This window comes from Leptidea sinapis, chromosome 10, assembly GCF_905404315.1.
Source record: "Leptidea sinapis chromosome 10, ilLepSina1.1, whole genome shotgun sequence".
NCBI classification, from domain to species: domain Eukaryota; kingdom Metazoa; phylum Arthropoda; class Insecta; order Lepidoptera; family Pieridae; genus Leptidea; species Leptidea sinapis.
Genome location: NC_066274.1, coordinates 5,301,922 through 5,374,010, shown reverse-complemented (window position 1 = coordinate 5,374,010; position 72,089 = coordinate 5,301,922). Strand labels below are relative to the sequence as shown.

The 72,089-nt window shown below is 33.8% G+C and overlaps 1 protein-coding gene across 2 annotated transcripts; it reads left to right on the top strand.

Annotated features, from left to right (window-relative positions):
* Positions 1-11,746: 11,746 nt before the first annotated feature.
* LOC126966415 (pancreatic lipase-related protein 2-like) lies at positions 11,747-55,073 on the top strand. Of its 2 annotated transcripts, none has more exons than XM_050810440.1 (3): positions 11,747-11,893; positions 46,264-46,567; positions 54,150-55,073. In XM_050810440.1, the coding sequence occupies exons 1-3, from the start codon at positions 11,752-11,754 to the stop codon at positions 54,826-54,828; spliced, it is 1,125 nt and encodes a 374-aa protein (XP_050666397.1). In that variant the 5' UTR covers positions 11,747-11,751; the 3' UTR covers positions 54,829-55,073. The 2 variants fall into 2 exon arrangements, with proteins under 2 accessions (XP_050666397.1, XP_050666398.1); XM_050810441.1 differs by lacking the exon at positions 11,747-11,893 and adding an exon at positions 22,164-22,411.
* Positions 55,074-72,089: the final 17,016 nt, after the last annotated feature.

The following is a 72,089-nucleotide window of genomic DNA, read 5'->3' as shown; positions in this document are numbered from 1 at the left end:
GTCAGCGATGTTTCTACGTAATGAGATTGGTAAAGATGTAAATAATATAGAACATAAAGTGTGATCCCCCAACTCATAGATAGGGTTATAGAAATAAGATTTCTTAATTTCTTCTTCTTTAATTCTTCTTTAATTGCTGCATGTTTCATGCACTTGCATGGATTCACTGAGCAACTGAGTGATAAAGTAAACAGTTTTGGTGATCTACGGCAAGCGGCACTTCCTTGAGAGTATCTGTTGGGAAATAGCACAGAAGGTGCTATTGGTGAAATTGTAATGTCACGGCTTTGACAACATACCTGCGATATATATAATATGCAAAAAAATAACAACACACCAGCGGGGATCGATCCCTGAACCATTTGATGATGGGCAGACATGTATTCCACTCGACCAACTAGCTCGTAGATAACTTTGACCCTAATATAGACTTAGTAGACTCTAATATCATCACTCAACAGGCAAATTATTTTAACAAGATAGATTACCTTGCAACGTAATATTTTACTAGTTGAAACATTTTTATTTCTAACTACATATATTCATTGTTGTGGTAGATAACTTTTGTTTTCTATGACATATTTAAATTTAAACTGAAGTTTTTACAATTGAGAAGAGAATAATATATATTAAATAATAAATTTATCAGGTTAGTACCCACGGGAGATATGCCAGCAGAAATATTAACAAAAAGTTTAAAGTCACTGCATCACTTTGTTTATATGTTAAGTAAACACACGGACTAGTAAAAAAAGAAGCACTCCGCGCCGTGATATTAGCAAGTGAAGCACATTTATGCTAGTGTGTGTGCGGACACGGGGTATACCAGTTACACATTTTTTTCCCTTAGATAATCATATATTCACAAATACTTTTATATTATTGTTTTTACAATTTTCACAACGCACAAAATATTTTATTGCGACGCAAACAGATCTGCCACAGACGATGGCGGCGGATCGGCGTGTATTAGTGTAAGTGTATGCGTGGGGCTATGTATTTACACGTTTACCGGCTTGTTTTGGTGCCTCACTGTTATGTAAGGTGACACGGAGTCCTTATTTTTTTACTCGTCCGTGAGTAAACAATGTTTTCTTTTATGAAAATAAGGGATGAGACGAGCAAGAGGTTCGGCTGATGGTAATTGATACGCCTTTCCCATTACAATGCAGTGCCGTTTAGGATTCTTTAAAAACCTAAATATTCTGGGTAGCACTAAAATTGCGCTCGTCACCTTGAGACATAAGATGTTAAGTCTCATTTGTCCAGTAATTTCACTAGCTATGGCGCCCTTCAGACCGAAACACAGTAATATTTACACATTACTGCTTCACGGTAGAAATAGGCGCCGTTGTGATTCTTATAATTTATTAACAATACTAAATATGATGTTATGATATAAAATCTGTTACTAGGAGGAAATGATAGTAAGATTACTGGAAGCGTTTCTGCATAGTTCTCTTTGATCCGGTAGCCAGCGCTAGAGCTTCTAGTAGCCCTATTCAGGACCGTTAGAGTCAATTAATTAAAATAATTAATTCAATAAGTAAAATTATAATGAGTGGTATATGAGAGTGGGAGTGTTGAATTGTTTCTCGTAATAAAGAACACATATAGTTACTAGTAACGCCATCTATTTACGTCAATATAAACTAATATAATGTTGAGTGTGTCTGTGACAAAAAAATAATAATATGCATGGAAAAATAAGATTTCATAAAACCATTTAATTATTATATTATAGCTTGCGAGTCACACCGAGGACTTGGGAACACCGCGGCAGGAAGATCGTTCCAAAGTTTCTTTATATGTTTTTGAAAGTTTCTTGAGATGATTGCCTGCAAACCTGCTCACATGCAAATAGTGAGGATTGTAATTAAGTAGGTATCTGGACAGAGTGTAGTGCAGAGATGGATGGAATAAGGTAATTAGCTGTGGACAAACACAAAGGATGAGTGTTCCATAGATTATTTTTAGGTTAACGTATCTAGAAAAGAAAAATTCTTCTTCCTTTTTCTTCCATTCGTCGATATTATTTGCTGTGTCGGACCATAGCACTCTTTCCTAAGTTACGAGCTCGTCTGTTCAGTTCAAATTGGTATGTCCTCTTTTCTTAAGAATCTAATGGGAACCATTTTGTTGTTATACATGCTCAATCTTTCGTAACTTGCCCTTCATATATAACCTGCCCAATTCGTTTTTCCTATTGTTGCGTAGCAACCCTTCGAAGTATATGACGAGAGTTGTCAAACTTCAACACATTGTTAATTTCAACAGCTCCGTCAGCATTACTCGTAGCTCAGCGGAAAAGTGTTTACTTTAGACGCTGTAGACCCGGGTTCTATATACCTACCAGTGTATGGATTTTTTTGGGTTTTGTGAAGTTAAAGGAAATTTATAGTTAGTTCAGGATCAAATCGAACAGAAAAAAAGGGATGGAAAATGTGTAAGCAGGATAAAAATAGTTAAAAGAATTTTCTAGTACAATTTAAATTTAAAGATGGAATGGGAGAATCATTTTGAAAATAGAACGGATCCGGGGGTATATAAGCCGTACTAAGCGTGGCCTACGGCAGTTCTAGATCTGACTCGAAAGTGTAAAGAAGAAGAAGAAGAAAAGAAGAAGTAGTGAAAAGTGGAAGTGTTCCAAGAGGAAGAAGATAGAAGAGACTTAGTGTTCGGTGCGGTGTGACGCGTTGAAGGTACCGCCGCCCACAAGAGGAACAGCGGCAGACCGGCGAAGTGCAAGTTCAGAAAAAGTGAACGCAAATAAAGACTCGTTCCTATAAGCGGAGTATTATTTCCAATCCCTGTCCCACTCCCGTGTCACTATTTTTGCAAATCTTTCTGTATCTTTAAGTTTACTGTTTTGTTTCTTCAGTATTTTGCCTTTTGCCTTTTATTCTTATTCCCAGTAAGTATTTTTCAACTCTCAGGAAAGAATTCCTTATTTAATTGCGGCACTTTTAGCTTTTTGCTCTAGATTTTGTTGAATGTTTAAGTTTAACAACCATAATTATTTTCGTTAGCACTATATATATAGTTATATACCCACCTACGTCTACCTAATGTGTACCCATTTTAAAAACCATAGATTTCATAAGCGCTTATGACGCAGAAAAACCATTGCTCCAAAATATTTTTTTCCATGATAAATCCAAATATGGAAAGTAAGGACATAGGATATGTTTGTGTAATTAACATGTAAGACGAACAACTAAACAAATATTCATAAAATGTTTGTTTTCGATAAATTTCTCAAACAGATGTTGTTTTTAGGTCACAAGCAAGCAAACAAGAGTGAAGGTCATTTTGAAGATCTTTCTATACTGTGAGATAAGCTATACTATAATGAGATTGCTCGAGCTTCAAGCAAAATGATAAAATGGACGTAATACACGCAAAATTTGATATTTCAAACATGTAATTATCATGAGAAGTGTTCCGAAGAGCTGTTTTACCTGATTCCTGCCGAATACCACCTTCGCTACAAATTAGGATATCATCCCCACCATCTGGATGTGCGGTTTACTAGGATATTTTCCATTGTACGTGGAATGAGCTTCCTTGTGCCGTGTTTCCAGAACGATACGATATGGGTACCTTTATGTTATAGCTATATACTAGCTAAACTCTTGTATCTAATTATAGTAGGCTTTATAAGATACATAATAGCCTTAAGGGTAAATGTATACACTTTTATAATAAAGTCCCAGCCACTTTTCAGGCATTATCTATAAAGAAATTTAAATGTTTTACTAAATAAATGGCACTGTCGTAAGTCCGCAGGCGAATATCTAAGTGATCGAACAGGCTGGGACTAGATTATAATTATTTTATATGAAAACAATAACAGTACAGTATTGTAAATTTTATTAAAAAGAGCGCAAAAAAAGAATGCTGGGAGAGTTTCGTGCGCCGCTTCTTAGAGCACCCTTTGTTTCCGAAGCGGTAGGAGTCTTAAAAATAACATCAAAAAGAATTCTAAAGTAATCAATTTTGAGAAAATAAATGCCTTTGTGCGTTTAGCTGACGGGTCAGCTAGCATGAGGAAAGAATGTTTTTGACTAAAGAATACTTGTTTAATGGAATTTCATAGCAGTAACTAGACGGGATGCATGAGCTTGAGCATAGATAGTATAAAGTATACTCGTATTTTTTACCTAATTGTCGTAAAAATTTAATTGTGTATTCAACTGAAATAAAATCAAAAATATTGTTGGAGATTTTTTTTTTTTTATTTAAGAGGGGCAAAAGGGGCAAGATGCTTATGTGTTGGATGCCGTCCTTTAAGTTGAGCGTATGCTCTGTTCTTGAAGGTCCCACTGTTCTATTGGTTTGGGAAAACTGATGCCAGTAATTCACTCCACGAACTGGCTGTTCGGACACGAAATTATCGCAAAACACGCTGTTGTAGAATGCGAGACGTCAACATTCAAGTAGGGAACATAATAATATAGTTATTATAATGTTGCCCCACTTGCATTACATAAGGGAAAGTTACTTTGTTCTTGTGCCTTTTATAATATCACTATTTTTATATTGTATTACACTAATTCACAAGCACTACACTAACTTAAAACGTTTTGTTCGTTTTAGTCTTCTTCCTATATCAGTGTTGTCATGGAGCTGGATTGCCTCGACATTCACGTGATGGTGAAGTCTATATTGATGAGCTTCAGCATATTTTAGGATAACTTTGTCAACAAATTCAATGTTAAGTTCGCTGTTTCGAATGTACCAAGTTGCGTTCACAATTTCCATTAATACGCTATTCTGGAAGCGTTGTATGATTTGAATATTTGTTTGTTTGGTGCAGCCCCACAGCTGGATCCCAAAGTCCATACAGGCATGAAGAGTTGCTTGTACAATAACACTTTATTTTGTACTGACACATTAGAGTGACTTCCTAGAAGCCAGTACAAACATATTTTTAAAATGAAGTTCTAATTGTTCTCTTTTTTCTTGACGTGAGCCTTCCAGTGGAGCTTTGCATCTACAGTCATTCCCAGATATTTTACTGTATTTTCGTATGGTACTATTTTCTTATTAATTTAAACTGGCTCGTAATCTGGTTTCTTATAACTAAAGTTTACATGAACAGATTTGAGTTGATAACGTTTAATTCTCCATTTTTTAGTCCACTTAACTACTGTGTTTATCGCTCTTTGAACTTTCTCTGCTGCCTCAATAATAATAATAATAACAACAGCAACAGGGTTATTTTCTATTTCAGGAATGTGTATAGTAGGTACAGGACCGGACCTTATACACTTCCTTGAGGCACTCCAGCTTTTATCTCCTTTATTTCAGAACAGACATCCTCTTGTCGAATCCTAAAATATCTATTGATAATACCTATAAAATTCAAGAATATCTGCAAATGATTTTAGTAAAGCCATTCTTAGCTTGTAAATAAGACCTTCATGCCAAACTTTATCGAAGGCCTGTGCCACATCCAAAAATATTGTCAACATGATGCAAACATTTTTATTTTGAAAATTGAATTAATATTTTTTTGGATATAGCCCACATTTCGCTAAGCTTGATGTGGTATTTGAACCTTATATGAATAAGGTTTGTGTACAGAGAGTATATAATAAACATATCCAGAATTCAAACATCCCTTTGGTTCCATCTGACGTAATGTATGATACAGATAAGCCGAATTATTGACCATTGGTAGATAGTAAATATCTAGACTATAGTGTGCGTAGATTTTCAGTTGGAGTATTATGTCTACCTTCAGTATAAAAAGCATAATTTTTTACGTATCTGAAATATATATTATATATTTTTATTACATTTATTATGTTGTACTGAGATCAGATTTTGAATTATGTATCCTAAACCTAATTCTAAGACATAATTAATATTATTTTCAATAAATATAAAACATTATTTAAAAATAGTACTTTTCAATAATAAAGGAATCTGTCTTTTGCAATAAATTTTATTTCATTAACATAAAACGCAATAGATTCGGCATGTTTAATTAAATTTATTATAACGCCTGCATTAATTTCGCAGCAATTTATATCAACAGCAACAATTGTCAATAGGAATTACATAAATGGGTAGATTACATCTTGTAGATACAAATGTTAACTCCAATACATGCAGGAAAGAATTCCAATCCCAATCTTTTTTTTTTATTTTCTGGGACACTATTGCATTATCATCAATACTCAATACTGCATTTCATACTTGTACTATTATACATAGTTACTCAATTTTTATAGTGAACTAAATATTTAATTACTATATTATATTATTATACCTATGGCCTTTATAAGGAACCTCATGGTCTCTCAGAGATTTCTCTGCGAGATTGAATAAGAAATGAGGATATCCGGAGGAGAACTAAGCTCACTGACATAGCCCAGTATATTGCGACTAAAATCGCAGTGGCAGAGCACATGGCTCGAAGAATAGATGGACGTGAAGTCCTTGAATGGCGACCACGTACTGGCAGACGCAGTGTTGGTAGGCCCGCCACAAGAATGACCGATGATCTGGTCAAGATTAGCGGATGGATGAGAGCAGCACTGGACCTTTGAGGGAGGCTTTTATCCAGCTGTTGACGTCTTTCGGCTGTACTGATGAAATAATTACTTATAAGAGTAAAAAAAACGGTCTTTGAGCCACCTTTAAAGTTTAAATTGGAAGGTGTTGAATTCTGATACACTTGTGTCACCATCGGGGAGTTTATTATATGGCCTGTATTGTACGTGAGTTTTTTTCCAGCCTCTGTTCTCGGTTGTGTCTCTTCTGATCTTATGAACAGTTTTAAGTTAGCTCGGACGTATAATGCTTTTGTAGTAGTAGGAGGATTGGTATATAAGTTTCTTCTTCTTAGTCGGACACCCTTTTTAGAGTGGTGATGGTCGCGCTGACGAGGTACACGGTGGGGTATTCGGCGGGTCGATATCCTTTCTGAGGGTAGTTCTCCTGTCGATGTGCTTCCATTTCTGATGGTTAGAGACATTGTGAGTACATTGGACCATGGTGGATTCAGTAGCCTTTGTGATAGCGCTGAATAGCAGCGGGTTGGCGATCGACCGCATGCTCTTTTGCCTTTCATATAAAATATAAGTATAATGATATGAAATAATGCCTTATGCATTGGTTCAACGGTGTACCAGTTAGGAGGCGAATGGCTTGCCTTTGCAGGCGAAAAAATTTGTCGTGGTTTGCGGCGCGTCATAACAATTTGATGCCATATTGCAAGTGCGACTGAAACAATACAAAGAACGTTACGCTTTTTTTTAACAATGTCGAGGATGATCAACGTGAAACAGCTGAAGTATAGTCAGTTAATTAGTATAGCTGGCTGTTTTACTTAGCCTCTTGATTGTGCTATTGTGTGTTTTCGTTTTTCTTCTTACTCCAACCAGCCCAGATCATTCCCGTAATCTAGCAGTCTTTTTAAATATCTGCAGGCATCAGGAAGCGATGCTGGTAATTGGAGTATTTGTGCCCGTTGTTTGGCCGCACTCCTGCGCTCCATAAGCACGTGTTCAGGCGTTTCTTCTGCTTCCATGCATTCTTTGCATAAAGGGCTGTCTGTTACACACAGACTGTCTGTCTGAAACACGTGTCGAATTGTTTTAAAAACAAATATTGGCGGAATTAACACTAAAGAAAACCTAAATCATTTGTATAATTATGGATTTCCGCAAAGTAACGCCTAATTCAATAAATTTTTTTTTACCTACTATTTTACGTATTTTTTCCATGTGTAGTAGATATTAGGTTGCGAGCCAACATCTTTGAGGGCACCGGAACCACATTCTTTGTTTGCCTGCATCCTTTGCTATTTCTCCATTCTGTTTGTTGGGATTATTCCGTTTTTTCTCGCAGCCACTTTTTAATTTGGGCTTGAGGCACGGATCCTCATTTGGCTTATTCATCTGCAGAATTATTGCCCAGTGAGTTGCTGTGTCCTTTGATCCATTGGAGAGTGACTCTGTTCTGGTTTGCGATGGATTGAAGTGCGTTATGGCATCCCAGTATAAGGACAGACTTGAACACCATAGCGTTGTTTTGTAGCGTCTGAAGTACGGATGCACTGTCTGAGATCTTTATGTTAAGGTGTCTGATATCTCTGGCTGTTACCACAGTAGACATCATATGTGACCGTCTGAGCCGCTCTAGTGATTCCAATTCATTCTGTTTGAAATATTTTTATATTTAAGTTATTCGATAAGACTCCGGCTCCAGTAGCATGTATGGATTTGGATCAGAGTTATGATTTGTTTCCGCATTTAGTCGAATATCATATTTTCGATCGAATACATGATAGCACAGTATTCTGTCCATGGCTGCATCAAGAAGTGGTATTTCCTTCAAGATTCCCTTTAGGACTCTGGAGTGAGTTCTGTGTTTCTGTGTTTTGTACATAGACCATTTGCCCTTAAAGCAGTTGCCTTTGCCTCTTCCTGTACGACCAGATCTAAAGGTCTAAGATTGAACAGGTGTTCGAGCTGTATATAATAAACAGCAGCTGTATAATTTACTACATAGATTTTCGATGTAGTGTTCCCAAAACAAAGTTGGACTAGTTTGAAACCAAGAAAAGATGCTGGTTTTATTACCCTTTTAGGTGGTATACCATTCCGACAATTGTTTAGTTACCGAGTTGAGTTTTTCTTCTAGTTAAGGGGTAACAGTGGGCCATTTTCAAATAAAAAATTCAAAATAATTATTTACGTCGCACTAACGCGGACAAGACAATTCATTCCTATAAGGCCAATTTCAGCTCAGACTAATAATCGTGACTAAAAACTATAAAATCAGGAATTCGTCCTCGGCAACATAGATTTTAGATTTGTATTTTTTCCTTCAGGGTGGTTTTTTTCTTCTAGTCAATAGATTATATTACCTTTAAAGGCCTTACTAAGGCCTAAGAATTCACAAACAATATTTTAAATCTCAAACAAGTAGACCACTAGCTTCCTCACTGGGTGTACCCAGAGCGTCGACAACGAGCGTACAGGTCGTTCTTAATGGATATTACTCGAAGGCGAAGCTGGATAGCTGGGGTCGCCTAAGTGCATACTATACACTGAAAAGATCATCCAAGCTCCTCCTGCGATTCCTTTTGTGTAAAATTAACTAATTTCGTATTATTCAGGTAAACCGTATATTTTTGGTGCTAGAATCACCTTAAATAGAATAGCGTTCTAATGACAAGTGCCGACGGTTTCGGTCTGAAGGGCGCCGTAGCTAGTGAATTTGTGGGCGAATGAGACTTAACATCTTATGTCTCAAGGTGACAAGCGCAAGACTACAATTACTGCCGCTCAGAATTTTTGGGCTTTTCAAGAATCCTGAGCGGCACTGCATTGTAATGTGCAGGGCGTATCAATTACCATCAGCTGAATGCCCAGCTCGTCTTGTTCTCGTCCTTATTTTCATAAATAAATTTCGGCATGTACCAGCCCGGCACCCGAAATTCTGTTGAAATTTTTGATCAGTTCAATTAAGGAAAGCAGTGAATACTCCCTCGGTCACTATTTTTACCTGAGTTTTATTTTTTGTGGATTGGCTCTCTTCACTATCTCTGTACTCCACTTCGAACCAATGCACATTTATATACATTTCTGGCGGGAAATATATGTCCAGTAGATTTTTTTTTAATTTGACTTCTAAGAGGGTGAATTAGGTATGGAAAGTTATACCTATATAGGTAATTCGTAAATTTTTGAAGGAATAATATAACTATAATTTCAAAAACAATAAATCAAATTTATAAGTATGTATTTTCAAACATTACAGTAAACTATTAAAAGTTAACTTACTAAGTTAAGTGTTAATAGGTACCAGTATAATTGCTAATCTCTGTGAATATAATTATGTGGCTTCCTGAATGTTTAATGCGTAAAAATGAGTAATTAACGTTCAAACATCACTAAAAGCTACAGATACTTGACTTTAAAAAAAACTTATAAATATAAATCTAGTACAATAATTACCAGAAATAGGTAAAATAATAAGTTGTTTATCATATTCATGCCGCATCTTAAAATCTTTAGCAATAAATTAATTTTTAAGACTTTAGCAAAAAAAAAACAACTTATCAGATAGCCATCTTCAACAATCCATCTCAAGTCCATAAAGCTTAGCTTAGCCTTAAAAAGGTGAGACTAACACACGCCTTCCGTTACAAAGCATAACATGATTTTCAAGATGGCGCGATTTTTATGCCCTTTTCCAGCGAGAAGGACTCTTTCATTTAGGTTTCTGAGACCTCCAGTCCAGCTCAAACAACGCGTTTTCTTTTAAGTCATTTTAGCTGGTTTGGGACATGGAGCTCATGAGCAAGCTTGTTCAGGCGAACTTGGGTGTGGTTGCCGCGATTTCTTGCTTGACCAGAGGAATCTTTGCGTACTGGTGGACCTCATCATTGGTCCTGAACCATGACGCTTTTATAATACTTTTCAGGTTTGCGTTTTGAGCCCGTAAGTATCTTAATATTGGAGTGGAATGCCGTACTCCAAGATCTAGATTGGCTACTTTATATACTAAGAGTTTGTTCTCCAGAGATATTGGGGAGTTCCTACCAATAAGCCAGTACAAGCTTCTGCATTTGAAATTCATTTCGTCTCGCTTAGCTGTAATGTGCTTTCTCCGAGTTCTTCTAGGACCATAGACTGGTCCTAGTGAATTCCCAATAATTTAATGATTTCAATTGTGCAAGAGGTTCACAGGTTAGTGTAACTGAAGGACTTGCTTTATCTGAGGGAGAAGGTTATTTGCGATGATTTGGAGGCCATTTGCCTTGACCCTAAGTCTTCATCCAGACACAAATTTTGTCTTGCTGGGTTTGTAGAGTTTTGGAAGCTATGTCAGGTTAAGTGCTGATTGCCAGGATTGCAATATCATCAGCAAAGGTAGCTTTCATAACACCTTATGAGGTTGGAAGATCAGTTGTATATAAACAATAAAGAGATGGGCCTAAGACTGAACCCTCCAGAACTACTGTCTACTACTGCATTATAGTCATAGAATTCAGAGTGGGCATCCTCTTCTTTAAGTTGGAATATTCTCCCAGAATAATATGACTTTAGAATTTCGAAGTAGGAGTGTGGGAGTTAACTCTATATTTTACAGAGAAGGCTCTTATATCACACCTTATCGAAAGCCTGCTGTATGTCAAGGATCACCGTGGAGCAGTACGAGTTAATGATCTTTTCGAAAACTCTGTGCACCTGTTCGATGATAGAATGGTGTTGGCAGAATCCAATCCAGAATTATATATATAGCTACAGCAGCAAAAATACTATGCTCACATCTAGTACGATAAAACGTAGCCTATAATATGTTATCTTAAACTCTTATTATATCTATTCAGTAGTTTTTGCGTTATGCCCGGACACATACTAAAGATCTTTTTGTATTCGGTATTGTGAGTAAAATATTCAGTAAGTATTGTTTTAAAAAGTCATTATTTTGTAACGATTTTATTATACTTATATTTAGATACATTGGCTTACTTTATGATATTTTTGAATAATTCAGTAAATTTAATCAATGAAGCTTGAATTAAAAAACATTAACCTAAATTGTATTTAAGAGAGAGCATAGATAAGATTTACTTTATTAAAAAATAATAAAAAGTCCTTACAAATCAGTTAAGTTTTAATCTTTGCTTTCACCAACTGAAATCCCGTTAGTATGTCGCCATGAAAAGCTATAAAGCCTTGCCTCATTATATTCTGGTTAAATTAAGACCAGTCGCTTTGAAAAATGCATGTGAATTTAATTTTATTTTTTTATATTATCCTAAAGTTTTCTTCTACCTTTGCGCAAAATGAAGTTGCAAGTTTGAGTACCATATTGAATTGGGCATTGACTTTCGCGAGTTCTTTTAACGAGATTTTGGAAGAATGTAAGTAGAGTATTATGTTAACCTATATCTTAAAAATATATATAAATCCAGTGTCCTGACGATTATTTCTAGTGAACTCCTAAACTAATGAACAGATTTTAATGGGGATTACTTCATGAAGTTCCAACTTGAGAGATTGGATAGTTTATTTTTCGATTTGGGACACATAATAATTCTTATATCCAATATTTGTTTTTGTATGTACATATTTCTATGAGAGAATTTCTTGACGCACGGTTTGACAGTTCTGCTGTGAAACAATCTCTTTATAACAACAGGGAGCATATTTTACGAAATAATTCTTGATGTTATGAAATATTATTGTTTTTTATTATGGACAGAACAACGTCTGTCAGGTCAGCTAGTAGCGTCTAAATCACCTGCCAGTTCGATAATGCGTGACAAAATGTGATGTGTTGGCTAGTTTAATAATCAAAATACCATAGACCATTTATACGTCTAGATAAACTGTGACAGCTGTGAAAACGACCAAAAAAAATTGAGATTGACAGTTAACCTCTATTTTGAGCAATGCACGCACACTAACACAAAATGACATAGAAATCGCGAGTGTGATACGTAGCTTGTCACGCACACTAAAGTATTAAACTTAAACCTGGCCTGTTTTCATCGGTTGTCTAGCAGCAAGAGGCCCTATCTAAACGTATAATACATTATCTAAGCAAAATACTAAGGAACTAATGCCAAGTGTGGCTGACTGTTTACGACTTGTCAATAATAATCGGTTACAGTAATAATAGATTCGCTATCCTTTTCTATCTTGCTTTATGTTCGTTACAGAACTTCTTCTCTCTTTCACGCTTTGATTGTCTGTACGCTAGGATATTGTATTTGTGTGTATAACTATGACCATTAAACCAACTATTAAAACCATTTGGGTTTCAAATTACTAATAACTATGATTACTGCAAATCAGAAATGAGGAGTTACCGACATAGCCCAGATGGTTGCGAAACTGAAGTGGCAGTGGGCAGGACACATAGCTCGTCATGCAGATGGCCGTTAGGGCAGTAAAGTCTTCAAATGGCGACCACGTACCTGAAGATGTAGTGTTGGTAGGCCCCACACAAGATGGACCGATGATCTGGTCAAGATCGCAGGAATAGGTTGGATGAGGGCAGCGCAGGACGAATCGTCATGACGATCTTTGGGGGAGGCCTTTCTCCAGCAGTCTTGTGGTTAAAATTATGATGATTGGTTTCAAATTTACAATTTTCACTTTTTGTTATAGCGCTATCTCTTCTTTCTTTTTATAACGCCCTCTGTTGAGAGCATAAATCTCTAACGGCCTTACAAATAAACTTGGTATAAAGTTATAACTGGTGATAAACAAAGAAAATGCAAAATGTTTACAATACTGTCAATACAATGATAATTCTGAAGTTTTCCTAATGACAAGCTGCCTTGCAAATAAACGCGGAAACGTTATACGTTCGAACAAACCATTCGTAAGCAAAATGTCTATTTGTAAACATTTTACATATTCTCGGTTTATGCTTAATTATAATTTTATGACAATTTTTATTTGTAAGGCCGTAAATCTCGTAATGTCGAACTTCGTTAATAGAATTTTAATACTGATAATATCACTATCGTAATGTCGGTATTTTGCGATTTTCGACTTAAAATAATCTAAATGTGTAATAAAATCGTAACAAAGCAACAACTGCGTATTGATTTTTTACTTGCCTTTTATTAGCTTCAACTGTATGTATGTTTGTTTGTAACAGACTCATTTGGGCCCAATTTGGATCAATTTTAAACGGCCAGTTTTCGTACATACTTCGAAGATTTATCGAAGACCGATGACAATACATTAATTTGATAAAATTATGCCATTTTTTAAATTGCAAAATAAGATAATTGTTAAATAAATATAATAATTAATTATTATTATTATTATTATTAATTAATAATTTTCATTTATTGTCTATAAGGCAAGAATAGATGTCAATAAAAAAAATTCAAAATATATTTTCTATTTTCTAGTTCGGTTTTCTATAAAAAGCGTATATTTTAGTTATTTTATCTACTATTTATTATTAAAGAATACTTGCTTGTGCTTACAAGAAACATCGAATCCAATAAAGTAATTGAAAGAATTTTTCTTAAAAACTACTGAATATATTTAATTCTAATTTTGCATGAATTTTAACACGAGGTCTGGACAACATATGGATAAAGGCCACATAAGGTGCATGCAGCAGGTAGTATACAATAAAAAAATTAGTAAAATGGTTGACCCTAAAGGCCATCCCTGTAACTTCCCCCTAATTCCATACCAGGAAGGCTCCTTTGCACAGGATGTGGGCTAGGTTATGGGTACCACAACGGCGCCTATTTCTGCCGTGAAGCAGTAATGTGTAAGTATCACTGTGTTTCGGTCTGAAGGGCGCCGTAGCTAGTGAAATTACTGGGCAAATGAGTCGTAACATCTTATGTTTCGAGGTGACGCTCAGAATTTTTTAGTTTTTCAATAATTCTGAGCGGCACTGTATTGTAATGGGCAGGGCGTATCAATTACCATCAGCTGGACGTCCTGCTCGCCTCGTTCCTTATTTACATTAAAAAAAACCTAAGCGCCTCAAATTATGCTTATGTCGATAATTAATATAGTTTGTGTTATTTCAAGCTCAAAGACTTAACTATTAACACAGTTTATTAATACTATTTCTTGAACTTTCAAACGGCAATAACTGTTGAATGAATGAACCGATTTGGACACGGTTAGCGGCATTCGACGCAGTATCAGAATCTTTAGGCTATGACTACGAAATTCCGAAGTTGAGTTCGGAATTCCGAAGTAATTCCGAAAAAACAATTTATTCTTTCGTCAATGATAAGTCACGAACGAATCAACCGATTTTGACCGACTTGGCAGGCGATCGACGTGGGATTTTCATGTTAAGAGCTGATTTGTTTTAGGAATCGATCGGTAAAGCCTTTTAAAACTTTAAAGACAACATATGAAAATATATTTTCGTAGTTTTTTAAAATCTACTGGTCCAAATCGGTTCGAATTGTATTTAAAAATCTTTGGTCAAGCCCTTTCGAATGGCGCCAACCGCGATGAAATTGGTCAAGCCGTTCAAAAGTTATAAGAGGTTTACATATATATACACACACATGGACCTTAAAATGTCGAGATCTGATGAAAACTCGACTTTCGAAAAACGGGGCAGTAAAAAATATTAAAATAAAATAAAACAATAAATTCCCGATTTTTGAAAATTTTCAATTATCTTAGCAGGAATTATAATTACATAATTGTATCATTGGTCAACAAAACATTTAAAATTGATACTAACTTTTACAGATATTATATGTAAGGTAGGCTTATTAGCTGTTAAAAAATTAAACCTGGTTTAAGGAAACTCCGCCCATATTGTCCTCAGTTAGCATGGAATATTTGTTTAAGAGCTTGCGTAACTTGATAAAAATATTATTCTTAATTAAATTAAGTGTGGTTTTTTAAATTGCGCGTCATCTACAAAAAACTATTTATATCTATAGTGTAATCTTAATTATAGTTAGCAGTACAATTTTTGTTAAATTCTATGAACAGTTCAACTCATAATGATAAAATCTTAAATTATAAAAACTTGCCATCCCTATTAAAGGTTCCGTAGGGTAAACGGAGAGCTATAGTTTATCCCCCTTATTCATAATAGTCTGCTAACTTAAAGCATTGCTAATTCTCACTCTGTCTTCTTCTATTGACCTACGTTACCTGACGTCAGAATGAGACATAACACTCTGTAGCAGCTGTTTTAAGTTAGCGGAACATTATGAATAAGGGGGTATGTGTCTGTCAGAGGATTATATTATGTTACTTTGTGTCCTTGATATCATTTTAGACTTAAGACTTTGTACCTGACTGCTATAAATCACATACCGTTTCTTATTTTAATAGGCCCGCACGCAATATTTTGAATGATTCAGCGAATTTTCAGTTAATAATTATTATTCAAGATGACGTGCAATAGTTTTCATTTTGTATAATTATTACGATTGATAATTATTAATAATAATGATAAATGATAATAGTAATAGTTATTATTATTAATGTTACAGGAAATACGTAAATTAAAAACATTGTTTACTTGTGACAACCCTCGCCTGCATGTGGTTTTTTCACAGAACTGGTAATAGAAATTTTTAGTATTCGAGATACTAAAGAATGTCAAGAGTGGGTGAATGTTAACGAGTTGTCAAACAAAATCGTTTACAGTAGCAGGAGATTTTTCACCAGTAGGAGGCTCCTTTGCACAGGATGCCGGCTAGATTATGGGTACCACAACGGCGCCTATTTTTGCCGTGAAGCAGTTATGTGTAAGCATTATTGTATTTCAGTCGGAAGGGTGCCATAGCTAGTGAAATTACTAGGCAAATGAGACTTAACATCTTATGTCTTAAGGTGACGAGTAGTGCCACTCATAATTTTTGGGTTTTTCGAGAATCCTGAGCGGCAGTGCATTGTAATGTGCATGGCGTAACAATTACCATCAGCTGTACGTCCTGCTGGTCTCGTCCCTTATTTTCAAAAAAGATTCGCTATCCTTTTCTATCTTTCTGTTTCTCTGTTAGAGATGTTCTTCTCTCTCGCAGTCTATGTCTGTACGCATATAGAGTCCAGACTCTAGACGCTGTCGGCATTTATCAGGAGATCAAAGGCGTCGTCCTAATATAATATGGGTCTTTATACTGTGGCACATATGATACAGAGGTTTGTTTTGAAAATAGTTTTGACTTCTTTTGTTTATGGTTGCTTGAACCAAATAAGATTATACTATAATTCTTCGATCACTTATACGTCAAGATAGACAGTGACAGCTGTGGAAACGTTAACTATAATTGAGGTTGACTGTTAACATTTATTTTGAACAATGAACGCACACTAACACAAAGTGTCATACAAATCGCGAGTGTTAAGACGTAGCTTGTCACGCACACTAAAGAAATGAACTTGACGTATTTTCATCGGTTTTCTAGCAGCTCTAGACGTATTTTCAAAGATTTCAATCATAAAATTTATACTCAAATTGATTTCGTAATACTTTGAATAAAATAAATAAATAAAATATATTTTGTTTATCATAACTACACGAATATAGAACCAAAGTTTTGTTATATTTCATACTGTTTAATAACCTTGTCGTTTGGATGTAATGGAGTTTTCACTACTGTCGTGAGTGCACTGTATTTTTTACACTCATTTGAAAGGGACCTACGGTCCGGTTCTCTGGCGATACATGTTATTGGAAACGGGTTGAGTATAAAATATACTAAAACGCATAATTAAGTAGTCTCATTTGTCTTGTTAAGAAGAAAGAATAAATTGTACGTGCCGTTTATAACATAGCTAGAGTTAAGATTATTGTTTCATAAGATTCATAGTTCTTGATATTCAATTTTACAATAAAATACCATACAGTATACTAGGACGCACAAATTCAAGAAATATATTAAAGTTTCTTTGACAAAAAAGGCTTATAGTAAGCTTAGTTAAGCTTAGTAGATTACCCTTGTCCTTGCATGATGCATGATTCTTAAAAAACCCAAAAATTCTGAGCGGCACTACAATTGCGCTCGTCACCTTGAGACATATGATGTCAAGTCTCATTTGCCCCGTAATTTCACTAGCAACGGCGCCCTTCAGACCGAAACAAAGTAATGTTTACACATTACTGCTTCACGACAAAAAAAGGCGCCGTTGACCCATAATCTAGCCGGCTTCCTGTGCAAAAGGAGCCTCCTACTGTTAAAGCCCTTCAGTGCCGATGTCGTATAGTCCCGGGAACACTTCACAAGGAAGCTCATTCTACAGCTTGGTTGAATGTGGAAGAAATTTCCTGGAAACCGTAGTGTGGAGGAATGCCACACATCCAGATGGTGGGGATGATGATATCGTGATTTGGAGTGTGTTGTGCGAAGATGAAATTCGGCGACAGGAATCAGGCGAAACAGCTCTTCGGAACACTCCCCGTAATAAATGCGGTAGAAGACACACAAGGAAGCGACGTGTCTTCGCAATGTTTTCAACATTTTCAAAATTGCAAAGATTATTAAGGTGTTACGGTCTTGTAGATATGTACTCTACATCTTTTCATCTTATCTCTAAAGTTCCGTTGCGGTCAGAAAACTCGTTATAAAATCAGATAAGTGTTTAAGGTCAACTACGGCGCCCGAAGGGCACATAGATGATGATGATGGAGACTGATTGGCCCTGCCGTTCTTCATTTGTATTTTTTATGACAATAAGGGACGAGATGAAGGTTCAGTTGATGGTAATTGATATGCTCTGCTCATTACAATGCCGTGCCATTCAACATTCTGGAAAAGCCCACAAATTCTGAGCGGCACTACAATTGCGCTCGTCACCTTAACGCATAAGATGTTAAGTCTCATTTGCCCAGTAATTTCTCTAGCTACATCGCCCTTCAGACCGAAACACAGCAATGAAACCATTACTGCTTCATGGCAGAAAAAGGCGCCGTTAACAATAATCTAGCCGGTATCCTGTGCAAAGATGCCTCGCACTGCTAAATTCCTTAAGTCGCCTCTTACTTCCCTTCGTTTGCATAATGACTCATGTGGGAAAAAAGCACAGGGTAATTAGCTGGGTAGACAGATTTTTGGCTCCATTTTTTTAGTAACAAAAGATGGGTGGGTGGGAATGGTGGGAATCATCCCACCACTACAAGTAGCGCCCGTTCAAGAGCTTCCCTTGACCATATAGATGGTAGGACCCGCTCTACGATGCCGCAGGCATTATTTTGTAGTTAGTGAATAAGACAAACCCGTCACACTCGAATTGACTTGATATCGGTGAAGCCGGCTCGAGTCGAATAATAAATCCATACACTACATTACACATTATTAGATGTACAACTTATTAAAGAAGTCACATCATTTTCCTAAAGACTTAAAAGTAAAAAAAAAAATCGCACATTAGAAATTAAAAAAATAATTAATATTAAATTAAGGTAAGCAAAACTATGCATAATTATTACAATATATGGCCATACTATTAAAATGCTAGTAAATTTGGGTAATGAATCATGAAATATGTCAACCTCTTTGCATATACATTCATAACCGACGACCAATATAGCCGAATGGTTAGTGACCCTGACTACTAAGCTAGAGGTCCCGGGTTCGAATCCCGGTAGGTGCAATCATTTATATGATGAATATGGATGTTTGTTTCCGAGTCATGGATGTTTATATGTATTTATGTATGTTTAAGTAAGTATAGTGTATTAAATATATCGTTGTCTTGTACCCATAGTACAGGCTATGCCTAGTTTGGGACAAGATAATTTGTGTAAGAGTGTGTCAATATTATTATTATTATAAATTTTTGTTAGCCTTGATAAAGCGGAAATTTGCTTCAGGTTAGTTCTGGCTAATCAAAAATCAAAATCAATTTATTCATGTAGGTCACGGAAATGACACTTATGAATGTCAAAAAATATATTTTTTCTCATTGAATCTACTGCTACTTCGTAAAGGGTAGAGCTAATGAGAAGAAGTAGCAAAAAACTGATTGCCACTCATGGAAGGTTTACAGTTGTATTTCTTTGTTTGTTTGTTGTTGATCATCTTCGCTTTGATTAAGTTTTCACTTCTGTTTGGTTTAAAGCACACACTGTTTTTATTTAATTGAAAAAAGGCATATTACAATAAATACACAATGTTTACATATTTTTACTTTAAGTATAAAACATGTGTCATTCCTCGAACAAAATCCAAGTAAGGCAATGTCGTAAAGATTTTTGTCAGTAATTTTTCGTCAAATTATGATCATTGTAAATATTTTTTTTTTATAGTCAAATATACATTATATTACTGATTTTTATTTTATTCAAACAAAACAATGCTTATTACTTTATTTACAATTCTATGATTAAATTAAAAAAGAACTATCAGTACGGGGAAGTGTACTAAAAATACTGTACCAAGAATATTGGATAGCTAGGCTGATCTGTTGACCGAAATAGCTGGCATTGCTTGGGTTTTTAGTAGCCAGCAGCCGCCTAGATAGTACTTAGTACATTCACCTCGCCTCTGAGCTCCACGGACAAAGAGTCTCGACACCAAACTAAGACACAATCAGACCGACATATAATTTGCGACTTTTTTGTATGACAGTAAGGGACGAGGCGAGCAGGACGTTCAGCTGATGGTAATTGATACGCCCTGCCCATAACAATACAATGCCGCTGAGCGGCACTACAATAATTGCGCTCGTCACCTCAAGACATAAGATGTTAAGTCTCAGTTTCACAGTAATTCCCTTCAGACCGAAACACAGTAAAGTTTACACATAGTAATGTGTAAACATTAGCATGAAGCAGTAGCTTCACGGCAGAAAAAGGCACCGTTGAGGTACCAATAATCTAGCCGGCATCCTGTGCAAACGAGCCTCCCCCTATTTTTCCCATTTACGACGTTTGCTGTTTTATACTTGTTTTCTTTAATACTTGTATCTAAACTCTAGTAAATTCAACTAAAACTGCGAGTATTTGTTGTTAACAATGGTGTGACGAAAGATTAAGGTTGAACATACAACGTCACAGTGAAGAGACCATTCTAGATTTGGGATGTTTGTATTGGCCTATGTGTACGAAAGATGTTAAAAGATTAGTTTATATAGCTAATGCTGTGGTTATTTACGGAGCGTGTAGTTTTGGATCACTATATTTATATAGACAAATATTAATAATATGATATATAATTACTCCCGTAACAATTGGGAACTTTACTCTCAAAATTGTGGACGAGTACGTCTACCTTGGACATATAATCCAGATAGGCAGGTCCAATTTCGCGAAAGAGGTCAATTGTCGAATCCAACTCATGGATGGATGGGTAGCGTTCGGGAAGCTCCGTAAAATGATCTCGTGCCAAATACCACAGTCACTGAAGACGAAGATTTTCAACCAGTGAGTGTTGCCAGTGATGACTTACGGTACGTAGACGTGGTCACTAACTATGGGCCTTATGAATAAGCTCACTGTCAGAAGGCAATGAAGATTGGAGTTTCCATGCCAGATCGAATAAGAAATCCGCAGGAGAACCAAAGTCACTGACATAACGTGAATGATTGCGAAACTGAAGTGGCAGTGGTCAGGGCACATAATTCGACGGACAGATGGCCGTTGGGGCAGTAAAGTTGAATGGCGACCACGTACCAGAAGACGCAAATTTGGTAGGCACCACGACCCTCATCTAATGTATTCCGATGAACTGGTCAAGATCACAGATCAGGAGATCTTTTTGGACTGTCCACTGCTGAACAAAAGCCTCCCTTTTGTTCAGCAATGGACGTCTTCTGGCTGATATGATGATGATGATATATAGAGGTCCGGATCGATGGTTCTGCCTGGTGGTAGAAGCTCATAATGAACACGGCCCTTCCAACCCTACCATACACACAGCATCACCTTATTGCGATTTTACCCGAGTTTTGCCACAGTCTGTGAAGCCGTTCAGTTTTTCAGACGTTCTTATCGTACGTGATCCACTTTTCATCACCAATTATTATAGATTTCTTTCAGCAAGCTCGTGTGGCACTCAAATATTAAGGTATTTTTTAAATGGGTCAAAACGTTCATACGCTTAAGCCAACTTTTTGTTACTCTTAGTGACACGGCATTAGATCCTTATAAATGTTGAAAATTTTAAAATATATCGAATTTCTTCTTCATTAAGTCCCTTCATGTTGACAGAAAGAAAAACAAAATTAAAATAGCTGGAAACAACATTTTAGCAAATTGTTTCAAAGATGCAAATAGTACAGCCAAAGAAATATTATCCCAACGTTATTGATAGTATTGATATGCAAAATTACTTTTCTCCAACCTACTAGTTAAGTAATGTATATTCTTCAAAATATTTTTGAAACCTTTAGAAAGATCTTCATTTAGTTGAATAATTTGGTAGCAGTTTTCATGACTTCGGCGTACTGACACAACACCAAAGGGGTCATACTTGTCGTTGGTCACTTAAGAATATGCCAATGACCTGTCTTTGTAACGTATACGTTTCTTTGTAAGCTTACAAAACCAAGAGATGAGTGATAAAATTAACAAAAACTAATAAGAAAAGATAAGAATAATTTAAGAACGACTTCCTGTTCAGTCTCGTTGCATTACATTATTTTAAAACATTTAAATAGTTCGCGCACATGCCGAGTTCCAGTTTCCGCACAAAGACATAAACATCGTATCTGTTAAGACGTGCGCGAATCCTGGCCTAAAACATATACTGGCAGTTTATAAAAAATGTTCGATTATCTATGATTCTTTATTGGAATTGCGCGGGAATACAAACATTTGCTCGCATTTATTTCTGTGTTGAAATATTAATAGAATAAAATCGAAGCAATGTTTTTAATTATATTGTTATTATATATAGGGAAAATTTGCAATGTATCAACAATGTATAATGAAAATGAGTGGGTTGGATATTCGGTGGGATTTCTTTCGGATTGTGAGTAAAACAATTTAATTAATTCTTAATAATATTTCATACCTATAAAGTAAAATATATTAGCTATATTCAATTTCAATTTGTTAGTTTAATTAACACTTGTTTGGTGGTCGTGAACGGGCCCTACTTGTGGTGGCTGGATGATCCTGTTACCGGCTGCTTAATGTTTTTTTTAAATTAAAGTTATTATATTTTTTTATGATTTACGGTGTATGTATTGATGCATCTACAGCTGTACTGAATAATTCTTGTGTTATTATTTATTGATTTACATTTACTTTTTTTTTTCTAACTCGTGGAAGGCATTTAGTATTTGACGTTTTGATTATTTTAGTTGCATCACTTTCATTATATTGCAATTGAAATGATTTGTTAAACGATGTAGCTGTAAATGTTGATATAAAAGAGTGGCAATGAGTTTCTTGCCACTTCTTCGCATTAAAGCTCAAAAACCTTTGCCGAAGTGGTTGTAAATGTAAAAAAAAAGAAAACATTGGACATTCATAAGTGTCATTTCTTTGACCCACATGAATAAAGTGATTATGATTTGATTTGATTTAATTAATATATTAAATCCTATTAATAAATCTGGTTCGTTCTGTTATTTTTCACTGTCATAATTCTGGCTCTACTTCATTCGTATTTTGTTCGTATTCGTAAGACTTGTTTTTTTCCAGAATTATTCCAATAAAACAGCTTACAGTCCTTTAAGTGTTCGTTGTTCCTTTTAATCGTATTCCTTCAAGAATAAACTTCATAAAAGGAACCTTTAAATTCGTTTGTGTGTCACGCTCTTAAACTCAGATGTCGCTTTTTATCTATATAAATAGAACTTCATAAGAAGTGATTTGGAAAATATTTTTTAAAATGGCGCCGCCTACGTACAGATCAGTTAAAATTTTGTTGAAGTTAAATTCTAATTATGGTTAAGAGGAAGTCATGTTTGCACAAATAATTTAGTATCTGGATGTAAATAACTTATATTATATATTAATATCCGGACGACCGAGCCTTGCTCGGATTTTTAAGAATGTACAAAACTTGAACAAAAAAAAAAACTAATAGGACATCTGGATTCGAACCGGGGTCTTCTGCTTTCCGGATCACCCAATGTCCCATCTGAGCTATAATAGTCTTGTGTATAGTGGCGAAATTTACCTTTGTATTCTAATGTTATTGTAGCTGTTTCTCATTCAAACATGGATAAAACCATTTTTTTTAAATTGAAACCTAGCTAGATCGATTTATCACCCCCGAAATCCCCTGCATACTTAATTTTATGAAAATCGTTGGAGCCGTTTCCGAGATTCAGATTATATATATATATACAAGAATTGCTCGTTTAAAGATATAAGATATTATAGGAATTATAGAAAATGTCTGTTTTTTACATTCATATCAATACTATAACTCTGTCTTATTAATAAACGCAATGTAAAGTTACTCCAAGTTTAAAATTACTTATTCCTGTCATGTAATTCTGTAGTGACAAAGGTAAGATAAAGACAAAAAGTTTTAAACTTGTAATAACTTTACTTCTCGTCTATTAGTAACACAGAGAAGGTTTCTATGTTTGGATTATATATTACCTGTTTTTATTAATAAGGTTCCTATAGAACGGTATCGTTGATGTTCTCAATGGTCATGGAGCTCTTCGAAACCGGTCTCCTTCAACGAGGGGTTACTTAGGTTTTTTCAGTAAAACCTGCCTATTTGTAACATAGGACCTTATAAACTAGTTGATATTGTGTTTGGAAGGTACTTCTTAATATCAGCCGGAAGACGTCCATTGCTTTATAAATGCCTCCCCCAAAGATCACCATGGGGATCGCTGACCACATCCAACGTATTCTGGCAATCTTGACCAGATCGTCGGTCCATCTAGGCCATTCGAGGAATTATCTGCCCCACCGGCCATCTGTCCGTTGAGCTATGTCCCTGCCCACTGCCACTTCAGTTTCGCAATCTATTGGGCTATGTCGGTGACTTTGGTTCTCCTACGGAGCTCTTCATATACTACATATTTAAACAAATAATATATTCTTTATAAAATATATCAATACTAATTTTAACTTTTTGTGCTCATCGCGTTTCATTTGGCTATTTTGGTATTTCATATAGGGCTTATAAAATGACTTCTAATAAAATTTACTGTCGCTTAAAGAATAAATGAATGGAAATTGAATTTTGACAAAAATTATGTTTTATTATGTCCGTTTCGGAATTTTTATTTTTATTTTTCATATTCTTAGGTGATTTATAACTGTCTGATATTTGATTTGTAATTTTAAAAATCTTAATTAAATTTAAATTGGTTGATACTGTGTTCGGAAATGAAACTTATACGAGAACTTCTAATATTATACTCTCTCGTGGAATGAACTAATTTTAGCATTTTAAGTTTTTGTGCTCAATGGTTTCTCAGTTGATTGAGTATTTTGTAATTACACTTTTGTTCGTCATTACTCCCTTTTTAATTTTGTTTTTAAATCTCCTGTACAAAAATCCACCTATATATATATATATTTTAATCTTTACTCACGATGGATCTGTTTTGATACCGACTAGTTCTATTTTATAAATAAACTAGCTGACCCAGCAAACGCTGTATTGCCGACATTAAAATCGCGATACAGAAGTAACTGTTGATCGTAGATGAAAATTGGAAGTTGTATGTATTTTTTAATGCTGACTCATAATCAAACAAATTAAAAAAAAAATCGTGTGGACCACCCTTAACATTTAGGGGGATGAAAAATAGATGCCGTCCGATTCTCAGACCTACCCAATATGCACTCAAAATTTCATGAGAATCGGTCAAGCCGTTTCGGAGGAGTTCAAAGTTTTAACACCATGACACGAGAATTATATTAAAATATAGTTGATAGTGTGTCACGAAAGTATTTATAATTTTATCCACCTGTAAGAAATGTCACCAATTGGTGTCCAATTAATTGGCTTAATTAACACACTGTTGTTTGGGACTTTGCTTATATACATTGGATAACTAAGAATAATGTCTAAAATCAAAATTTAGATGACAGAAGATAGTTTAACTGGACTTTTTATTCTTATATTATTAAACGATAATAATCATCATAATTTTAAGTATTTATTTTATTTTTGTATTTTTATTAAAGATAAAAAAGATAGTTTGTGTTTTCATGCGATTGCTAAGTATATTTTTTTATTTCCAACATAAAATATTTTTAATATTGAATATAATATGGTCACTATTAGTAGATATAATAAACCAAGGCTATTCTCCAATCATCATTATGAAATATATTCAACATCTACAATTTCAGATGTGATAACTTTTTTTTATGAAAAGAAGGGATGAGTCGAGCAGTACGTTCAGCTGATAGTAATTGATACGCCCTACCCATAACAATGTGCCGCGCAGGATTATCGAAATACCCAAAAATTCTGAGCGGCACTGCGCTCGTCACCTTGAGTTGCCCAGTAATTTCACTAACTACGGCGCCCTTCAGACCGAAGCACAGTAATGTTTACACATTATTGCTTCACGGCAGAAATAGGCGCCGTTGTGGTACCCATAATCTAAACGGCTTCCTGTGCAAATGGGGCATCCAACTGGTTCTTGTTTAAACTTTTCAAAGAGCAATGGAAAACAAGAGGATTTGTTCGAGTGTATTTTTTGTATGTTTGTTACCTGAATTGTTAGTCAGTACCTAATTGACTGAATTGATTTAAATCTGGTGATGGAATCTGTAGTGTTTGTATTTATATAAGAATTACTTAATGATCTGATTTGGAGTAAAATTATGTTCTCTTTGTAATTGATGTGTAGGTAGGTATATTGAAATATCTAGGTATAGTGAAATAAGATTTATTCTAATAACTAGGTAGGTGCCTAGTCTTATTCTAATATTATACTCATATTATAGCTAATACACAAATAAAATTTGAGAAACAACAAAATTTTTATGAACGATTCGGGACTCGAACCCACGACCTGCAGCGTTCCGTACCGGTGCTCTAACCAACTGAGCTAACCGTTAAAGTGTCGTATCGTTATAAAATCTTGTATGCTTTGTTCAACTCTCAGGTTGTGGCTTCATCTACAAGATCTACTTTACAGTTGATAACCTGCTCAACCCATATGATTTGCATATTAGGAAATTGACTTGAGATGTCGCTCTTGTAAATCTTAACAATATGTTATGTTTTTAAAGTGATAACCCTCACTTCTAGGATTAATACACAAATAAAATTTGGAAAACAACAAAAAATTATGCACGATGCTGGACTCGAACCCACGGCCTCCGGCGTTCCGTGCCGGTACAAATTGTTTAGATATTATTCTACCTAATTTTGGTTCAATAGAATATATTGTTGAAAGCTCAATAAACTTTATTTTATTAGGTTTAAACTGAGCGTTTTTGAATCGTCATTTTATATTTATATTCCCCAGACGACCCCTATAGCCCAGTGGCCCTGCCTACTGAGCTAGAGGTCCCGGGTTCGAATCACGGCAGGTGCAAACATTTATACCATGAATGTGTACCCATGCCCATAGAAAAAGCTTACCTAGTTTGGGGCAAGATAATTTGTGTAAGGGTGTGTCAATATTATATTATTTCTTTTAAATTACTGAATCTACAATACGTTCATAAAAAGTAAAGCTCCTGAGAAGAATAAACAAGAAACTGTTCGTGTAATAATAATATTCTTGAATTTTATTCAACTGAAATTGCGGTTAAGTTTGATTTTCATTAAATTACTAAGTTCTTAAATTAAGATGAAGTAAGCAAATAAAAAATAAACTAAGCAATTAAATTGAGATAAATCACTTACAAAATATATTAGATTATATCTACAAAATAACATTGCAAAGGTTTAAAATAACATTACCACTAAGCATTAAGCATGCAAAAATAAAATGATTGTTTTACAAACAATTGAGGTACATAAATAAGAATATCATAATAAACATAATTATTAATACGGATTACTGATAGGCTAACACTAATAAATACGTTTTAAACAATTTAGTATTACTTTTATATACATAGTAGACATTAATCTATTTTCTATTTAGTAGTTGGACTAATATTTCTTAATATATATATTGGTGTAGTAAAATATTTATAAAATAAGTATATGTTTTTAAGCCTTTCTTTTAATTATTGTAATTATGTTATTAAATAGCCGTTTTTATAAAACAAATATTTTATTTTTTTAATGCTGCTAGATACTTCTATTAAATTGGAGATATGTGCTATTTAAAATAAAGTAATTAAATTGAATTTAAAACATTTTCGATTTCATTTTAATAAAAGGAACGGTCCATATGCACCTACTTATTTGTACTATGCGTATTGACTTTTATTTAATTGAGAGTATTTTGTATTTCAACTGGGTGCAAATTTCAGTGAAATCGGATATTGATGGTGACAGTGCATCAGTCGGCTTGACAAGGGAAAATTAAAACAGTCCCTTAGGATTAATCCTTGAAGCTGCTGATATGATACGATCCCAGCAAAAAATATAGCTAAACTGCTAGTACTAGTAGCTAGTCCTAAGAGGGGATACAGTACTGAATAAAAAATTATAATTTTCCTGTAGTACACGTGGAACCTGGAGAGAATGTTGATGAGTTAAGTAACTGTTTAACTAGTTATTAGCAAACCAAATGCCGCCGAATAACACCTTCGCACGACACGCCACAAGTTAGGATATCATTCCCACCATCTGGATGTGTCACGGTCCTCCACAGTGCGGTTTTCAAGGAGCTTTCTTCCACTTACTACAAAGTTGTGGAATGAACTTCCTTGTGCGGTGTTTCCGGGACGATACGACATGGGTACCTTCAAAAAAAGCGCGTACACCTTCCTTGAAGGCCCGCAACACTCCTGTGATTCATCTGGTGTTGCAAGAGATTGTGGGCGGCGGTGATCACTTAACAACAGGTGACCCGTACGCTCGTTTGTCGTCCTATTCCATAAAAAAAAACAAACATCAACTTCCTCCCCAAACATAACAAAACATTTAGAAGTAACATTTTCCGTCTTATTAAAAAAAACTTAAGCTTTGAAAAATTTCTGATAAAACTAAGAGAACCGACAGCGAAATTTAAGTTTTAGAAACTTCATGACCATATAACTGATTCACAATCAAATATTAGAAAAATATTTGTCACCAGAGGTAAGGAAAGAGATGTTAAAAAAATGTGAAATAAAATTAGACAAACCCTTTTGCTATAGCCAATACGTACCAAGGAATTTTTGAACTACCAACTGGACGAATAAGATAAATAAAACAAGGAAAAAAACATGATGGTCAAAACAAGAGAAAGAGTCCAATGAAGGGAAAATAGTGCCATATACTAGATATGGAAATTTTGCACATGTCTCTCAAGATTCTTCGTGTGCAGCGGAAAGCAAAAAATACAACAGAACTGGCAAATTAGGTTACCTAAAAATAAATTTATTGGTCTTTTTCACAAAAAACTAAGCTAGCACAGTATGAAGGAACAGAAAAACGTATAATAAGCTATAATGAAAGAAAACTGCAGTTAGTTCTCTACAAAGTGAAAAAATACTATAAATTTTGAACGATGATTCAACATTCAAATGCAAAATTGGAAGAGTAAACAAACAAAGATTCAGGATTCACATTAAATTCAATACAATGTGCAATTTCGGGCTATTTAAGGACAATATCATTTGTAACAGACAAGTGAAAGAGCTAAATAAGATATCACTATCACATTAAAATAAAACATATTTACAAATTAAAGGTACTTTAGATCGCATAATGAAAGCAAACGGATAAATGGAATGTGTCAGCATTAACTTTATTAAAGATGGATTACGGAAAATACACAGTAAAGTAAGGCGTAGTCATGAATCAAATAAACTTTTTCCAAAATTTAAAGATGTTACTATAATCTAAATTCCTATTGATTCATCAGTCTTCATCTATTCAATTCAAAAAATAAAGTACTGCTAGCGATATATTTCTACCATGAATAAATTGCTTAAGAAAAACTTAAATTAATGTTTGTTCAGAGTCATGGGGGTTCTTATAAGTTATAATGATATAGAATAGTTAGAATAATATTATGAAAAGATGTATATATTATATTTACAGATTATACCATTCATTCGCAAAAAACAATGTTCATATCTATAAACCCTATCTACAAAGTCCGCAGATAATAATATAAACTTTTCGAGTATGATAATTTTTTCAATCAATTTCCCTGACTTTTTTTCTCGAGAGGAGGAAAATACATTTAATTATTGAAAACCCCGAAACAGGGCCCATATGTCGGGCTCGGGTGTAAACACCCCCTACCGGCTAAAAACTTCCTCTGTGCCGATAGCCCTAAAGGCTTTTACAACGAAGCCGGGCCTTGGAGGCCGAAAATGTAGCTGACAGGCGCGGGGCATCTCGGAATTGAAATGAAGGATAGATTATTAATAACCACATATCAATATGAGGTTGTTATTGAATATTAACGAATATGGGTGTATGGGCTCGATCCCTTTGACTCACCTAATAATGGACGAAGATACCAAAAACCCCACGGTACTTCTGAACCATCCGTGACGTGACGCCATCTTGCCGTAACCGAATTTCGTTGCAATTGTCGTCCAGTTACCCCGTAGTCGCGCATAAAAGAAGTTTTACTTTAAAAAACAAACAAATTTTAGTTTCAAGAAATATCGTTTTGACATGTCGAGAGTAGAGCACTACCTCATGTTACGCTTCTGGGGCGTGGATTATATTGGGCTACTCATCCATAATGTTTGAATTTTCAAACAGGATGTTTAACGTTATAGTTCAGAAAGTCGATCTCACGGTATGCCGACATTTCGCTGTAATTTATATGAATGTCATAGTGATTTATACCTTGTATTTTTACTCGTGTAAGCGACGGAATGTTATTTGTATTTTAAACCGGTCCCATCTCCAACTTCATCACTCAATTGCCGACTAACTCAAATCGCACTTCTCTCACTCATCATAATATTGTATTGATAAAAAAAAATTGTTTCACTAATAATTATTTAGTACTTCCACTAACAATAACTAGTTTAATCATCTTGATCGTATGTAAATATATTAGAACTCCTGAAGATCATATAGAGTTAGTTGTCGTAGAAAATGGATCTCTAAATGCACAGCACTAGATCACTGAACTCCTAACTCCTCATGTACAACCATCATTAGCTGTTACAGGAAGCGCTGCTGTGTTTATGGACGACAATGCTCGAGTACACCGAGCAGGCGACGTAGACGTAAAATGCAAATCACTTGATCTTATTACGTCGTACTTATCAAATGAACCCAGAAAGTAGTAATTAATAATGAACATTCATCAGGAGCTGTAATGCGGATGGGCATGCCTCAGGCTTAAATCCTAGGACCTTTCTTATTCCTCGTCTACATTAATGATCTGCCATTTGTAGCATTGAAAGAATGTGAGATTGTTTATTTTGTAGACAACACTTCATTAGTTTATAATATTGATAGACATTCACAGAATGTATATAAAATAAACCTGTCCTAGGAAAACATATCTAAGTGTTTCAGGGTGAATAATTTGTGACTTGACGCGAGCAAAACAAAATGTATTGATTTCTTCCTACCAAATGTAAAAAAAGTATAATAATAAATTGTATAATAACAATAAAAGTAAATAATAATATTAAATGGGGCTTTAAAACTTGTAGATACTAGTTCGTTTTTTGGAATAGTTTTAGATGAAAAACTACGATGGGGCGCTCATATTGAGCCAATCTCAAATAAACTCAGGGCTGCTACTTTTGCTATCAGAAGAATTAAAAATTTTACTGATACTAACACAGCGAGATTGATTTATTTCAGTTATTTCCATAGCATTATGACACATTGAATACTTGTGGTTCATGTAGAATTCACTGTAAGTGTATTATACAGAATCATTTGTGGGCTTGCTTTATGAGCATTAATTTTGTAATGTTGTAGTTATCATGCGTAGGTATGCTATAACATGGATCGTCATGTTCACTGAATCGCATTGCTTGCGTTGGCGTTGTGTGCCGGGTCGTCTCCTTCAAAGGGAACAATGGCAAATGGTCAATGCGTCAACCAGTGAACAGGCGTTGCATGTATTGACAGGTTGACCGAATATTGTTAATAAATCATTAAATTTGTTGGATGCAATTACTAATTATGACAGTAATTTTTATCATGTTCACGAAGCCTCCTTACATAAACAATAAATTCAATTCTAAAGATTGATTCATCCAATAATATAAATAATAATATATCACTTAAACAATATTTATAAATTGGATGCAGCAAAACTTACAAACTAATTCGTTGTGTATATTACAGCCAATGTAAAATACTCTATTTGATTGAAGAAGAGTGGCCGTTGAGTTTCTTGTATGTTCTACTCACGAGCTCAATTTTTTCAGAACATATGGTAAATTCAGTAATTTTAAAGAAATATTTATAGTGACTATTCGAAAGGAATTAGTTTAAGCCTAATTGAATACAGTTTATTTGACTTTGACTAAGACTGGCTAGCACGAAGTCCCTCAATCCAAATGAGCATCTATTGGACTTTCTAAAACAACGTGTTAAAGCTACACATCCAGCCCCTTAGAACTTCCGAGAGCTTTAATTTGATTTTACTGCCGAATGGGAGCGTATTCCCCAAGAGTTCATAAAAAACCTCGTCCAAAACATGCCACGAAGAATTGCATCAGTTATTTCAACCGGTGGAGGCCATACTCGATATTATGATATTAAGACAATAATATTTTATGTTGCTTACTTTCAATAAATAAAGAAGAAATTCAATAATTGATGTTACCATATATCTTTTTTAAAATATGTTATTGCATTTTCATTAAAATGTTTTTACATCAGTTAAAATATTCATTTTATTTTGTTGCATCAAAATCCCTTTTACAACTATTAATATTAAAAGTACTCTACTAAATATATGCTTCACACTGACAAGATATGGCGCAATAAACTCAGCGGGTTCTTTTTTTTAAATGCCATGGAAAACCATTAATAATTTTTACTGTAACGAATTTACCACTAAAAATTTTCCACTGAGGGCGGTCGCTCCATTACTAAGACGTGTTATTACTAATAATGTTATTTATGTAAAAGTTACATTACATAAACTCTTTTTAACAATTATTTCGATTTTCGTGACAAATTTGTTTTGTGTATTATTTACTGGGATCATAATATACATCGCCCAAAACGGATTTACTAATAACGGTTTCTAGAAAATATCATAATGTGCCTATGTTGTACATACATACATACATGACATTGTCAAGAATATTATTGAAGGCAACAGTTTAAATGATTATTTCTTTAGATGTTTCTCTTAATGATTCTTCAGGACACAGGTTATAAAAAGCCATGCATATATTCTAAACAATCCTATAAAGTCAAAGTTGAATAATTATTTATCAAATAGTTTTCCAATAGCTTTATTATCACAATAATCTATTCGTGTTAAAACAACAAGAAACAATTACTTACTTACTGTACTTTTAAAAATTACATATATATTAATAAATAATATGATATAGGTCAAGGCAATAAAAAATATATCTGAAATAACATATAACGTGAATAATATTAGGTTGTCGTTTTAATTATTAATGTATCAACTTCCTGGTGGATATATGTATATTCAAAAGCCTCCGTTAAAATTAGTTGATTATTTAAATTCAAAGAAAATACTTGTACCTTATTAAATCAGTTCAGAAGGTTGACAATAACTCGAGGTAATTATAAGACTCACAATTTATTTCCAATGGAAGGCTCCTTTTCACAGGATATCCAGCTGGATTATGGGTACCATAACGGCGCCTTTATCTGCTTTGAAGCAGTAATGTGCAAGCATTATTGTGTTTCGGTCTGAATGGCGCCGTAGCTAGTGAAATTACTGGGAAAGTGAGACTTAACATCTTATGTTTCAAGGTTACGAGCGCAATTGTAGTGCCACTAAGAATTTTTGAGTTTTTCAAGAATCCTGAGTGGCACTGCATTGTAATGGGCAGGGCGTATCAATTACCCTCAGCTGAACATCCTACTCGTCTCGTCCCTTATTGTCATAAAAAAAACAGCTAAATAAAGAAATGGAACGCGAATCTATGGTAACACCTCGGTCGCATAAGCTAACGCAGATATTCACAAATCAATTTTGATTTTTGATTTATGACAAATCAAAATTGCACATGTATTATCGGGCTGTCAGGTCGTCTATACGCTAGTGTATTGATTATATACATACTCGGCTATGTAACTCTCGCTCGGGTAAATTCGGTTCATTTCGACCAAAAGAACGCTAATAATCTCCAGAGTGGTCTATACACCATTATAGTGATTATTGATATGAATATATAAAAAGAAGGTTACACTTTTAATATCTACGATGACGCAATTGCGGGCATAAACTCGTCTTATCTTCATCATCATCATCATACCAGCCGGAAGAGGTCCACTGATGGACAAAGGCCTCTCCCAGAGATCTCCTTGACGATCGGTCTTGCGCTGCGCTGTTCAACGTATTCCAGCGATCTTGACCAGATCCTCGGTCCATCTTGTGGGAGGCCTAACACCACTGCGTCTCTACTCTCTGCGGCTCTACTGCTCCAACGACCATCTGTCCGTCGAGCTAAGTGTCCTGCCCACTGCCACTTCAGTTTCGTAATCATTTGGGTTATTTTGGTGACTTTGGTTCTCCTACGGATCTCCTAAGCTCGTCTTCTTGCTAATAATGCGAAACATTCACAAATTTCATAGTCAATAAATTATTAATTAAATTAATTCAATAAATACAAAAGATAAACCTTGACGAAATATGTTCTGAGTTGACAATAAACAATAATTAGTTGCTATTTCCTTGTTGAATTAACAATTGTACATAAAAGATGATAATTTTCATTTCTCTTGAATTTAGTTTGTATAAATCGGTACATCGCACCATCATTTTGTAAAATTCAAGATTAAAACTTAGGTTCAGTTCAGCCGTTTTGCAGATTACAAAGAACAAAACATATTGACAAATATTTAAAAATAGGTTTTCTTATGAAAAGACAACACCAATTTTTTTTTATATAAATAAATAAACAATGTATGTAAATGATATGACCAGCCCATTGCTCTGTTTTATACATTAGTAAAAAAAAAAAAAATTTTTGAAAAATCAACATTTTGAAATTTTAGCAAATTTTAGTAAGATATAAAGCCGTATATAGCCGTCGAATAGAATTAATTTATTCGAATAATTAATTTTGTCGGAATATATAAATATGCAAATGTTGTGTTTTATCGAGTGTAACTTCGCTTAGATTTGTCTTTGCTCATTCCAGACTCGACACTCGAGTCTCGTGCCAGAATTTGGCGAAGCAACATCTCCTGAGGATGCCTCGTATAGAATTGACTAAAGATCAATCTTAGCTCTCTCTCAACATATGGATAATTATGGATTTCCGCAAAGTAACGCCTAATTCAATAAATTTTCGGAATATATAAATAATTCGTCACTAACCAGAAATTACTAGAAACTTCCGCATTTTTGTGGAAATATACATTTTACATTAATGAAAATAGATCAATCAATTTATAAACTTCATAATAATTATTTGTAACTATCAGGCTATCGAAAGCTCGGTATGAAAACTCGGAATTAGTGTAATTAATCCTAGAAGTGAGGATTATAACTTTAAAAAAAATAACAAATTGTTTAGATTTGAAAGAGCGATATCTTAAGACAATTTCCAAATATGCAAATATTGGGGTTGAGCAGGTTATCAACAGCTGGAAAGTAGATCCTGTAGATGAAGCCACAACCTGAGAATTGAAGACATATTAAGATTTATGAACGTAACGTCACTCAAACGGTTGGCTCAGTGGAAGAGCGCGCACGGAACGCGAGGGTTCGCGGGTTCAAGTCCCGAATCGTTCATAAATTTTGTTTTCAAATTTAATTTGTTTAATTTATCCCAGAAGTGAGGTTCATCAAAATTCTTTAATTTATTTTCTGACCTGATTTCTGTCTCCGAATTTGACCATCGCACCATTCGCCACAGATTAAAATATCACCCTAAGTGTGTGTACCCTTAGTATGTGTGGCATTCCTCCATAGTGCGATTTTCAAAGCATTTTCTGCCAACCAACCTAACTATGAAATGGAATTCCTTGTACTGTTTCCAGGACGATACGACATGGTTACATTCATAAATAGATCTTATATATATGGTGTGATTCCAACGGTGTTACAAAGAGAGTGTGAACAGCGGTGATACTATAATATGTCCCAGGGGCGTGCATTGGTTTTCCAGCGCGGTAGGCACTGTAAGCCTAACTATTCGTAGTTGCAATTAATATTTAAAAATTAAGTTCCTGTTATAAGGATAAATATAAGTTCACTTACCAACATTTTTCTGCCGTTCGAGTTCTGTCAGATTGATCGTGTTTTTAGCAAGATTTGTCAAATTATTCAAGTCACCGTAACCCATATCATTCCACACAGTCTTCGTTGTAGAAATAAACAGCAGGTCAAGTAGAACAATAAATTGGAATGGCGGCATCCAGCTAGCCAAGTGTATTACGTAATACTTGGTATTGAAATATTTATTTTATTTATTTATTTTTTATTTATTTATTTATTTAGATAGTTACACCAACAACACATCATTATAAAATTAAAATTTTAGCAAGTACACAAGGGATAGTACAATATGACATGTCTTTACAGGTGTAAACAACATTTACAATAGTGCGAAAAGAGTAACAAAGTTGAACAATTAAAATTAATGAAATGATGAGTTAAACAAAAATGATGATATTAAATGACTTAAATACATCACTACTTTAAAAAATAGGATTTATAAAATTTATAACTACACAAAAATAAATAAATTTATATCTTATATTTAACTTACATAACTAAGATCTTAATATTTTAATGCAGTCGGTTTTAAATTTATTGATATTAGTCATATGAAAAATTATTATATTACCATTTTTTGCAGTGATATCGCTCATAATTCTGTTTAAGGGGGCGTTTTTACCTATATTAGTTCTGCTGATTGTTGGGCTGAAAATATTTTTAATAGGGAATCTTGGTCTATTTCTAGGGACTGTTAGATTTACATTTATAAGACATTCTAGGGATATGATTCTACCATGTATAATTTTATGTAAAGTAGACACATCAGTTATTTTTCGTCTTATCTCCAACAAATTCATATTGAAATGGTCCAGTCTTGTTTTATAGTCTGCACGATAAGGGCAGGTTTTGTCTTTAAAAGCTAGAAAGCGAGTGAAATTACGTTGAATACGCTCTAATCTATCAATATGGACATTATATTGGGGAAATATCTCATAGTTTTACCTTTTTGTTGAGTTAAACTAATATTTGGTATTGGTCCATTAAGAGAAACAATTTTTATTTTATCTACGAACGAAAATTGTGCAAAAGGATATGTAGGTACCTAATTTCTGTAAGCAAATCGTATTTTTGCCACAATCGCGACACTGGAGTTTCTCCATTATATTTTAATTCCTTTCGTGTTACCGATTTTAAACACAAAACACACAGCAACTTCTTTTTTTCCCAATACAAACACTAAATATAATTAACAATAAACAAATCAACAGAACAAATAACAAATGTAATTAGCTTAATAATTCACGCCCCTGATATAAAGTACACGAAAACACAAATAAAAAAATGGCACTGTTATTGTTGATTACTAAACAATATATTTTTACTTCCGGAAATGTCATATTTTATATCTCACAATCATGAATCACGTCATGTGCGTTGTCAAAACTCTTATGGGAGCGCAATAAGGTTGAAACTCGGACACTAAGCGAACGAGATACGTCATAATATAATTATTATTATACTCATAAATCATAATGTAGATATAATTTCTTTCGTTGGTTTAATCCGTGACAGTGATAGTTGTCAGTTCTAACTGTCATTAGCATACCTACCCGAGAAGTGCCAAAGAAGTCAAATTGCGATGGTCATATTTAAGAACGATTTACATAGTCATTGTATATTTTTTGCTGTGGTCGTTATAACCTTGACAAATAAATTTTGTTGTAGAAATGGAACATATTCTACTAGGCTTGAGTAAGCAGTATCGGAACTGCCTACTATCTTATCGGAACGTATTTAGTATATCGTGTAGCGAAAAACTTACTGGTGGGGTGTTCAATAGAAGTTTGATTATAGAATAAAAGAACGAAATTTATCTGAATTAACTTGGAAACTAGTGTAGGTATATTATTTACAATCTAAATATGGTAGGTAGGCTATGCCTATTAGCATATATGGAATGCACGCCCCTGATATGTCCTCTACTACTTTTCTATATGCACCTGCTATTAAAAATATTTAGAGCTGTTTTCTATATCGCATACACACAAAATTGTTTGCCTGATTGTAGATATCACTATATATTATAAAACAAAGTCGTCCGCCACGTCTGTCTGTCTGTTCGCGATAAATTCAAAAAGTACTGCACCTATCCTGTTGTTTTTACCAATGGATAGCGTGGTTCTCGAGGATGGTTTTAGTATATAATTTGTTAAGTTTTTGTATACATTTTCGTATATATTATCTAAATTTGTTGGGAATGTCGGAAAATATAAGCCGTCTGGGAGCTTTGAACGAAAACGCTGTCTAAACCCTTTGAGCTATAACAAAATAATGTATGGTGGAGTTGTGTATCTTATATAGGTCTACAGAAACGTCTGGGATGGCATATTATGTCTATCCCTTAAAGATAACATAGCATATACATTTTAATATTTTCAAAATTAGCAATTACAAAGCGGTTATGTTAAAGCCTTTCGCACAAATATGATATTAATCCTTAACATTTTCTATTGACAGAACAGTGTCTGTCGGGTCAGCTAGTATGATAACATTAAATTCAAATTAAAAATTTCAATATTTTTATTATGAATAGGATTTTAAATCAGTTATTGCACGTGAAAAACTACTACTAATTGGAAAATTTGTGTTAGACTTGAGAAAAGCGAGCGCAAGAAACTCAGCAGACATCTTTTTTTTAAATTTAGTTACAATAAAATTAAATAGCCTGAGGGCGGACGCTCCATTCCCAATCTGTGATATGATTAAAAACGTCATTTATGTTATAGTAAACTTTATTTACTATGTTAACGTATCGTTACAATTAAAATTTCTTAACACATTCGTTTTGTACATTTTCTAATCTTTTATTAATGTTTTGCTTATTAATTATAAAGTTTCATAAACTAAAACTTCGCTTTACAAGCTTTTTTTTAAATAGTTAAACGAAATGAAATGAAATTTATTTATTCATTGAGGTCAATAACGTTCTACGAACGACGTCTTAAGAGGAAGTGCAAGCTGCTATTTTTCCATACAATCATTGTCGACTGTTTTCACCTTGGTTTAATCCTAGATCAAGGAGATCAATAACTTCTCCAAATAAGATCAACTTAATCATTATGTGTCTATATGTTTTGTTTTTCTTTTTTTATATTTTTTCTAAGTGCTTGATTACTTCAAATAGTGCTTAAAAATTAAAAGGATTTTTGACTTGCCAACGTTAGCGAGGCAGAAATATTGGTTTAAAACTCTTAAATCTGAGAAAGGCTTGGGAAAGGCCATACGCTACCTTTTATCGCGAATAAAAGTCTTGGCGGGGTTGAAATAGAGGGTGGAAATTTGTATAAAGATAACACCATGAATATTTGTATTTAGGCATTCGATAAGAAATAATTTAATTATTGTTCAAGCGTTTTAAAAATGTTGTTAGACCTGTGTGGGGGATTAAAAAGGGGGATGAAAGTTCTATAGTTAGTAGCTTATAAAAATGTATTAACCACAGCAGTTTGTTGTGTATTATTTGTAAAGTAAGTATACTAAAAAATAAAAATTGCTGCCGAAAGTAACTATTGCACGCGCACGAAGTCGCGTAAAAAGCTAGTAAGTATATATTTGTCATTAAGTAAACAAATTGACTCAAATGAGTTCGGAAATACGCCTTTTAAGTAAAACGTGGAATTTACCACTCGCTTGACAACACCACAAAGAAAGTCCTCCCCTAACTGTTTTCTGTATGACCTGTAATTCAGGCAGTTATGACGTCACAAGATGAAAACGGATATCTTTTCAGATACAGATATAATATATAGATGTCATTATTGGTTGAAATTTTTTAGTAATAAACAATTAATTGATTTCAAAATATTTAACAAAAAAACAATCGACTTAAAAAAACTATAAGTACCAAAACAATAGATATGTATTATAATATATACTAAAAAGTATAAAAATAATTGCGTATTTTTATATAATCTAATTTATCTAATTCTAGTTACGATTTTTGTTGTTTTTGGAATCGGTGTCCTTCCGTCGCGGCCCCGCTCTCGCTTCTTGCCTCGTCACGTCGCGCGTGCGTCACAAGCACATCTCACTTACAACTATGTATGTAGGTACAAACCTACCTTGACTTACAGTGACTGAAAAATTGCGCTCGTCTCCCTGAGATATAAGATGTATTAGTCTCATTTGCCCAGTAAATTCACTAACTACGGAGCCCTATAGACCGAAACACAATAATGCTTACAGATTACTGCTTCACGGCAGAAATAGGCACCGTTGTGGTACCCATAATCTAGCCGACATAGCAAAGGAGCCTCCCACTGGTGAATCAAATCTGCTCGTCTGTTTGAAAAGTGGATAGATCTCACTAGGGTAAATTGGCTCTAAATATTTCTGGAGTCGCGGTTGTATTTCCTCTTCAGAACTTGTTTCCATATGCCTGTTGTGTAAAACCACGTGACCAACCACCAAAGGGGTGTGATGTGGCACACGGACAGACCCAGACCACTAGGGGCGTGCAATCCATAAAGGCAATTAGGCATAGCCTACCATCATTATTTACTCATCTGCTACCATACCTACTCATAAGAAGCTAAATGAATATAAAGCACTAGTGTTAAAGTTAATTTAGTTCCGATATTCTGTAACAAAACTTCTATTGGACACCCATCCAGTAAGTCTTTATCTTACGATAAATACCTAGTGGAATCCTTTGGTTCGAATTCAAACCGACAGCGCTTCATACAATTTATTTTTTAAAAATATTCAAAGCTATACAACCACAGTAAAAGGTAGGCTATTTAAATATGTATTGTTCCAAAAACATATTTTCGCAATTTAATTTAATTTTTAAAACAATTTTTTTTTAAAACTACGGCAAAGGTAAAACGGCGGTAATAAAGCGGACTCCATATGTCATTTTACAAGAGTTTAATATATCATATCAATATATAATTATTTTGTAGAAAATATAAGATGAATATTTAAATTAGAACTAGTAGACCCGACAGATGTTGTCCTGTACACACGTCTTAAAATTGTAAAATCGGTCCAGCCGTTAGGCGGAGTTCACTAACATACACATGAACAGGAGAATTATATTATATGGACGGAATTGAGAAGCTAAACCAATCTCAAATTCACTGGAACACACAAAATAATCATCAAAATCAGTCCAGCCGCTTAGGAAGTAGTTCAATTGTGAATATAAACCATTCTCGAATCCACCTGAAAACACACAGAAAGTTTCATTAAAATCGGGCCAGCCATTTAGGAGGTAGTTCAAGGTATCGATGCCTCCTATACTAACAGCGGCACCTGGAAAAACATTCCCATGATGCGAAAAATGAACGCAATCCTACTCAAATCTGCTGACTTGCCTGTCATAAGTGAGTGTGGTTTTTATTTGTCACTCATTTAATATCGATTCACAGCATCCTTGACTTTTTACGTTTAATTATCTTTTACTCGTTGAAATTCACTACAGTCTAATAAAATGGAAAAGAAGCATTAAGTATGTACGACATTGACATACAATTTACAACTTCCGTATTTATTATCTTACCGTTCATTAAGCGTATGTGATTATAACTAGGCTTTATATTTAGGCTGCTGTTTCTGACCTAGAATAATAAACCAAGTATATTATAAATGGAATTCTACATTCATTCATAAATTTTATGTTTATTTTGACTTGGTTTTTGAAGATTCAATATCTGTATGAAAAAATTCAAGCCGAAAGTGGTTTTTACAACAATTATCAGCTATTAAATATAGGAATATGATTATTTTATATCAAGCAATTCAGATTATAAGACTTGACTTTTTAGAGAACCCAAACAATGTCTCGCTATTTTTAGCTATATGTCGTTTTTGATATAATACACACGATCTTTCATCAGCTGAATCGCTCTATTTCAACTTTTAATGCAACTTTTACTAGAGACTGGTTACCTCGGAGCAGGAACACCACTTTATGACAATAGTTTCGACACCTTAGCGCTTTTAAACTATTTTTTTCGGTCTAAAATGTCTCTTGCCATGTGAGATCTTGCCTTATCAGAGAGCAGTAATGGTGAAGGTGAGTTAGCGATTTGAGGCTGTTAGCTTCACCATCATTAATCGAAGTGTAGTTCTGAATAGAATAGAAGATAATGTACAACATTGGATTGTTTGACTTTCAATTGTTCTTTCATTCAAATTTTAAAGTAAATACGTCACTTTTCCCCAAATACTCCCCTTATTGTTCTTCTATTTTAACATGATGCCTAAGTCAAGCTTGGTTCTCCTTATAGGTCCATTTAACCATGGGGCATTTATTTTTTATTTTTCCGAGTAGACATTTTGGGAAGTAGACAGTTTATTAGTTAGTTTGACTGGGCTGTTAATCTTAATTGGGCTGCTGTGTCAGACTAGAAGTCAGCAGCCTCTTCATGCTACATCAGGAAACGATGCTGGAAATAAGTGGATTTGTGATTTGGCCAAACCCCTGCACTCTGTGAGCGCGTAGTCTGGCGTTTCTTCTGTCCTCATATATCATCTGCATGTCTATGACATAGCAAATAGATGCTTGTTAAAGGGAGAGTGGCCGGTGACAATAATTGCAGTTTTGCTTTTTTTGTCCCTGTGTAATCTGATCTGGTTACATGGTGTCCTTCATTGTTTATCCATTCTGTTAGAAAAGCTTCTTCGGATTTTTTGCGCAGCCATGTTTTGTATTGGTAGCAGTGTCAAATCCATATTCCCTTTTGATCCAGATACCCTTTTGGCTAGTTCATCTGCAGCATCATTGCCCAGCGAGTGGCTATGATATCCTATGATCCATTGCAGATTTAGTCTGTCCACGTTCAATGGATTATGGTTGGAGATTGGTGTTATTTTGTTGCGTCTGTAGTTCTCTCGGAGTCTCTCTCAATTGGAAGAGGACTTATGGTCATGACTTAACGAGTAAGATAGACTGCAAAATAATTAAAAAAAACTACAGGGGTTATTGAGTGTAGCAGATGCATCAATCCAAGCAAACTTTACATAAATAAATTTTTAGGCCTACATATTGATGATTGCCTAAATTGGAAAACCCATATTGAAAATTTGTGCTTGAAGCTAAATAGATTTTCATTTGTATTGCACATGCTGTCTAAAGTAGTAAACCAGTCCGCAGTGTTAGTAGCTTTTAACGCATATGTCACATCAAATATTCGGTACGGGATCATATTTTGGGGAAATTCCACAGATAAGGATAGAGTCTTTAAATGTCAGAAAAAATGTATAAGATCTATATTTCATTTAAGCCCTACTGATTCCTGTAAACCATATTTTGATAAATTTTAAATACTTACTTTCCCGTGCCTATATATATATATGAAGTGCTAGTATTCATTAGAACAAATGATCAACTATTTAGTTACTCTGATAGTAAACGCAGAAAAAATAAAATATGTTTCACGCAGCATACAACGGCACTTTTTGGTAATAGTATATTTAATATTGCTCCTCAGCTATATAATAAACTACCAGCATCATTAGCGGACCAAAACTTAAATATTAACTCTTTTAAAAATAAAATTAAGGAATTTTTAATGACGAAGAAATATTATTCAGTTAAAGAATATTTAACAGACATGAATGTATAGTCATTAGAATAAGTTCATTCAGATATTTCAAATTAACATTTTTAGTAAGCAAATTTTTATTTTTCACATTTTTATAATATTATGGTGGATAGACTTTTATGAATAATTTGGTTTTTATGTTGTATGTTTTTCACGGTAAACTTAGAGTAAGAATTGTAAAATATTATTTTTGCATGCCTACCCGGCAGATTGTTAGCACCTATGATTATAATGTAACACCAATGTACCCACTCAATCTATGCAATTAAATGACTTGATTTGATTTGATTTGAAAGGTATTATAGAAAAATAATATCAATATTACGAAAATAAATATTATTATAACTATAATTTTTTTAATATGAAGGAGAGTTCCTGATGATTGGATCATAAAGCCACAAAAAGAAGCACCCATTCACGAGCATAACTCGTGGGACCATTACCTCCCTCGAACATATTTTAGGGAAGAAAACGACCCACCCATGTACATATGTCTACTGTGCCATGACGCTATAAGAAGCAATAACATTAAAGTGCAATCAATTTGAAATATACAAAACCATTATAAATATCCTGAATTAACAATCTTGGTCTTTACTTTAAAATATTTGAGAAAGAAAAATAAGTCAATAAAGTTACATTAGGTTTAAATGGAGTAGATACATGCGATTCTTAGGAGAGACTATCAATATAATATATAATTGCGATGAAGCTTACAAATACAGAATATGTGATAATTTGTATTGAGAAATGTCCATTGTAATCGTTTAAGCACAACAATGGGATGGAAAACCCATACCTATAACAGCAAACAACCATAAATCTTCTTATCTTCATAACAACTTTTTAGTAGGAACGACCTGACTAGTCTTTGCGTTCCGGGAAACTTTCATCACGCGGTATGCCTCAGATCGGCGCGATTTTGATTCTCGTGCAGTGTATTAATCCGTATTAGTTTACGTGTAGCAAGCAATAGATTGCTTATAATTAGGATGATTTGAGTATGTATCAGAAAACTATCGAAACAAGCTATAAGACTATGCAAAACGTTTTTTTGATATTTTAGTGTTCTCAATTATATTACTAATTATTGAATTTGGTCAGGTCACGAAATTTAATTTAATTTTTGTTTTGTTGTTATTACTTTTTTATTGTGATATTATTATTTTAGAATGGTGACCCTTCGTATAATATGTATAACCTTTAAGTAGTTTGACAATCCGCTAGACCACCTGGGATTCTCCGGAAGACCAGCGCTGATCATATCATCTGTGGGTATGGTCAGTATTATGCTGAGGTGAACTCCAATTCTGCATGTCCATATAAATTAATTAATAAGTCTACTTGTATACTAGGTTTATTTGCAGAATAAATGATTTTTCTTTCTTTCTTATTTCTTTCAAAATAATCCATCTTATAAACGTAAGGGTCAGAACTTGGGGTGAGGAAAAAGAGTGAGGGAGTGGTAGTAGTGAAAAATCTAGTGTCCTGGGGCACAGCCCATTTGGGAAAGCTAGAAGCTGATTTCCCAGAGTAAATAAAAAGGCTGCCAGCTCAAATTTTATCTTGTACTACTCAATGCGTTTGTGCGGATGTAATTGGGAGGTGATTTTTTACACTTTTATTAGCTTCATATCTCTTCCATCTATTGTTCTATCAATCCTTCCTTCCTTCCAATGTAATATTTACAATATGATTTTGAATGCTCTCGGACAGTTGTTCATGATTTTTGTTTTTCACTGAGAGTTTTCTTCCGAGATAAACTTATGTTCAAAGGAATCAAATTCCTTGTTTAAATCTAGAAATCCTAAATAATAGCTTTTATTGGATTTTTGTTTTTTTTACAGGATTGCAGATTCTGTAAGGTTTTTGATTTTCCGCTTAACTAGACAACCATTTTTTGGCTTTGTTCAATTCTTTAAAGGTTTTCTTTCTTCCCCTAGTTTTTTCGATGTGCTCTATCAAAACAGTTTGTATTTATGCAGGATTTTTCTATTGTTAAAACATATTTTCGGAAACCAGCTTCTTCTTTTGTGTGTTTTCGTCGAGTGTAGTGGAGATGCTAAATAATATTATTTTTGAATTTTTTTAATAATCATCGACATTAAACTGATTGGACGGGAATTCCCGTGGTCACTTTTGTCTCCTTCTTCATATAGCAGTATTATAATAGATTTTGTCCATTCATCAGAAACATTTTCGGGCTCCAGAATTTTATTATATAGGTTCGGTATTTAAGGGAACAATTGCAGGTGTATTAGAATTGAGTAATTCATTTGTGATTTGATCAGAGCCAGGCATCTTTCCTGCTTTTTGTGAATTAATCACTTTAATTTTTCTTCTTTTAATATTTTAGGCACAGAGTTTGGGGTTTTTGATTAACTTTTATTTGAAATCTCTCTGGGGTTTTTATTTTGATAAAGATTTATATAGTGTAGATGTATCTGTGGCTATGATTTCGGTCCTTTTATTTGTAAGGTTTTCGGTTCTTCTCTTAACACTAGGCTATATTTTTTTGACTTTGTTGGATTCTTTGAAGGTTTTCTTTATTCCCCTACTTTTTTCGATATGCTCTGTCAAAATAGTTTGTCCTTTTTCTTGCTTATCCTTTTTAATACTCTCGTTATGGTGATACATAATATATTGTGCCGCAAATCGTTTGGTATAATTAATTATTAGCTTAATTAAACTATGTTTTCGGTTATCTCAAACACATATAAATTTCAAGTTACTGATGCTTTTCAGAAAACCTGCGTTTTATTCATACATGTATGTTTAGTTTAAATCGTAGTGATATATATATATAAATAAAAAAGTCTATATAACTAATACAAAAAATAAAATTTCAGGTCCTGGTTCAGACAAAGAAGCGATAATAACAAATAAAACACTAAAGGATCTCACATTCACAATACAAAATCATAAAGGAGACAATATATTTAACACAAGAAGAAAATACAACTACTATCAAATGAAAGACTTAGCTCAAGATCCTAACCTGGACTTCAACAAGCCCACCTTCGTGTTCGTCAGTGGTTATCTGGACACGACAGACTTCTACATTACTTCGAATATAGCTAAAGTTTACGAGGACATAGGGTACAATGTGCTGATGTTGGACACAAACAAGTTTACTACGATGGTATATCCGAGGTGAATGTTTTAATCTTACTATTTATGGACTCCTTATAACACAGAGACAGACAAACGCAAAGAATTTCAGATATCAAATCAGGAATACTCTTCTTAAAATTCATTCTTTATTCAAAAACAAAAACGACTATCCTTTCGTAAATATATGCCTCAGACCTTTGAAGAATGTGCGCAAGAAGCTCAGTGATATTATTTTTAGGGTTCCGTTTCCCAAAAGAAAAAACATCTAAGTTAACAAAAATAAAATACGGCCGTTTATGCTGCAGAAACGTATATAGTGACACTCTCAAGGGAATTAAAATTGGAAGGGGAATTTTCGGTTGACATAGAACTATGTGGCAAGCAATACCGTCGTAACTATATTTGTAATTAAATCAAAAAAAAAATTGTACATCAGCCTCGGAGGGCGAGTTCAACTCGCGCTTGACTATTTATTGAATTTCATTACAATAAAATCTATAGACCCACTTAGAGATTGCAACAGCATGCAAAAGAGATACTAGTTAGAAGCATGAGAAACGGAAGAGAAGAGGGACAAGATATTATAAGAACCAACAAGCTGTAACAGTCAACTAGCTGGTTCTAGTACAATGAACATACAACACACATTTAGAGCTAACATAAAAATAAAATCAAAAAAAGCTAATAATAGAATTTTCAAAAAACCCAAATACGAAGAAAATGAAATAATATGAAATACTCAAAAGATATTGCAACAACAAGCAACAGATAAAATGTTTATTGATAGTTTATTAATCCTTAGGGCCTGTTCTCTATAAAATCGTTTATTCTTATATATTTATGTGAATAATTTCTTTGAAATATTTAAAAAATACATATTGACAAAAACTTTGAAAAAATTGTTTTTTAACTTTATCTGTTAAAGTTGCTCTTCAATTATGTGTTCACATTTCGATTTTTTTTTGTATTCATTTGTGGTATTCTATTAAAAATTTGATAATGTGCCTTATTCCTGAGGGTTAATCTGGGATATTGAAGTTAAAATAATTTGGCACTTATTACGCTTTTATTCCGCGAAACACGCCATCGACCCACTCACGCCACAAGAACGTTGACATGTGTATCTTTTACTAACCAATTGCAATCGCTCCAATCGCACAATCGTTACAAGATGAAATAAGACGTGCGGGAGAAATCATTTTTTTTTCTGGGTTGATACCCGTTGTTAGAGCGAAGCACAGTCCCTGTTCCAACATGCGAGTTTTTGCTACTGTTTGTAGCTATGCTAATTTCCTATGCATAGAGTTTTTAGTTTGGTATCTGTTTCGTTTCTGTGGACTGTCATCCTATACCATACAACATCGCTATGAAGTCTCTAACTGAATCTGAAAAGTCAGTCATAATATTATATTCTATGGATCTATTTTGATTGCAAATGCAAGACATTCTTCGCAAAAAAAAATATAATTAATCCAGCCCATTCATGTCACTTTTATAACAAAAAAATCTCACTTACACGCGGTTGTAGAATTACAGACGTCAACAGGATGTGGGTGGCATTTCACATTATTTTTATAATTTATTATTGGTATCTACATTGTGATGCTCAAAATATAATTTGCGGCGGTACGTGACGTTTTCTAGCGTTAGCATACATTGTGGTCCTTCGAGCCGTGTGGAGCTTTGCTGAGTCAATGTTCAAAAGTTACATTAAACACTAGAAAATTCGCAAATATTCTGCATAGGCTGCAATGAGTCATATTTACCTATGATGACGCACACCGCGATGAAGGTTTGGTTACATCGCATTAAGATTGTCACCCTGAGCCATCAAAACGAATGTCTCATGTAGCGGTAATTACAATGACATTGCAATCTGGCGTAAGAAATTTAATTACAAGGCTAATAACAGATTGATTAGTAATAAAGACGATAAATAATTATTTCATTTAATTTCCTTGTGACATTTTTAAGAAAGAATGATAATAATTATCGATCCACTTACTATGAGGTGCCAATTAGAATTATATAGCAAATATAAAAAAATTTACTATCAGACAGTAATATTTTATCTTGTAATTGTTAGTTATTAACAGGGTTAACCCAGCGATGAGTAATAATGATATTTAGAATTGTTTCATATTATTTCATAATGTAGGGAATATTTATAAGTTTAGTTGCTAAAAAATTTCAGGTAGAATTTACTCTTTGTTGTTTTTTTTTTAAATATTAACTTTATTATTATTATTTATATTGCTACATTAATTGAATTTGCTAGTTTTGTTAACATTAAATACAGTTTGTCGTTATAAATTTATTAGTAAATTAAAATTAATTTTAGACATTCTAGGCTATTTAGGCGTGGTTTAATGGTATGATAATCCCTTTCATATCAATAATAAGTAACGAGATACAAAGAGTGCAGAATCGCCCAGAAATAATCTGAATCTGCTCTATATAATAATTTTTAAAATTAATGATAACATAAATCAATTAACTATATATTTTTATATTTTAAACAGTCAAAGTAGTCATAGAACTTCATGGGCTATTCATCGCAACTAGACTTCTATTTTCCGTTACTACACTCTGGGTTCATGCATTTATAAGCCCATTGCCCTATGGTCAAAGTTACACACAACCTTTAAATATCTTTGTTGATGTGTGAAGGTTCCAACACAATGTTTTATTTAATCGTAAGAACGTCAAATAATAAAAATGAATTTGGAAAACAATTCGAAAACGATTCAAGCTGTCGCCTCATGGAAAAACAATAACGTTAATCCGCTTTGCGCCATCGACGACGTTCTGAAGTTTTAGTACACAAAATTGATTAAATAGAGATTATGTCTTGCAAATTAGCCAGCAGCGGAAAGAGCAGTTTGAATGTGTATTATTTACAAAGTATCCTAAAAAATGTAATACGTAGAAAATGAGACGGAAATTTGCAAACCGTATTTAATGAATGATTTCTGAAGTGACTGGAAATGATGTTATTATGACATCTTTGAGATGACCGCCCATCGCTAACTTATCACGCGGGGATATGCTTATCTTACGATCTTTATGAGTAGGGTTGTTCCACTTCGGCGGTTTTTGGGTAACTCTTCCACACTCAATCAAACAGCGGAATAAACTTCCTAACAACAACAGTTCCTTGTAACAGTTTTAGTTCATTATGCCATCGATGTTTCATTATAATTGCAATTAACACTAAAATATTTAAAATTGTTGGTATTTAAACAAATTATCAGGGAAAACATAGTTTGCTTAAACACAAATGCGGAAATGTAGAGTTATTTATGAATATTTTATGAATGTCTCGAAAATAATTTAATTATGATACTTAATTTGCGTCGCAGCGTGACCATTTTAAAAGGGTACCTGTGTATTTTCCTTAGTACCTATCCTTTGTTTAGTTATGAGTTTTGAAAATTCTCTGCCATCTCTATGCAAATATATTATGAAATGAATGGAAATTTTATTTGCAATAAACATTGTACTTAAGATGTTAACATAATATTATTGATAATACAATTTGTTTCGTCAATTAACATGCAAAATATGTTAGAGAGTTGTCTAAGTACCAACTCACTACTGCTATACCTACTCTTTATATAATAATTACACAAAATGTCATATATTTTTAATTGGTGCAATGATAATGTGGATGCTTATTTATATCTTATTTATGATACCATGAAATTAAATACTAACCTGTCACTTTCTGTATATTCACGTTGTGACTGTTATTTTTGTATTATTAGAAAACGTCACGAAACTAGCAAGATATCTATCACAATGCAGTGCCTTTCAGTCAAGAAATTACATACATATTGTGTTTAAGATGATTTAGTTTAATTTGGTTCTGTTCTTCTATAACTACTTTTTAATTGAACACCCACTTATAAAATTTTTCCTTACGCCAGATACTAAATATCTACGGTAGGCAGTCTCTAGATTGTATATTTGATATACATTTTTCGGTATTTATATCACACCTATTTTAACCTAATACTGTCGGACTAAAGCGCAACTACGACTAGTTAGATCTACATCTGTATCTTTTGGTTTTCTAGCAAGGTAGGTTGCTAGAAAACCAATGCACGCCCCTGCTCTCAGTATTCTTGATTGGACCCAAAGTTCTACGCATCATCGTATTTACGCTGGTCAGGCACCTAGCGACTTATGATGTTAAGTCATGAGCCTAGTAATGTCACTATAACGCATGACAATATATAAATATATAATACAAAGTTGAACGTGGCAGAATGTTCCTTGAAAACCGCACTGTGGAGGAACGCCACACATTCAAATGGTGAAGATGATATCGTAATGTGTGGCATGCCGTGCGAAGGTGGAAATCTACCTATAGTAGGAACCATATCAAACAGCTCTTCGTACGCTCTCTGTGAAAAATACGGTAGGAGACACACCGTCTTTACGGAACGCCTACTGTCTCCTTTTTTGGATCGGATGGAACAAGGGCTAACTTCCATGAGTCCAGGACTACGACTTTTGAATATGAGTGCTGGAATAATCATGCTAGCACTAGCGTCCACTCAGGGGCATGTTCTGACCATGATGGGAGAAATGCCTTGAGTCCTGCTTGACTTCTTTACATCCCAAGAAAACAGAGCTCGCTGAACAGTTTTCTGTCTAAACTGTACCTTCGGGTAAAGCTTTGACACTGCGGGATGGTCTGCGGTGTTTTACCGTCGTCGTCAAGAGTCGAGTTGGAGGCAAAATGAGTTCTTAGATGATCGGGTTTCTCCTTTGCCGTGTGGGCCAGGGTGTCGTTCCTTTTGTGCAGCGGCGGCAGGCACGGCTGGTTGAAGCTACCAAGAGCAGCTTTCAATAGCGCCGAGAATTTGCGTGTTCCAGTCGGGTAAACCTGCTCGCCGATTTTGACGATTTTCCGCTAGAAGAATCTGGAAGCACAATTATATTTCCTCTTTATAACTTTGCAGTTCGGATCCTTTGTACCCAGCGCTTTGTGCATAAATGTGATTTTATGTATTTTTTATGATTTTTTGTTTTCTACAATATAATTCGACAGCTGATATTTATATTCGCGATTTTTTTATACTACCTACGTACATGGTAAAGACTTATACACGAATTAATTTTATGAAATGATTATAATAATTGAAACATTAATTTTTTTATATTTTTACTTTTTAAAACTTAAAATATTAACAGTGTTATGTAAGTATCGTTTTTATGATGGTTTTCGATTTATGACGAATAATGTAGAAAAAAATTTCCCTTTTTTGTGAGTATAGGTGAAATAGGTAAAATAATAGTTTGGTATTTGGTACCCTCGGTGGGTGAGTCCGGTTCGCACTTATCCGATGTTTTTCCTTATTTTTATATTATCTTTTACTATTGACCGATAAAAGACAATATTAATTGACGAGTGCATAGCGATTGTTTAGCACTACAAAAGTCCACGCACAAAAGAAGATGAATATTTTTTCTCGCACTACTTTTGCTCTCTAGTTTGATGGAGATTATAATATATTTCTTAATTTACTCAACACAAACCATCAAACCATAACACAAACTACTCATTTCTACAGGACGTTTGGTAATGATCATATTTCCGGTCAGATTTTTTGGGTTTTTCTGGAATCCTAAGCGGCACTGCATTGTAATGGGCATGGTGTAGATATCAATTACCGTAAAGCTGAACGTCCTGCTCGTCTCATCCCTAATTTTCATAAAATATAAAAAAAAAACTATAGAATTAACTCCTGAAAGTATTAGAAGTGACACAAGAAATGTGATGGATAATCTAGTACCTGCAAAATATAGTAAGGCTTTGGGAATTTTATTGAATGGATAAATGAAAGAGGCGACAAAAATTTTACAGAATCTGTGTATTGACTACTTACAAAACTTAGCCAAAACTAAACAACTCAATGCTAAAATCAACAGTCAGTTCTAATAACGACGTCAAACTGGACACATATTCGAAATTGTTAGCGTCTGAAGAGGATCTATAAAATCCAAAGTGTACACTTTCAAAAATATGAAGACTTTCCTTAATGAGCCACCCGACAAAGTATTTCTTGGAATAAAAGTAAGTAATAGTTACTTACTATATGGTGGATAAGTAAAGTACAACCAACAACAAGACACTATGTCTTAAAATGCGCATTTTATCGTAACCTGTACTTCGATAGATATTCACATTCGGTTTTGTTATAGGTGGCTTCAATTTAAGGAGACCATGGAGCTTGTCGTGGTAATAAACTTTTAAACATAACTGTTGATGATGTCGAAAATCACTCGGATGATTTACTATTAGTAAAACTGACAGACACAAAAAACAAAATTCACCGATCCTTCGTAATCCTAGAAAATTACAAAACTATTATTGTATAGAAATACCTGGACCTGCGTCCTGCTGATATGAAAACAAATTGGTTTTTGATCCGTTATCAAAATGGCAAGTGCTTCAAACAAGTTATGGTAGAAAATAAAATTTCGACCATTCCACAAGATATCGATACTTATTTAAAGTTACCAGATATCAAGCTGTATAGAGAACATTGTTCGTAGCACTTCTGCTACCTTAAGATTCTAGAGTGGAGTAAACTGTTCTCGAGCGACATGGAGGATGGAAGTCGAGTGCTGCAGCAGAGGAGTATATAGAAGATGTCATTGAGAACAAGATGAAAATATAATATGAACACACCGTGGAAAACAATCTCTATTCCTAATAAAACAATAAATTGTCATAATTATTGTGAAAAATAAAAGTTTTTAGTAATTTTATTATTAGATACTTTTTAATTTTAATTTAGTTGTTACTGTATTTTTATCAAATAATAATATTAAAATATATTATGAGGCACCTTCTATTTATTCACAGTGGGTGATGAAAAGCAGAGTGTACCTATAACTCGGGCGCAAAATATATTTTTGGCTCTGGCGACGTACTTTGATTCCCTCATTACGTTCTCGGCTTGGATTTTTCTTCGTTGATCTTTTCTTCTTTGCTCTGGATTCAAAAAAGGGCACTCGCCGTAAAAATATTATTTTGTTCCCTTACGATACAATCTCTATTGATGCCTTAAAATTCACAATTACAAAAAAGTGGCATGAACCTGCGCAATGTTAATAATATCTGACACCTTGCGTGTTCACAAGCGTTTCTTTACTTCCTCAAGGAACGCTGAATGCCCAAAGAAAATATCCAATGGAGATAAATCTACGCTACGAAGTAGCCAGTAAATGTCACATCTTTTACATTTTATACTGTGTCTAAAAGTTTTAGAAAATAATATGTGCTCCCAATGAATTAGAAGTGTTCCATGTTGCCTTATCTTGCTGCAATCACGGCCATTAATTAAAACTATCGAAATTCTATAGCGATGGAGCGACATAATTCTGCAGCATGGCAATATACCGGTTCTGTAATCGGAAGTAAACTTTTTTTTGGACTTTGGGCTATCCAAGCAATCACTGTATTATGTAATTCAGAAGCAGGGGTGTATTTCACCCAAGTACTAATTCAGTTCGTCTATATTATAGTAGTTATATATAAGTATTTATAAAATAAAAGCAACATAAAATACTTGAGTGTTGACTTAACACTAATTTTTAATTTCAGGGCGGTGCGTTTCATGAGACCAGTTGGAAAGCACACAGCAGAAATGTTAGCGGAACTTACTCAGCTAGGCTTAGATCCAAAGAAATTAGAAATAGCTGGGCTCAGCCTTGGTGCCCAAACAGCTAGCTACATAGGAAAGAACTACCAACTTATTGTGGGGACTAAAATATCTCGCATAACAGGATTGGACCCCGCCGGGCCGTGTTTCAGGAATCTTGGTCCTGAAGATAGAATCGACAAAAATGACGCCGACTTCGTCGATATATTATCCACAAATATTGATGGTTTAGGAATGGCAGCCCCTGCTGGTCATGTTAATATTTACGCAAATGGTGGCGAATACCAACCAGGAGAGTTCATATGGATGCTTTGTACGTCGTTCTGTAGCCATATAAGAGCATATTTCTTGTGGATTACTGCGTTGTCCTATCCTGATTCTTTTATTGCTATTCAATGTGATTCCGTGCAACAGGCAAGAAATCGACAGTGTTACGATAGACAGCCGATGGTAACCAACGTATTGGGACTCAAAAGTAATAGGAGTAGAGAAGGGATATTTTATCTAAATACAGATCATAAGCATCCGTATTACATGGGAATAAAAGGTTTACAAAAGCAATACGACTTCGTTTTGTCGCAGATGAAAGCGATGAATATGGAAAAAGTGATAAAAATGTAATTCTTTAAAAGCGCCACCTATGGAACTTAACGTGAAACAGGAAGTTCATCTCCTAGCAGAATATGGCGATGCAAGCCTTGTGTACTGATATTAATGTAATTAGTTAAGCATAGTTTCACTAGATGGCAGGATTGCGCAATGATTGATTTGGTTCTAGATAATACTTTTTAGTAAAAATTAGCATAATTCGTATTATAGTATCAAGATTCAAGTATTATTAACGTTAAATAAAATAATATTTTAAATGCTGCTTTATTTACTATTTTCTTCTCTATTATTTCTGAATTTTAAAATCAATAGAAACGTTACGTGGGTATATTCACTTTATTTTACCTAGGTAATAAATATATATTTTTTTAATAATTTAATACAAAAATGCAATGATCAAATGATTATTTTCGTAATTGATATTTAAAACATGCAAAGCACAAAATAAGAATATTAAAAGTTCTATGGTAGCAGTATTTAGAATAAGTACATGGGTCCTTTAGTGTAGAAAGCATTCTGTGTTCCAGGTAGGTACCTACCAAAGTCGTGTCCATCTGTTGGAACAGTAACTCCGAACACTTTTACTCGAACGGCCTTACAAATAAACTTGGTATAAAGTTATAACTGATGATAAACAAAGAAAATTCAAAATGTTTACATTATCGTTGACAACACTGTCAATACAATGATAATTCTAAAGTTTTCCGCGGGAAACGTTATACGTCCGAACAAACCATTCGTAAGCGAAATGTCTATTTGTAAACATTTTACATATTCTTGGTCTATGCTTAGTTATAACTTTATGCCAATTTTATTTGTGAGGCCGTATATTATGTTCTTTAGAGTAACGTCAATCAGATGAAATTTAAAACAATAACAGGGTAGGTATTTAGGTATGTAGAAATAAGTAAATAAACAAATTTTTTGTTAGGTCTATGTATAAACTAAGGATACCTACACGATTAATCACGTCATTTACAAAATATCACATGAAATCAAATGATCCAAACTCACTATCATTGGATACATCCGCATTAAAATTAATAATATTAATCCAGCTTGAGTTTTCGACCTTATTATTCTTGACTTGGTTTTTAACTTGTTTTTTATCCTTATTTGATTCTTATATCCATATTCGTTTTATTTAACTTCTATTTGTTTTTTGTTTTTTTTTTTTAGTAACTCAACAGTTTTCTATACTTTACTGGTCAAAACAAACGAGCGGTATTGCGTACTTGCGTTATGTTTTCTTAAAGTGGTTTTTGGTAAAGGTAAAAGAAAGTAATTTGTGAGCACCAGTTCTCTATAGTCAATTAACAATACCCGCAATAGCTCCGCTCAATCTCAAATTTGCACCCCCGCACCTTACCTATATCCATGCATCATGCCATGCATTATACCTTGAACTATAATTTCGCGCATAAAAGTTGCCGCGCGAGGTCATATCAAAGATGAGATTTTGTTACTTGATAATTATTTTATGATAAAATAAGGTGTTATTATAGCAAATTGTCAATATTTGTATGGAATACACAAAATCAGTATTAAAAGATTAGTATGTATTACCTATTTATATTTTCGTTACGGCAAATTTAAAAACCTACCTAACGTCACATATATTTTCTTTTAATTTTTAGACCACAATATGGCTTTATTACTTCTGCTGAAAGACTAATCAGGTGTGGATTTAAAGTACTTACTTAAATAAAAATGACTGCACGACTAATTAATCATTTTATTATAGAAAAAAATAAATTTAAAAATATTAATTTCTGGAAGCCATAGTAAAATAAGAAAAGCCAAAACATCGCCATTAGCTCTCTTTCTCTGCTAGCTCCCTCATGACCGAGGACCTTGGTCTTCTCTGTGTGAGGATGCTGGTAGGTATTGTGATACATCTTACGATCTGCCTCCATCGGTGGCTATTAATTGTATATCTGACAACCAAGCAGAACTTGGTGGAACCTGGGTTTTTCACTTAATCGATCCATCTAGTAGGAGCCCATCCACGGGCTCCTCTGCTTCTAGTGTTCCCAAATACGATCGACTGGCTCTCATCTCCCATCTACATTATTTGACCGAAATAGGTGAGAATTTTCTGCTGACATATTGCAGAGAGGCGGGTTTGACGGCGTGCAGGGTGTCCGAAATATTGTGCCACAAGCACCACATCTCGTATGCTTCTATTCTTAGTCTTTCTTAAGTTTGTATCGTCCACGTTCCACCCTATATTGGGAATATAAGAGCGCCTATTAGACAGCTCTTTGTGGCATTGGTGATTCCCCTCTTTTCCAGATGTTACTGAGTCGATTCATGGCGTCCTTAGCCAACCTATACGCCTCTTTATCTCTGGTGCGCAAAAAACATCGTTGTACTGTGTACCAAAAATAATAAAAATTAAAAAATAATATATACTTAGTACCTAGTATAGGTAGGCTAACAAATAAACTTAAATATTAATAAAGTATAATATTGTGACTTGTGAGTACCTGTATATACGCATTGTGTGTAAATGAAAATGAAATAAAGAAGTTATTTATATTATACTTTGCATCCATTTAAATTAGAACGTCAATAATTGATATGCAAAATTACACGTTTACAGGTTACCCACATCTGTCGTAGCGTAGCGTCTCGTAGGTATTCTAATAAAATACAAAGGTTATTGATCATGACGTGAAACTTTCCATTTTATAGCACCGCCATTATTAACTTGATGAATTTAGTGACTTGTCCATAATATGAGGCAATTTCCAACAAACATCTTTGCAAGTTTTCGACATTCAGCAGTTGTTTTGTCACCTGGCAACACACCTTAACAGTTGCGTAAGCCGGGAACAAAATTATAACGCAAGGTCAAGCATATTGTCCAATTAAAAAACGCGGCAGCTGTTTACCTGACAACTTTTGTTCTACAATACATTATTATGCAAAACTGTCAATAGATGGCAGTGTACTCAAACTTCAAAGGGTCAGGACCACAATGGCTATCGTAATTTGGACAAACATTCACGCTATTCATAAAGTTTTTTCTGTTGTGCTTTATTTGCAAAGAAATAAGGACTATAGGTTTAAATGAGGAAATGAATGGGGCTAACTTTTTATTCAGAAAGGGTCAGTGAAGAAATTGTTCTGATAAAATACTGTATTGTTTGATCCGTTCGGAATTTTAGGGGATTTTTAGACACCTGGACAGTTTGAATGTTATTTGCATCTATTGTAGTGGTGACTGGTGGGTTTGTACTGTAGATTATGATCACCTTATATGTCTGAGTACTGTACTAGATAGTAAATTAGTAATAGATATTGTAGTAATGCGTAGGAAGAAGTACTACGATGAATGATCATTAAAAAAAGGTTTAGAACTTGTAATTGCCTAATACCTTCTATCAGCATAAAGAAGTAAAAATCATAAATATATAATATACATATAAATATTCATATCTGTACAATTTTTTATCTCAGTTATTAAGTTGCGAACCCCAAGGTTCACATGATGGTTGGTCATCTTCCCCTAAAATTACACCATTTATAACTTCTAAATATCACTACTTCGTATTTCTCGGAATACATTGGATGAGGGCAGCGCAGAACCGACCGTCGTGGAATTCTTTGGGGGCCTTTGTTCAGCAGTGGACGTCTTCCGGCTGATGAAGAAGAAGAAGAAGTATTTTCTTTTATAAACGCGAGTGTTATATATTATAATAAAACACTTTTTAAACTATTAAAAGGCGTGTAATTGTAACTTTGTTTTTACATTAGATTTTTGCGTAAAATTTCATCTGCAGTCCCCCTGAAAACGAGATCTGTAGAGGACCTGAAAAGTCGGGTTACCTAAATTAATAATAAAAATGTAACTCTTACGCAAAAATCTATTGTAATAACAAACTTACAATTACACGCGTTTTAATCCCTTAAAAAGTGTTTTATTTAAATATGCATGCCAGTGATCATGCTCATACAACGACGGCAGGTGACCAGAGTGTACGAGTGGTATGTAAAGGTTAAAATTATTATTAATTAATAATAATTGATGTCAAAAAAAAATACAACCACTCTATGTAATTTTCATTACATTAGAAACAAAAATTATGCTATTTGGAGTTATATTAACCGAACGTTTAGGTTAAAACGGAAAACTTATGATTTTTTAAGATGCACTTAACTAACTTTTAACACATTAACTTTAAGCTTAAAAAGAAAACTCATAGTCATGGTTTTTCATGACTTACGTGTAAAACAATTCTTAATAAAGGTATATTATTATAATGACAAATATTGTGCATAATTGTAACTACAAATTACAATAATACTGCACAAAAATTTAATAAACCTAAAAATACTGCGGAGTTTTCTTCAAAGATCATCGCATCGTCATCTTTGATTCTCAAATGTTAATTTTATGAAAGCTGCTAAACAAAAACAGTTAATTATATCTTAATTTAAATTAAAAGCTTAGAAATCTGCTTAATTAATTAAAACCAATGTAATTCTCTTTTTCCCAGAACGTTTTCAACAACCAGCAGTCTAATTTATTCGCAATAAAAATACAGAGAGTGCAAGGACTGAAATTAAATACAGCTTATCTCAAATTAACGAAAGTCTAAAGAAATACCACAGTAAAGAGAACTCTTGTACAAAGTACATTAAATCCTTAAGAAATAAGAATCCTTTATCTAAGGAGCAATGCTTAAGCATTCGTTCTGCACATTTACCCCCATTATACATAGGGCAGTGAATATCGTATGAAAAGAAGCGTTTGATGTCTGAATAGTTCGCTCTAATGGTCATGATACTTGTTTAAGGCGAAGAGTAAGCAGAAAACACGCAAACATGGTGTTTCAGACAGGTTTTGTGGTGAAAGTATAGCATTTCGAGCTATGAACACTACTTAATCCTGTTACACATATCCTTAAGTCTTATTTGTAGGTTGCTAATGCTTTCTGTTGGTTATAGTTAACACTGCCGATTCTTTTTGAACTACCACTTTTCTTTGAAGTTAAACAAGTTTTTTGGCATGGCGTGACGCATTTTTTTGGTACTTCTCTCAGAAAAGTTATTCTTATAGCTTTTACATTTTTGTGAAGGTTAATTTATTCAGATTAGTAGTGAATGACGAGGATTGTAAGCATATAAACTGTTTTCCACGAAAAATTTTGATAATATTGGCTTTGTTACATAGATGGCGGGCCGGCAGCCGTGAACTAATATCGCTCAAGGTCGCTGGCATTTAGTGTCGCCTTAACCATTTGGTACATAAAATTTCCTTTAAATTTGAGAACTCTCACTGTTCAATTTAATTGTTAATATATGTGCATAATGTAACCAATTGTTTATCAAGTTGTTATAGGTGGGTAACCCAATAAACAATTCAATTATCATGCTATATCAACTGTTTGAGATAAAAGTGATTATAAAGAATTAACTTTCTTATATTGATTATGGGGTAGATAGCCTCAAGTATGTATAGTATTACTAGTTACTATTTAGTTCACCGCACGGTGTGCGGGAGAGTTACAATACGAGTAACATTTTTGCGAAGAAAACAAAATATGTATAAATTCTTATTTATTGTTTTGTCTATTGTATACATATTTTTAGAAAGATGGAGTCTTACAAGATTATAATGTAGAAAAAAATCTGTTGAAAATAAGACGCCCGTGCTATCATACCCGGATATTTAAGTAGAGCTGGTCAATTGTGAATTTTAAAGAAAGACGGTTCTGACCATTTTTCTCTTCAGTCAAAAAATTAAGAAGCTATTAAGTCCAACTATCCCTAAATCACATATAAAGTATCAAACTCAGTCGAGCGTATTTATAGTGAGGCGGACAATTTGTAGAGGGCCCCGAACGAGAGGTTTTCAGCAAGTTACTTAACTGACTCTTTACAAATTGCCAAGTCTTGTCTTTTTGTTAAGGCTTGAGTGAATATAATTTAAATCATTAATTAATTATCTTTGCTTTTTTTAAATATGAAGATATTTTGAAAGCTTTTTAATCTTAGTTAGCGACCGTAGTGATGAACGCTATATTTTGACGAGGTATAGTAAAAACAGACTTCAATAATGATAAATCATTATTGAAAAATAATGATGGTTCTAGCATTTACCTGTTTTTTGAGTTTCAACTTTATCACTAAGCTGGCATGATAAAATGTGTGTTATGAATGTAATGTTGTGTGTGCCTTTAAAATTGTTTACATATTTACCTAATATTACCTAAAATATGGTATTACATTTTAAAGAACGAAAACGCGTTTTTAATAAAGTTTACCATTCGGTTTATGAAATATTAAATTGATTAAAACCGCGCTTAATGCTTAGGCATAAAACAGATGACGCGGCTTTCTCTAGCGACATAAAAAGGTATTGGTAGGTAATATGTTACAAATTAACGAATAATATTCTCATAAGGCACATGATGCGATTTAGCTACGATACTTAAACTGTTTGAATTGATATTATAAGTGTTTTTTGCTGATCATTAAATTTGCATTGAAGAATAAAAATATTATAAGCAGACTACAAATTATCAACACTGTAGTAAAATCTTTCGGATATTCTGTTTTGATTATAGAAGACTAATAATTCCTCAATAAGCATAGACACCTCTATTGGGATATCTCCAGAGAACCTTGAAATCGGGAGCTTTCTTCCAATTGAATTGTAAATATATTTAATAAAAATGTTTGTGTCTATCAATCGTCAAAATCGCGAGGCAAATGAGGCAACTATGCTAATTTTGTAATAGCATAAAAAAAATTGAGAACTAAATAGAAAATATTAATAATATAGCTATGAGCTACAACTAATAACGTTAGAGTGACAGTTAACAGAAAACCACTGGAACACCTTATTGTCCTTGAATATTATATTGTATAGATACTATAAGTCTTAACTAATATTAACAAAAAATAAAATACTTTTATGCGTAGTGATAAAACGTTGATTAACTGAAACAAATTTAACTAAACAAAACAAATAAATAATATTAGTGTTATTAAAATTTTTACTGACCTTATTATCCTGAATTACCCTGGCGAACGATTAAATGAATTATTAGACTAATTTTGCTAATGATCGCAATCGCAAAATCGCACTATGTGGATAGGGCCTATAGGAAACAGCCGGGAGCCGTTATCTAATTATCTTTAGCATGTCTGGAGGTAACGCGTTTATGACGGGGCACTCTTTGATGTTGCCTAAACAATCATAGTGCGCTCTGACATGTGGGGCCAGTGACTTACTTAATAACGTTACTCTGTGTACGGTTTTTGGCGTTGCAATAATTAGGGTAAAGTGGTAATATGTTAGAGTTTATTACAACGGTGGGACACGAAGTACATTAAGCTAATTGGAATATAACTATAGTGTAATGCTAGTCGAGTATCATTGTATTATTAAAGTGTTTTTAGGCGTGGGCATTACTCAGTTGTAGATTATGTCCGAGTTGTCGAGGAGTTGATTAGCGTCGGCCTTCACATTATGGTGAAGTCGTACCTCATGAGATTGTGTATATTTTCAAATAATTTTGACGTCTACGTCCACCTTAGGGTTACGACGAAGGTGGTCGTCTTTTATGTACCAGGGGGTATTTAAAATACCTCTGACCACTTTATTTTGAAAGCGGTATATAGTTTGTATGTTTGATACAACCCCAAAGTTTAATACCACAAGTCAATACTGGCATAAGTATCTTCTTATATAAGAGGACTTTGTTGTTATCTGATAATGAGTAATGTTTTCCAACAGCTTCGTATGCCTTTCAGCCATCACAGCTTCGTCGACTGCAAAATTTGCAATGGTTTTGCATTAAAGCTCTGGGTTACACATATAATAAATAAAGGACCGGACCTAGGACACTTGCCTGTAGTACTCCAGCATTTATTTTTAACCTGGATGAAAAAATGTGTCCTATTATGAATACATAATTTTGGATATTTGATAGAGATAGTAAAATATGGACATTACCGATAAAACGATTAGTAATTATTCAAACCCGTTTCATATTATATGCGAATGGAGTCCTAAATTGCGTCAACGTAAGCATCTCTTTAAGAATGCCAATTCTTCAACAATCTAATATACGTGAGCTTACTGAAAAACTTATTATAAGATTAGAATGTAGAGTCATTGTTAATAACAGTCATCATAGTGGTTGCATTAAATCAGGACTTTATAGAATTATGTTAAGCCACTTGACAATCCATAATCAAAAATTATTCAATAGTAACTTGTCTGAAGATTAAACCTATTAAAGTTTATTTCATATCTCGTATACTCATTTGCCATTACACACTTCATGAAGTATAAAAGTATATCGGTAAAGCCGCGATACTTTGCCCTGATCTCACATCGATCTCCTCGAGACAGACAAGTATCCTAATTCGTCAAAAAACAACCCACGACAAGCCCCCATTTACGAGTATATTTATACGAATGAATCGATGTGCTCCTAACGCGCGTGCGTGGTAAAAATGGCGACCCGAAAAAACTCGGAAATAAGAGAAAGAAGTGGCTTCTCCCCACTTTCGTGTATAAGGAGAACACCCAGTGAGGTTTCTGTGATACTACGCTCGCTACCAGGGTTTCACTGTGCCTTTTTTATTGCTTTTTTATATTTTGTTTGTAAATTATGTATTAACAGCTATTGTAACAGATTCAGTTGGGAATTGGTTTTCAATTTCATAACTGGTAATTGTTATAGATAATTCCTTCAATATTTAGTTCTAGCTATAATTTTGAGAGGTGTTATCTAAATATTAAGAAGTAAAAAATATGGTTTCATTTACAACAAACGTGGAGTTGTAAATCGTATACAATTCACTTCTTAAGATTTATTTAAGCGACATTAGAAACTTGTGCTAATACATTAATTAAGTTAATTAAATCAGGATCTGACAATAGTTATGCTACCGATCTGATCACATTGTTCTGCGACCGTCACCACTTAACCTAGTCTTTATGTATTTGGAGCTAATGGTTTTTCCCTGTAGAATCTGGACATAAATAAGCAGGTATATTTACTTACGTAAAATTTTTGTCAACTTTATCTATTTACAATTCGATTTCTACCATTGATTTTTTAACAATCAACTACACTTAATATTTTTTTATCGTGTTATTTGAAATTATTCACGATTTGTCGTTTCTGGTGCTCAAAAACTTTTTAAATATTTTTGAAGAAAAATTAAAAAATCATTTAAATACTAAAAAAAATGTAGCAACTTCACTAAATATCTAAAAAGAAGCCAATTTATCTGTAACTTCAAAACTTTTGCTGAAAATCTGTAGCGACAAAATATTCGAAAATACACATTATTAAAATCTGCCACAGACGGACGCACCAATGTTTTTATATGTAAATTCGTTGAGTGGCAGTCAGGGGGAGTGTCTTCCCTTGGGGTGCGCCCCATGAAGGGATAACGGTGACTGTGCCGCGTTTGTTACATGCAAGCAACTTGCTTAGTAGCTAAATGCTGTCACTTGACAACTTAACACTTAATAACTTTGGAAAAAGTAGGTATTGCTGTCAATATCATTATGTTATTGTTTAATAAAACTTTTTTATAAGTTTATTATAATTGTTATTTACTTTTTAAATGTTTTTATTATATGAATTTTATTATCATTAGTATAGCTTACAGATTCTAAACTAGCAAATTATTGAATTTATTTCCTATTCTTCTCAGTAAAAAGCAGCTTTACGAATCCGTACTAGAGTAAAATAATATAATTGACGAATGATTGGAAAGTAATTGGTTGGTATTTTTAGCAATATGATGAAGATCTCCACAAATAGTTACTGGAACTCTGATGATAAATGATTAGTATCTGACGGACATAAGACAGTTAAGTAACTAAAACTAAACAAGTTTATGATGATAATAGTACCGGAAGGTAAGCAATGGAACTTCTTTATGAAACTAACTATCTTAATGTGTATTAGAATTGTCAGACGTGTGAAAATAGTGTTAAAAATACCGACTTCAAAAATATAGTTTGAGATAAGGTATGACAAAAATTTTCTTCAACCTTTTGAAGGTGGTGGTAATTATCTGCCTAACATATTCATATCTATTAAGTAATGATGCAAATTAAACTTATATAAGTATAGAATAATTATTAAAACCCCAAGCCTAATCTTTTAAAACCCCAAGCGACACTCGTGCAATGATTCGGTTGTGGATTTTTTTTTATGAAAATAAGGTACGAGGCGGGCAGGACGTCCAGCTGATGGTAATTGAAACGCCCTGCCCATTACAATGCAGTGCCGCTCAGGATTCTTGAAAAACCCCAAAAATTCTGAGCGGCACTACAACTGCGTTCGAGAGAGACACCTTGAGACATAAGATGTTAAGTCCCATTGCCCAGAAATTTCACTAACTACGGCGCCTGAATTCATATGTACTTATCCACACTTTATAAGCTTGTGACTTTTAAAGTTAACTCTCATAAAGAATTATTACAATTATTTACATGAGAACTAAAAATCTACGTTCATTATATTACATATTTACATAGGCTAAGAAACGGTCACAATTCAAAATTGGTACCGCAGTATTAGGCTGTCAGATCGTCTATAAGTAGGCAGGTTGTATATTCTAAGTATATGTTTCATATAGTAAAATTATCCCTGTTTGTCTTTTAAGAAATGTCACAGCTAACCTACCTAACTGATTGTAAAAAAAATGATCTTAATCTTTATTAAGATCATTTTTTTGCTACAAAATCATTGCTTAAATAAGCCTAGCGAAAATTTATGCGCCATGGTTTCGGCGTTAATATATATCGGGGGCGAAGTCTCGAATTAGCAAAGCTCTAAATACAAGTCTTAGATCATTTAAACGACTAAATAGGGTACACTATGACAGCTGTGAAAACGTCAAAATAAAATAGAGGTTTACAGTTAACCTCTATTTTGAAGAAAAAAGTGAATACTAACACAAAGTGACATAAAAAACGGGAGTGTAAGACATAGCTTGTCACGCACACTAAAGTAATAAACCTGAGCGGTTTTCATCTGTTGTCTAGCAGCAAAATTCTCTATATAGACGAATAGTTATTTATCTAAGATATAAGCATTGTCTGTCAAGAAATGCTGCCAGTATTCTTGGTAAGTTTTAATTTAATAATATAATCTATCTTAAATGTAGTTATAAAATTCGTTTTGCTTGTATTAGTATTATCTTGAAAAATATGCATTTATTCAAACAAAACAAATCTTATTACTTAGATTTACAATACTATGACTTCATAAAATTAAAACTATCATTACGTGGAAGCGTACCAAGAATACTGGCAGCATTTCTGCGTTGGATAGCTAGGCTGATCCGTTGACCGAAATAGCTGCCAGCGCTTGGGCTTCCAGTAGCCTCATTGAGAAGCGAAGATAGTACGTTGGTTGCCCTGCTTCGACTGCCGAAGACGCAGCACCAACATATGTAACTTGGACATGAGAAGGAGCCAGAGTGTCGACGCAAGTCACGTCCCACACCAGCGCCCTTCCAAGCCACCAGGGTCATTCCATCAGGACGCCATCGCGGCGGGTAATACCATATAATACGTTTTGAAAATGAATAAATATTACACAAAATAATGTAGGTCTTATTATCGTATCATCTGAATTTTTCTAACGTTCACTAAAGTTTTTTTTTTTAATAGTGACACACTTTTTACACAAATTATCTTGCCCCAAATTAAGCAAATATAGCCTGTGTTATGGGTTACAAAACAACGATATATTTAATACTTACTTAAATATACATAAACTCATATAAACATACATAAATACATATAAACATCCATGACTCGGAAACAAACATCCATATTCATCATATAAATGCTTGCACCTATCGGGGTTCAAACCCGGGACCTCTAGCTTAGTAGGTAGGATCGCTAACCACTCGGCTATACAGGTCGTCATTAAAAGTAACTAGAATATTAAACATATTGCGATAAAAAAAGTTAATTAATTAATAATAATAAATTATCGCGACTCAGCTGAGAAGAAACCACAAGAAATTAACAGAGTTAATTTTTTTTAAATCAATTTAATCTATACATATAACAAACTCATAACAATATGAAAATGTATTAAGAATATTTCTACAAAGTGTGTGCTATAAGTAATACCAAATTTCAGTATATTTTTGTCTGTTCGTCTGTATGTCCTGGAAAAACACAGTAACTAATGAATAGATTTAATTTATAACATGAATATTACCAAGAAGTCGAGACAATATAAGGCTTACACATTATCACGCTAGATGTCGGTAGTATTTTTGCCGCTTTAAAACATCCAAGTGGACGACGTCGGGGGCAGTAGCTTGTACATATACTTTTGCATCATTTGGAAATACATTTTCGTTTCATCTTAAATTCCTTTCAAAATATTTAGCTTGAGTTTCTGTATATCAATTAAAAATAATAATAATATTGACACACTCTTACACAAATTATCTTGTTCCAAACTAGGCATAGCTTGTACTATGGGTGCAAGACAACGATAAACATCCATGACTCGGAAACAAACATTCATATTCAGATATGATTGCACCTACCGGGATTCGAACCCGCTCAATAAATAAATAAACATAATTATTATATTGAATTAAATGAAGACCTTCAGTGGGTTGTAGTTAAAATATTAAAACATTGTAAATAGTTATAAAAATATTAAACTTATTCTAAAAATAAAAGAATCGTTTCCCCTCGTTGAGTAAGTCCAGCTTTAGACTTAAGTTGAATGGCCAAAAATTACATTACTTAGCATTAGCGCTAAATATAAAAAGTTAATTAACTTTGAAACTCATTAGAGTATTTAATTAGGCAGTCGCGAGAGACAAAAAAACATAAAGTTTATCCTATCAACATTAATTTAAAGTACAACCAATTAAATGTAGAAGTTTGTGCGTTTTGCTGCACTTTGGGGGAGGCCAAATGCATAAGCAGGGAGGTGAGGGTGGTAAGAATACAAAAATAGGGTGCTAAGAGCCGGCAGCCATCTTGTGGAAATGTCACCCTCGCGCTGTGATATTTATGTTGAAATATGTAGGTAATTATATGTATTGAAGTTTTGATGTGTTGTATATTTAAAATAAACCGCATTTTAATGATAAACTTGACTCCGACTTTTAATGAAAAATGTTTATTTTCTACACAAAACATTACTGTACATAATTTGTGTGCGTGACTGTTGCTGTATGTGTGTGTGTGTGTGTTAAATAATAAAATATATCCAATATTACCGTATCCTTAAAGTTTTTTTTTTTGATGAATGAAATGAAATGATATGAATATATTTTCTAATACATTGATGATATGAAATATTCCAAAAATTCTTAATAACAGATGAATTAAATTTCAAATATTTTCTTAACCACTTTTTATCCCAACGAGGATATGGTGGCTAGTATTCTTAGTACACTCTCCCGTAATGATAGTTTTAACATCAATCATATAAAGTGTTGTAAAATATGAAGATATATGTTTATTTTTTTAAAGCTTTATTCTTTAGGCAGATCTGACATATATTTACCTGGCTGCTTCACTAGCATCAAACCTTCATGCATGCTCCCTTCATAGTGACTGGTCATCCAATTGATAATGGAATTTACGCCTATATTTGTCGCCTTTAAAGTGGACTTAGGATATATACTAGCGTATAGATGACCTGGCAGCCTGATAACATGTGACCAATTTTGTTTTGTTAATGTGTGCATTAAGTAGTGGTTAAATATTTAAAATACTAAGGAACTAATGTCATGCGTGGCTGACTGTTTACTACTTGTCAATCAAAATTGGTTACAATAACAACCGATTCGCTTTCCTTCTACTATCTTGCTGTATCTCCATTTGAGATGTTTCTTCTCTCTCACATGCTTTATTTGTCTATTCGCTAGTATTTTGTAGGTCTTGGATTTCTTCAATACATCTTTCTTTAATAAGATATAGATAGGGTTTCGTATGGGAATTAGTTTTGTAATAGTCAATAGATTCTCTCTCTGGAATTTATTAAATTTTGGGTATATCCGGTATATTGATTGTGTTCAGAGTCCTAAGGTCTTGTTTGTTTCGACGATTTCAAAATCAAATGTAGAGGTCTAAAAATTGATAAGCATTTTGTGCATATCTGTGATAATTTTATTTCTAGATCACTATCTAATTAAATAGGCTAAATATCTAATATATAAAATTCTCATGTCGCGGTGTTTGTAGTTAAACTCCTTCGAAATGGCTTGACCGATTCTCATGAAATTGTGAGTGCATATTGGGTAGGTCTGAGAAACGGACAACATCTATTTTTCATCTCCCTAAATGTTAAGGTGGTCCACGCCAAATTATTTTTTTTAATTTTTTTGACATTTTTTTTAAATTTGTTTGATTATGAGTCAGCATTAAAAATAATACATACAACTTCAAATTTTCACCCATCTACGATCAACAGTTACTTTTGTATCGCGATTTTAATATCGGCAATACAACGTATGCTGGGTCAGCTAGTAATATAGAAAATACGCCGCAAAATTAATGTCATATTTATCTAAGTTACCAAGTCCCGAGAAATATATAGGGAACTATATAATGTCCCGATTCCGAATAGGGAATAATCGATAGGGATTATGTACCAATGCCAAACGAGGCATGGAACTGTGGGTGAGGTTCGGAACGACCCTCGTGTTTTTTATGGCATTATTTCGCCAGGGGTCCGCTCCTTTGATGTCGTGTCCTTATGTGTTTATTTATGGCTCGGCTAGGGTAAGGCGTTTTTATATATCGGTCCTTTAGTACTGTATATGAGGATCAATTTATATATCCTACTAGCTGACCCGACAGACTGTAGATAACAAAAAAAATTGCCAATAATATTTCAAAACATCAAGAATTGTTTCGTAACGTATGCTCCTTGTTGTTATAGTGAAATTGTTTAACAGCAGAACTGTCAAACCGTGCGTCTGCAAATATTGAAAATGAAAATAATTATGGGTCCCAAATCGAAATAAAAACTATCCTATCACTCAAGTTGGACCAAGCTGCACTCCATGAAGTAATCCCCATTAAAATCCGTTCATTAGTTTAGGAGTCCATCGAGGACAAACAACATGTCACGTAATTTATATATATTAAGATTAGTACCATCAGATACTCGAGGACGAGATTTTTGGGTTCGTGCTTATATAACAGCTCGGTTATAGACAGTCTCTCAAAGAAAAATTTAAGGAAATAAATATTATGACTTATCATTTTCATTATTATAACACTAGAAATAAGGGATAGCTTGTAACTAATTCTAGTAGCCTTCATAAGATACATAATAGCTATAAAATTAAATGTATACACTTTTACAATAAAGTCCCAGCCACTGTTCAGGCATTATCTATAAATAAATTTAAATGTTTTAGTAAAAAATATCTCTGTCATAAATCCTACTACTCCACAGCTGAATATCTAGGTGATCCGACAGCCTGGGACGAGATTATGATTATTTTATAGCAGTAGCAATGACAGTACATTATTGTATATTTCATTAAATAGAAACAGCGCAAAAAAATAATGATGGGAGAGTCTCTTGCACCGCTTCTTCTCTTTCAGAGCGTCATTTGTTTCCGAAGCGGTAGTAGTATCTAGTACATTAGAAATGACATCAAAAATGATTGTAAAGAAATCAATTACGAAAAACAAATGCTTTTTTTATACCCTTTTGGACGATCATATATGAAGAAAAAAAAATGTGTGTACTTATGTACGCACGCAAGAACTTATTCTTCTTTGGTGTAACAAAACAAAGATGCTTTAAAAAATATTCCTGGTGCTTTTTTACGTTTGTAGAAAGAACAATATTGTAATAAATAAACCACTAGTGGGAGGCTCCTTTGCACAGGATGCCGGCTAGATTATGAGTACCACAACGGCGCCTATTTCTGCCGTGAAGCAGTAATGTGTAAGCATTACTTCGTTTCTACTAGTAGTAACTAGTGAAATTACTGGGCAAATGAGACTTAACATTTTATGTCTCAAGGTGAAGAGGGCAATTATAGTGTCGCTCAGAATTTTTGTGTGTTTCACGAATCCTGAGTGGCACTGGATTTAATGGGTAGGGCGTATTAATAACCATCAGCTGAACGCCCTGCTCGTCTCGTCCCTTATTTTCATAAAAAAAAGAAGGTATTAAATACAACCAATGGAAATATAATTATACTGCATAAGTTAGTAATAAACGTGTATAAAATGATATTAAATTTAATTACCGTTCATTGGTTGTGGTTTGGGAGACTCATATATGAGTTACAAGAGGCCCAAGCCTCTCCACCAAGTAGCTGAAGTATTATACAAATGATCTAGTTAACTTCAGGGTGTCGAAATTGCGTGACAGTGTGCGCGCGCATCGTTAAATCCACTGTGATAATTTTTCACTAACGCGCCAAAATAAGTATTACTTCAATAACATTAATTAATTTTTACTGTCCTTATATATATATTCCAAATATTATGTAATTATGTATGAGAATACCCAAATTGATTACATCATAATCATCTCGCTATAAAAATAATCTTTTGAAAACTAAATCTAAATTAACATTACACAATTCAGGTCACTGTCCTATGTTAATTAAAATTTATAATAAGTTTCCAGAACCGTTTTAATTCGGGTTAAAATATCGTTATTTCGGCACCCATTTAAAACTCAAAATATGTGGTTTGGAGCAAGATAATTTGTGTGTGAGTTGCGTTTAATAAAAAAAAATCTATAAGTTTTGTTCCTGATAAGCCGGAACCAGTCCTGCTTAGCAACACCACAGTTGAACTGAATCTCTTAGCATAATAAAAACTTAATTAATACTTCCTGTAATATATTAACAGGCGTTAATAACATAAAATGGCGATTGCTTTCCACAATAATTTTAACAAATAACATGCGAATGTATTCATTCTCAATTAACTATGGCGTTATACTTTCAAGTGTTAAAAATTAACATTATTAATTGTATATTTGCATGCTGGTTCAACTTTATTAACCCGCCTACGCTGTTCCGACCAATAAGTAAGGTTTATAACAATTAACTTGCATTCATTAACCACGCCCCTCCTGTGTTAGTTTTACTAAGTAATTAATTAGTTTAAAATGTGGTTCATTCGCTTGTGACTTTATTGCGTAAGACCACAGAATAAAGAGTAGGTAATAGTAACAGAAGTCTCACTTAGTTAAAATCTTTAAATGAAATAGCTACTTTGGTTGCCCGGTAATAAGATTTATTTTAAAACATAGCTG

Coding starts and splice junctions, on each gene's coding strand:
- LOC126966415 (XM_050810440.1), top strand. CDS start 11,752: ATGCATGTGAATTTAATTTTATTTTTTTATATTATCCTAAAGTTTTCT. Junction 11,894..46,263: donor TAACGAGATTTTGGAAGAAT/GTAAGTAGAGTA, acceptor ATAAAATTTCAG/GTCCTGGTTCAGACAAAGAA. Junction 46,568..54,149: donor ACTACGATGGTATATCCGAG/GTGAATGTTTTA, acceptor TTTTAATTTCAG/GGCGGTGCGTTTCATGAGAC.